Source organism: Podarcis liolepis (genome assembly GCF_965112155.1).
Source record: "Podarcis liolepis genome assembly, chromosome: 11".
NCBI lineage: Eukaryota > Metazoa > Chordata > Lepidosauria > Squamata > Lacertidae > Podarcis > Podarcis liolepis.
The window spans coordinates 19,634,705-19,706,793 of NC_139565.1; the positions used below are offsets into that span (position 1 = coordinate 19,634,705).

At 41.9% G+C, this 72,089-nt stretch overlaps 1 long non-coding RNA gene across 1 annotated transcript; it reads left to right on the forward strand.

Annotated features, from left to right (window-relative positions):
- Nucleotides 1–426: 426 nt before the first annotated feature.
- Nucleotides 427–6,703, forward strand: LOC310688357. Its single transcript, XR_014516889.1, has 2 exons — nucleotides 427–543; nucleotides 6,294–6,703. It is a non-coding gene; the product is annotated as an uncharacterized lncRNA (long non-coding RNA).
- The last annotated feature ends 65,386 nt before the right edge of the window (nucleotides 6,704–72,089 follow it).

Here is a 72,089-nt window from a genome sequence, read left to right on the forward strand (position 1 = left end):
CTCCCCGGCCTGGCTTTGCACTGCAAAGTTTGCAGCAGCACATGCAACAAAATGGCGTCCAGCATTCAAAAGCCTCCTCAGCTTGCATTAACTAGCCACACACAAGGCATGCAAGCTCCACCCCCCAGTCGTTCTTAGACTTCTTATTGGGTGAGCAACACAGCCAAGCAACACAGTTGGAGCCTCCCTCCTCCCTGGCCGGCAGGGAGGGAGGGAGGGAGAGGAGCTGCTTCCTTTGAAATTTAAGGGACATCATTTAAGGGACATTTAAGGGACATCCGTCAATAAGGGACAGCAGCGGGACTTGGCGCTGGAATAAGGGACTGTCCCTTCAAATAAGGGACACTTGACAGTTATGCACTTGGCAACTGAGTGGATACAAAGGCAGGCCAAGTGGAAAGCCTTTTTCTATTTCCAACAGGGCACACCTGGCAATGGATGTGACATTCAGCACTGCCCAGGTTTCTTCCACTTGGAGGAGGCAAAGTGGCGAATGGAAGGAGGCAATCCTCTGGCGGTGCGATGCCATGGAGCAATAATAAGGCGAGTTTGCTTGCTTGAAGGCTGCTGGTATTTGTGATTAGAAGCTGGTGGATGTCTCATGATGGAGCTAACTAGCTTCTGGCACAATGGGACACCATGACAGAAATCAGAGCACACGGAAACACCATTTCCCTTCCCGCTGCAGAGGTATCCATTTATTTGCACTGGCATGCTTTTGAACTGCTTGGTTGGCAGGAGCTGGGACAGAGCAACGGGCACTCACCCCTTCACTGGGATTCAAACCACCGACCTTCCAATCGGCAAGCCCAAGGGGCTCAGTGGTTTAGACAACAGCATCAGCTGCTCCCATTATTTACCTTTTACCTTTATTCTATTGTAAATTGTTCTAACTCATAAGTGAATAATCATAGAACTATGGAATTGTAGAGTTGAAAGAGGCCATGAGAATCATCTAGTTCAACTCCCAGCATAACATGGGCCTCAAACCCACGACTGAGATGAAAGGTCCTCATGCTCTTCCAGCTGAGCTATCCCATGCTCTGCAGTCATCACAGGCAGAGATGAGACAAGGAAAGAACTGCCACCAGGGCAGAGCATTGTGGTAGATATAGCAGAGTGTGATTCTGGTGAAAATCTGCCACATCTGCCTGATGGGAATACCAGCGTGAGGGGGTTCGCTGAGTCAAAGCGGAGATACAGTAGCAAATCCCAGATTTATTTTCAGTCCCCTTCCTAATTATCCCTAGCGCCAAATTTGCCATTTTCATAGCTGCTGCACATTGGTTCAATGTTTTCTTTGAGCGATCCACCACTATCCCAAGCTCTCTTTCCTGCCCAGTTCCAGCCCCATCAGTGCAGATGTAATGTTAAGATTCTCCATGTGTATTATTTTGAATTTACTTACATTGAACTGTAGTTGCTGTTTTAAAGCATCGTCACACCATTTGGAGAGATTCTTTTGGAGCTTCTCAAAACAGCTTTTTCAATTTTATCACCCTGAATATTTGGCTGTCATCAGCAAACCTGAACCCCTCACTGCTCACCCCTGATTGCTAGTTAGAGTAAGTGCACCCTCTAATCTCACATCCTCATAACTGTAATGAGGAAAACCATATTAATATTAGCTGTGTAATTCACCCTGTCTGAAGTGCAGGTTTCTGAAAGGATTTCTACTGCCGTGAGTTAGATTCCCCCTACCCCTTTTCCTTTGCTTATGCTACCCTGGGCAGCTAGGGAAGGGGAAAGGGAAAGGGACCCCTGACAATTAAGTCCAGTCGTGAATGATTCTGGGGTTGCGGCGCTCATCTAGCTTTACTCTCCAAGGGAGCTGGCGTTTGTCCACAGACAGCTTCCGGGTCATGTGGCCAACATGACTGAGCCGCTTCTGGTGAAACCAGAGCAGTGCACGGAAACACCGTTTACCTTCCCACTGGAGCGGTACCTATTTATCTACTAGCATTTTTGGTGTGCTTTAAAACTGCTAGGTTGGCAGGAAGCATACAATAAGCTTAACCTACAGACCAGTTCAAAATATTTGATGAATCCAATCCAAAGAAAGTCAGATTTCAGGTAGGCAACAGTATTTGAAATTCTCTAAGTAATCTTAAAGCTTCCTTTCCCCTCAGCTCATTTGGTTCAAATCTAGATGAAGCACATATTAAGTAATAGTTTTGATTTATTTTTTACTGCTTTTTTACAGTTTATTAGCTACTACTGTTAAGCGGTTGTCCTGCACTTGGTACTATAGTTTTCCATTACTTTTATTCCCAGAAATAAAATGAAACATGGATTTGTTGTGCAAGTGTGCTGCAGTGCCATTGCTATTTACTGCAATGCACTCACTTTATTTATAAGATATTATGAAGGTGCACTCTTATTGCATGAAGGACATCTACCCAGCTCTTTCTAAATGGGTGACGGATCTACACAGAAGTGTGACAGTATAGAAGTAACCTTGAAAACAGGACAATGAAAAGTAAAAGTTTATATATAATTATTACTATTATTTTATTATTTTATAAATCTGTATATCACCCTATACCTGCAGGTCTGAGGTCGGTTACAACATAAAGACATAAAATACATAACAAAAACATAAAATACATAATAAAACAGGAAAAACCATTCAATAACCACACCACCCCCAACACATTTTAAAAGCTCATTAGATGTCAAATCAGCCAAAAGTCTGGTTAAAGAGGAAAGTTTTTACCTGGCCCCTAAAAGCGTATAATGAAGGCATCAGCTGAAACTTCCTGGGGAGAACATTCCACGAATGGGGAGCCACTGCAAAAAAAAGGCCTGTTCTCATGTTATCACCCTCTGGACCTCGTGGAGAAGGTACATGAAGAAGGGCCTCAGAAAATGATCTCAAAGTCTGGGTAGGTTCATATGGAAAGACGCAGTCCTTGAGATATTGCAGTCCTAAACCATTTAAGGCTTTATAGGTGAAAACCAGCACTTCAATTTGGGCCCAGAAACTGATTGGTAGCCAGTGCAGTCGGACCCGGAATGCCGTAATATGCTCAAACCATTTTGCCCCAATGAACAACTTGGCCACTAAATTGTGCACTAGCTGAAGTTTCCAAACAAGCATCAATGCTGATTACTTTTATATAGCATAATCTACTGTAAACACTTTTAGCCCAGTGGCTTGGAAGTAAGCTCCATCAGAGTAATAAATATAAAATCTTGTCTATAATGTATAAATTGCTGCTTGAATGGCATTTGAAGGATGAGGAGGTAAAGTCAGTTATGATACATTGGGCCAAAGATTTTGGGTATAATATACAGTTAGATGATTGGGAAAAACTGTGGAAAGAAGGATTAAAATTTACTGCATGCAATGCCTTAAAAGAAAATGTGATGAAAATGATGTATAGATTGTATATTACCCCTGTGAAATTAGCTAAAATGTATAGTTAGTAATAAATGTTGGAAATGTAAAGAAAAAGAAGGAACACTTTATCACATGTGGTGGGAATGTAAAAAAGTGAAAAACTTCTGGGAAATGATATATAATGAGATGAAAAAAATGTTGAAATATACATTTGTTAAGAAACCAGAAGCATTTTTACTTGGCATTGCAGGTGATGATATAAACAGAAAGGATTAGAAGTTATTTCTGTATGCAGTGACAGCAGCAAGAATATTACTGGCACAAAATTGGAAGCAAGAAGAATTACCAACGAAAGAGGAATGGAGGATGAAAATGATGGACTATGCAGAATTAGATAAACTGACAGGAAGAATTTGAAACCTGTGGGACCAGAGATTCTTAGAAGACTGGAGTAAATTTACGGACTATTTGAAAAGTAATTGTGATGAACAGATTGCGCTAGTAGGTTTGCAATAAGTTTTGTAAGGTGAATTATTTGAAATATTGCAAAAAAGACAATGAGGAGAATTATTAGTTAAAGATAATTAAAGGTAATATGAAATTAAGAAGTGCATAATAAGTGATAAGAACGGAAAATCATCAGAGGTGTTGACGGAAGTCCAAAAATGTTGTATAAGATGAGATGTTTTGTTGTATGAATGATAATTAATATGCTAAAAACTAATAAAAATGTTTTTGAAAAAGGAAGTAAGCTCCATCAGAGGTAGATTTAGGTGAGTGCTACAGGTTTGGTCGCACTGGGTGCAAAATTCTGCGGTGCCACTAGGGACACTGCAACTATGATTTAGAATGAAGAGGGGAGTGCTGAATTTCGGCATCGCGCAGGGCACTACTGAAATTTGAGACTCCAAAGCCTGCCACTAGCACCATTGAATTCAATAGGACTTTTGAGTAGACCTGGTTCACATTGTGCTGTTAAGTCCCACAGTTTTCAAAACTTTCAGTTTTGAACACAAGAAGTCTGCTACTGTGTCCCCGTTGTACCAATGGAATTAAAAGCACACACCACCTTAAAGGATAAAGGTTTGCTATTAGGCAGCAGCTAACCATGCTTTTAATTTGACAACGCACAGTGTGCAGGCTTCCTTTCTTATTATTTAGATGTTTTTCTCTTGTCATTAGAAGCCAGCAATGGACATGAATGCTTTGTATATAATTATATAGCACTTAGAGGCACCAGGAAATAAAACTCTTAGATCCTGCCAAGCCGTTAAAATGAGACTTGCAACTTGATCAGAATATGTATCAGATTTAAAACCATGATTAACTTTTATTAACAAAGTATTCAACAACACGAAATGGGACGAGATGGTCCTGGTGATATGTTCGTGTATTTTCTTTTCTGAATCACTTATTCCCTTCTCTAAAAGTAAGATGTTTGCTATCAACTCAGTCAAACACCACATTTTTCAGGGTGATTACTTTTGAATAATGACTGGGAACATGGTTCTGAATTTATCAGTCAGGTTTATAGAGAAAAGAAGGGGGCAAGCACTGGGCCTGATGCTGGCATCAGAAATGAGTGAGGATTAATCTCATAGCCCATGTCATCCTCCCATTGTTTTTTGATTACGTCTACTGGAGTAAGGTTACCAGATTTTTTTCAATGCATCCGGGGACACTTTTCAACTTCCTACTAAACAGATAGATTTTGTCAGGGGACTGTTTTGTAAATCCGGGGACTGTCCCCAGGAAATGGGGATGTCTGGTAACCTTATACTGGAGGGGCCTGTCAGGAGTAAGCATAGATCAATGGTATTAAATACAGTGGCACCTTGGGTTAAGAACTTAATTCATTCTGGAGGTCCGTTCTTAACCTGAAACTGTTCTTAACCTGAGGTACCACTTTAGCTAGTGGGGCCTCCTGCTGCCGCCGCGCCGCCACTGCACAATTTCTGTTCTCATCCTGAAGCAAAGTTCTTAACCCAAGGTACTATTTCTGGGTTAGCGGCGTCTGTAACCTGAAGCGTCTGTAACCAGAGGCACCACTGTAGTATGGGAAACAGCCTTATTAGAAAAACTAACCAACAAACTGAAACTGACATGGGGACAAATAGAAGAAGAAACCTTCACCTCAATATGGTTACCCTTTATGACATACACAGCCCAGCAAGACAACAACAAGAACCCATATGTCAACCATATGTCAGGAGTGCTCTGATGGTGTTTCCTGCTTGGCAGGGGGTTGGACTCGATGGCCCTTGTGGTCTATTCCAACTCTATGATTCTATGATTGAACCCTCCAACAGCATTCGAATCAATCTGCTAACCTGATCCAAAAAAACACGCAGACCCACCCACCCGAAAACAAAGCTCACCACAGCCAATCAAAGACAACCACCACACCCTAGACCAACCCCAACCTCTCTCACCACCAAAGAAATACAACAAGTGAATAGTAAAGAGAACCCACACAAGTGATGGCGACACAAAACCCCACACATACACTAAGTAGAATACAAGTATTGCCTCCACTCACCACTTGCCACTCTCCTCTTTCTCCCTGATTCCCCCTTTTCTTCCTAACGTAACACTAATGTCTTGACAAATGAAACTGATCTGTAGAAAATGTAACTTGAAGAAAGAGACATTGCACGTACTTTTGTAAAACAAGAAATCTTTAATAAAAATATATATAAAAAAAGAAATGAGTGAGGAGAACAGAAACAAAGGATAATAGTACACTGGAAGGTCCTTGCTGGTCACAAAGGAAATATTGGGTTTGGAGAAAGTTAATGTAGGGTCTATTTCAGGAGCAAATGGGAAGGTGATGATGCAAATAGGTTTATATGATCTGAAGAGAAACCAGAGTAAGGATGAACAGTTAAGAAGTAGTGGGAACCAGAATGAGATTTAAGACCTACCTGACTGTTTATGTATGCTACAACAGCTGCAAGGATGCTGCTTGCCCAGAGTTGGAAAGACGACAAGGTCCCTACCAGAGTGGACTGGCAGACTAAACTAATGGACTGTGCAGAGATGGCAAGAATGACTGGGAAAATCAGAAACCAGGAGGATCAGAGCTTCAAGAAAGAATGGGAGAAATTTATATTTGACAGACCACTGTAAACACTTGAACTCTTGGCAGGTCTTAAATAACTCTTGTAATGTTACACAGACTTTGGATACAACGGAGGAATGAAAAACTCGGAGGACTTGCAGTTGAAAAGTTTAACTAAAGAACCCGAGGGGAAGAGGGAAGTCTAGAGATTTGGAAGAATCTTGTGTAATTTTTATTATTAGTGATTTTGAGTGTGAATGAATTTGTAAAACCAAATAAAAATCATTCTTGAGATTTAAGACATACCTTATTGTCAATTTCGGATTTAAATGGGTCCTTGTTTTTCTAGAAGGTCCTCCACACAATGCAATTCCTAGAGGAATGCCCATCTTTCTCAGTGTACATCATCATTCACCATGTGGTATTGTATTTTACTCTTACTTAGATATTTGAAACTTATGGTTTCGGCTTTCCCCCCTGTGCTCCACAAAGTACCGTAGCTGACACAATCAGATAATTGGAACTTCTAGTATATTTCTTTATACAAGCATCTTCTTATAAAAGTAGATTTTAGCAAGGCAAGAAAATATTTACAATGCAACAGTCCCTGCTTTTGTTAGCTAGATGTCTGGATTTACTATTACAAAGCTCCATACTTCAGATACTACTAACAGCACAAGGCTGTGCAAGTCTACTCAGAAGTAAGCCTCATGAGGTTCCATGGAGCTTACTCCCAGGTAAGTAGGTATAGGATTGTCACTTAAAATGAACTCTTGCAATTACCAAAATAATAATAAAAAGTATACAATTTCATTAGGTCATGTATGGTCTGCTTCCTAGAATTTCCAGAGAGGTGGCCTTGTTCAGTCTATATCAGCAAAAAACCCCAAACCCAAACCAAATCAAAATAAACAGAGAGCCTTGCAGCTCCTTGAAAGATGAAGATTTTAAAATAAAAATTATGGTATACATTTTTGTTCACTGTTTTTCACTACGTTCTAGAAACTCTGATATGTTTAAGACAGAAGCAAAATTATGGTTGTTTACATGCCTATAAGCTTTTCTTTGCTATGAAGCAATGATTATAGCACATTATTATTGCATTACATTACATCCCCAGGTGTCTCCAAAAGCCCTTACTTATTTATAAGGTTTTAAAGAGTGGTTTGGTCATCGTATACCTCCAACTCAGGCAGCATTTTCAAAGAGGACTAATCACAAGGTGAAATACAGGTGTACAGCAAAATCACTCAAATCCTGTTGATACCTAATCCATGGATTTTATATTTTCAATAAGCAGTGCCATTAAGCAGAGAACAAATTAGGCATCTCATTTTGCTAAAATTTGCTTTTTAGCACATATGCCATCTGCTCATCTTACTCCAAGAACAACAGACTGTAATTCAGCTCTTTAATTACATCACTAATTATTCCAGTTAGTTCGTAGGTCCGTGTTTGTTTTTTTTAATTTAAAGCTTTTCAGATCGGGAGCTACACTCAAGGTTGTGGAAAGGGAGGAAAGCGAGGGAAGAATTGTAATTGCAACCAGGCATCAAAAATGGATCTGTGCTGATTTTAGCAAAGTAGTACCAGCAAGTCCCAACACGGTAGCATTCAGAACAAGTGGTACCTCTGGTTAAGAACTTCATTCGTTCCGGAGGTCCGCTCTTAACCTGAGGTACCACTTTAGCTAATAGGGCCTCCTGCTGCTACTGCGTGATTTCTGTTCTCATCCTGAAGTAAAGTTCTTAACCTGAGTTACTATTTCTGGGTTAGCGGAGTCTGTAACCTGAAGAGTCTGTAACCTGAAGCATCTGTAACCTGAGGTACCACTGCACAGGGCTGCCTTTGGATGTCTTCTGAAGGTTGTATAATTATTTATCTCCTTGGCACAGGGGTTGGATAACTCCATACCCTTCAACATTTCTCCAATGAAAATAGGGACGTCCTAATTTGCCAGAAGTGGCTTAGTCATGCTGGCCACATGACCCGGAAGTTGTACGCTGGCTCCCTCGGCCAATAAAGCGAGATGAGTGCCGCAACCCCAGTCGGTCACAACTAGACCTAATGGTCAGGGGTCCCTTTACCTTTTTAAGGATAAGCAGGACATTCTGGGATCAAATCTGAAATCAGGACGGCTTCTCTAAATCAGGGGTGTCCCTGTAAAACAGGGACATTTGGAGGGTCTGTGATAGACGTGCATTGAACAGAACATTGGCAAGATGGTTGGTGCTCATACAGTTGTATGCATGGAGGTTCTCCATGCTAGCGGCTATCGTGATGGCACATGGCTCCCCTTGGAGTGCAGATCTTATCTGTGTGCAGCTGCATGTACATAACACACACACACTGTCCAATGTTGTATTTGGTGCATGACAGATGTGCCGACATCAGGGCTAGTAGGTGTGGTCTCACTGCCCTCTCCTCCCCTTGGTTACGCACATGGAGAACTCCTGAGATGAGCCCTGTACTTACAATGTAATTATACATCTGTGAAGCATTTCAAATATGTTTCTACAACTTCAAGCTACCCATGATTCTAGCATTTGGGGAATAGAGCAATGAGATGCATAGCAATGTCATGCATTCTATCCTATGCAGGCTGACTTGCAACCTAAGGACACCCTGAGTGCCTTTTCTCCAATAGGCAGGAAAGACTCTCATAGGGAAAAGGGTGTCACGGTCCAGGTTATGGGCAGTCGGAGTCCTGGCTTGGTACGTCAGGACCGGGGTAGAGGTCGGGAAGCAGGAATCAGCAGTCTAGGGGCCAGGAAGTCAAGAGTCCACAAGTCAGGAAGCCAAGGGTCCAAGAGTCAGGAAACCAGGAGTCAGGAAGCCAAGGGTCCAGGAATAAGGATACCAGCAGTCAGGAAGCTGAAGCACAGCTAGGTGGGTAGCATGTTGCTGTGGCAAAGAGCCAGAGGGAAATGCTGGTCTTATATACCCCTCCTGACCCTTGCCATCAGGTGCTCAGAGTCTTCTGTCAAGCCTCACCTGTGCGGCTGTGTCTTGCCTTTCCAGGCCAAACTCAGGAAGGCCCCAGTCCTGCGAGGCCCTACCAGTCACAGGGCCTGGCTCCTGCATGCACTCCTGACAATGGGTCAGTGGGGAAGAAACAAACCCTTCAGCCTCCCTCTCGCACAGCAGTAATTTGTCCTCACTAATACCAAAGCAAAGCACTTTTCTGCAGTATTAGTGTGGGAGTAAACTACTGCTGAACCTTAAAGATAATTGGAAATGCAGCCTATATTAAAGGTCCTTCAAGGACTCATACTTTTCTTATTGATTTTAGGTTGCTTGGTTTTTTACAACTGGGTCCAATGAGAACAGAAGCACATTTTTTATGTCAGTTATTACCTTTTTCCTCCTTTCTTTTTTGTCCAGTCCTTTCTCATTTATTTTGCTTTTCATGTTTTGCTTTGTTTTTCCTGGAAAAATCCTGCTTTGTCATCAATCATGCTACTTTTTTTTTGGCTCAACATGAAACAAAAGCCATAACGAGAACTGTAAGCAACAGTTATAATTAGGGCTCGGCCAAATATTCTACTGTTCAGATTTTGAGCACAGAAAAAGTGCTTTCTGGAAGGGTAAAATGTTGCCTCCAACAAATCTGGCTTCATAGAACAGTTGTTCTTCTTTGGCCTGTTTGCAGGTTCTGTCATCAGCTGAGACTGATCCTCCCCTGTCTTTTCCCTTCACTGCATGTTCCCAGCCAATCAGGGAGCAGGTAGTGATGTCACAATGCTACATAGTCACTAAGATATAGCCATGTGCTGACTTCACTGAGAACTAACCGAACTGATTCAGAGTGAAAGCAAAACTTCCTGGACTGGTTGAATCTGTGATCCTAGGTGACAAATGAAGTCTCTGCAGGACAATATTTCTTGAATAAGCAAATATTCACATTCCTTTCACAGCAATGTATGAAAGATTGCTGCAAGATGGCACCTCTCTGTGCTGATGAACTTGTTATCAAAAATCACTCATCCTTTCAACTGAGCCCCAGTCATGATTGATTATGCAATAACAGCAATCCATAACAATGATAAAAAATAGAGTGTGCTTGAAAAGAATAAACACTAGTCTTGGTGCTACCAAGCCTGCAAACAGAGCAATGAGGTAATGAGTCATTCAACATGATTTCTTAGGGTTTGCTTGTTTTTTAAAAGAACTTTCAGCCTTATATACCGTATTTTTTGCACCATAACACTCACTTTTTTCCTCCTAGAAAGTAAGGGGAAATGTCTGTGTGTGTTATGGAGCGAATCCCTGCGGGTGGCAGGGGGGATCTGCTGCAGTCATGAGCAGAGGATCCATGGTTCCCCTTCCTTCCCTCCTCCGTGGTTACAAAGCATGGATCCACATGGATCCTCAGGATTTTTGCATTGGGCTACTCCAAACTCACTGTCAGATCACATGTCTGTGGCCACAGCATGAACCACAAAAATCATATATCCACTATTTCGTTTAGAATATTTTTTTTCTTGTTTTCCTCCACTTAAAACTATGTGCGAGTTATGGTCTGGTGCGTGTTATAGAGCGAAAAATACGGTAGTTCTGGGGGCGCTGGACTCTTCTCTGCCTGCTGTTGCTATCCTTTGCTGAAATCCCCCCCCCCCCGGCCAGCCTCAGATCTCTTATGCTTCAGAAACAAGTAGTGCTTTCTTACAGAACTACATACTGATGCTCAATGGTGATGGTATCACAGCCACTAAAAGATGCTTGATCAGAGTCCTATGCAAATCATACTATTATTTTATTCTCCTGTGTGCTGTCTCCATTCATACACTCTGAGCACAGCCTAGATAATAATCTGTGATCAATAATTTATGTAACGGGGTGAGTCTCTCTTTCACACCAACATCCTCACATCCATGAATTATTCACATTTATTTTATAATAGCTTTTCATTTGTCTAACCCCATGGCATTAAAATACATACATGGTGAGCAAAGTTTCACAGTCTGTCTTAAAGTCATGGAACCTAGAAGTTAATCTGCAGTTGAGAAGTCTGGGTCCATCTTAAACTCAGGGTTAAGTGCAGTGCACTGTGATCCAAAACATTTTACTTAAAAGTAACTTCTGTTGTATTCAGCATCAGTCTAGATTCTGCTTTGATTGCATACACTCCAATAAGATCACAACTCATTACCAGCATGGTCATAGGATTACGGTCTGAATAAATACTTATGGAACATGGAAACAAAGGATCTACTTAAATACTGAAATTGGATCACACAGGGATCAGGCAAAGCACTCATTTTATCCAGTCCCCTGCCTCAAAGCAAAAATCCTATACATATAACCTTCTCAATCAATGATTGTCTAACTGATCCTTTGTTGGTGCCCTCCAACTGTTGTGGACTACAACTCCCACCAGTCTCTGCCACATGCTGCCTTGGGCTTATGGGAATTGTAGTTCAAAACAACTGTAGTTCAAAACATCAGGTTGGGGAAGTCTGGTCTAAACTTTTCTTCATAACCTCCCAGCAAAGAGATCTCACAACTCTTGTAAAAGCTATAACATCTGTCCCAGAGATGAACTCCTCAGCAATTATTCTTACTGTTTAGCCTAATTCTAGGTCTCCTTTTCTTTAAACCAATTTATTCTCATCTTGTCTTCAGTGAATAGGGTAAACTTTTCCTCCCTGTAAATATTTGATTATTCTGGATCTTCTTATCATCTTGGAAGCTCTCCTATGAATAGTTTCCAGTTCATAAGCACATCGTGCCTAGAATGGAATTGAACTAACTAAAACAGAATGGAATAGCTCTTGCTTGCCCCCTTCAATGGGTGCTTCAGTCTTGCAGGGCAAGCAGACAGCATATGGCCCAAGTGAGGACTGAGAAGACAGTGGGCAGAAACAGGACCATGGACAGCTCCAAGATGCCCAGTTGACTGCAGCATTCTCCTCCCGAGGCATCTACAGGTGTTTTTGCAGAGAGCTAGAACCAACTGAAAGCCTTATGTCGACTAGGAAGACCTGAAGTGTGGTAGACTCCAACTCACTGGTGGAGCTGGCTAGCTGGCTGAATAAATGACCACAACCTTATTCTGTTGTCTTGGACTTCTGTTAGGCTGCAAAGACCAAGGTATTCCAAGGGACGCATCTCCTGAGTCAGAAGATGGTGCTGAGGCTTTGTTTTCTGGTCCCTCACCCAGGAAGTAGCTTGATCACTATCCACATCAGAGTCCTCCGTTGTGCAGTGTACCAGAAGTTGCTTTAGGGTTTTGGCACACATGACATAATTGACTGAGGAAAGGTAACATCATGATTACTTTACAATTCCAAATGTGGATGTGATAGACTAAGTGATGGACATATTACTCTATCTTCAATCCATGTGACTTTACTTTAATCTACCCCCCCCATTCCACCCTTCTAGTGCCCATGCACCACTCAGGGCAGCTTAGAACAATTTAAAATCCCAGTACAACAAATATATTAAATTACAAAGATGTTAGCAATAGAAATTCGCATTAAAATCCCATTTAAAAGGAACAATGGCAGCGCTTACAGGCTAAAACAACCTTAGCAACCCTGCAGCTTGCTGGAATAAAAATGTATTTACTAACCATTTCGCCATGTGTTCATTAATAAATCTATTCTGTCTCATTTTTTTCATAAATCAGAGATACTTTCTTTTTTAAAAAAGCAGCATGAAAATTCATAATTTAAAAACATATTTATCTTAAAATACACATTTCCAAATGTTTTTTTCACTCTCATAATATGCCTTTGTTTTCAAAACTGGAAGCTTTACTAGAACATTTGGGAAGGGGTGGCTGCCTTACAATACGCACATTAGTCCAGGAGGTGTGGATCAGACCAGTTTCTATTGGAATTTATAAAGCTCAAATTCCCCAAGCATCCTTAGAATGTGATAGTTCCTATTGGATCATCTATGAAGATGTCTTTGAAAAACAAAGTCCTACTTCTAGTCTATATGTTCCCAATAGGTTTGAAGCTAACACGCCTTCCAATTCCTGTCTGCCGTAATTTAATTTCCTTCATTCATTGAATTGCTCCTGTTGTACTATTATATCAGTGAGATAAGAAGCAGGCCAATAATTCCTTTCTTCCTCCCTTCAATTGCATATTAACTCTTCATTAAAATGCACCCTCTTGATAAAAGTACATTTTCCTGAGGCTGGGATGTCATCAGCATTTACATATATATGGTTCTCTCTACTTCAGTTCCTTTCTAACAGGCACTTTCAGCACTGTAAGTCAACCCACAATTTCTCTTTACGCAACAGCAAAAGAATATTTCCCCCTGCATATTTTTCAATTATTTTTTTCCTGCATTGCCAGAAGAGGCCAAGTTGCTTCTCCCTAAAGAGCTCTATTAAAATGCTAATAACAGTCCACACTAGAAGTCCATTTGTTAAGTGATGGGCAGAGATTCTTAGTTCAGGGTTTAGTGAGGAATACAAAATTGAAAATCGTAAGTGCCCCAAACACCCAATTGTTAAATGCTCCAAAGAAAGAAGAGGAGGATGAAACACGGAGGGTGTGCATTTTGCGCAGTATGGAAATTACTGCTCTAATTACTACTGGGCTGTCAAAAAATCTGATAGGTAAAATAATGAGGACGTATCCTCCTGGTCTTGATCAAAATTTATTGTTTTGGCAGAGGCCAGGGTTTGGAAACCTGAGAGTCAAATGACGCCATACAGGTCTCCCTATCTGGACTTAGAACTCTCCAAAGGCCACACCCCTTCCCAGACACACCTCTTTATTCAGGCCACATCCCTGAGTGGCCTTGTTCTTCAGAGTCCTTGAGCATTTTTGCATAGCTGCAATGTGTCCTTGGTCAAGGGTGTGGGTGTGTTGCACAATAGAAATTGTTGTTTAGTCGTTTAGTCGTGTCCGACTCTTCATGACCCCATGGACCAGAGCATGCCAGGCACTTCTGTCTTCCACTGCCTCCCACAGTGGAAATTAGCCAACTGTAAAAAGATAAAAAAACCTCATTTCTTGCTTTGCTCACTTTTGCTTCTGGCACCACCCCATACCCTCCAACATCGCTCTGATAAAAATGGGGATGTGCATATCTTGGTGCTGTACTCTCGCAGGAGCCAGCTGACTCTTGCAAGAGCACAGCAACAATGCAAGTGTCAGCACTGGCTGCAAGCACCAGCCCAAGCTCAGTGGCGGCGGCACTGGAGGGGGAAAACAGGGCATTCTGGGATTAAATCAAGCTGGGATGGCTTCTGTAATTCCAGGATTTTCCAGAAAAATTGGGATACTTGAAGGGTTGCTTCTCCCATGTGGCCTCTGGAAGGTTGCCTCAAAGGGAACATGGCCCTCAGGATGAAAAACATATGCCACCCTGGTACTGGGATTACCTGAATGAGATATATCACTGCATGCATGCAGCGTTTTTCCCTAGGAGTACTCAAGGATACACCGCACGGGCACCATTTCTTCTAGAAGAAAAGTATTGGCTGCATGTAAATTTATTTAATGATGTTCAAAAAACCCAAACCCTTTATTTATTACTGTAATTAATATCCTGCTTTTTACAAATCAAATGTAAAAATACATCAGTAAAATCACACTGAAATATTAGCGAAACATAAGAAGTCATTGGAATGAAACATTGCATTCAAATGGCTATCTGGAAAAGAACCATCTTACAGTCTTTCCCAGTATCAGTTACTTCCTGGTAGTCATTGAAAGTCCTCATTCCTTGGTAATCCACTATTATCAGCTTCCAGGCCATCTTTCAGTTGTCTTTTGGGTGTTTTTGGAGTTATAAGAGAACACACAAAGCTCTTCAGGTTTGACTAGCTGCAGGCATTCCAGGAAGGAGGTAGAGACTTCGTGACAGATCTGCTCCTACCCAAGAACAAAGTAAGCAACATGCAAGTTCCTGGAGTGAATAAGCAGCAGGAAGCCCAATATGGTCATAGGCAACTTCTCCACAGTAGGAATATGGTGGTGAACTCCATGTTTCACACTATGTAGTCGAAGCATCTACATAAATCAGATGAGTTACTGCCAAATATAATGCTCTATTTTCAGGCGTCCTGTTGGTGTAACAGTCCAGTAATTTGTCATTTCTTCCTTTGGCAATTTGATGTGTGCTGTGGTAGACGGAGACCCACTCCAGGCTAAGCACCCCTCACTGGCTCCCTCACCACAGAGAACAATGGAAGAGATCTGAAAAATAAATCAGGATTCATAGAGAAGAGATATATTTTGAGTTTTAACCAACTTTACCCAAAAGGTATTCTACCATCCTTGTTCAAGAAGGGGGGGAGCTACTTTAGGATGATATGTATGAAATGTGCTTGTTTTCCTGAAATTCTCTTAACTTCTCTGGTAATCAGGGACCTAAAAAATTGTGTCGAACTTCACTTGAAGCAAGTCAGGAATCCACAAATTCCTCTGCGGAATTGCACCATTCTTCCTAGAATTTTTCGCTTGTTGGCAATTCCAACTCAAATGACTTTGGAAGCTTCCAACATTGGGGAAAATGGGGAAAACGTTGGGAAACGTTGGGAAAAATGCTTGCCCTTATCTCTGTAGTCAAGTGCCATATACTTGAAAATATATTTGAGCTCCACTGTTCTAGTCCCTGGTCACATAACTCAAACTTCCTTTTGCTAGCGATGCTCTGGGACTTAGGGGGCGATCCAAATGGACAGGTGGGACTTTACAGAGTGGCAACCTCACTACCATAAACACATTGCCCAGCTGTGCACAGCAACCCAGAGGGAACATGGGGGCAGGACAAATGCTATGTCAGCCTGTTGCTAGACCAACCATCAAGCCTAAATTAGGCCTGCTGCCATCATGCTATCTCAGTGCAAATGGTTAAGGCTCAGCCCCTCCAGAATTTCCTGTTTCTGGGTCTTCTGCTAGAAGGCCTTCCACCTACCCACATGGTGATATTACCTTGTGTCGATTGCATTGTATCACCACCTTGCTAATTGTTTTATTGTTTCACTCTATCAGCGGCAGACAGGCACACAGGCTGGGGGTGAGGGAAGCACAGGTATTTGATCTGGCTAGAGGGAACCCAATCTTCTTCTCTTTTTTTTTAAAAAAATATTTATACTTTTCAGGTTTATACATTTCACTGATTTTACCATCATTACACTCAAAGCTTGACTTCCTTCCCCCTCTTTCTGCGGTTCCTTAAATTTATTTTTAATATCTTCTGCATCTCCAAATGAACTTATTTGCTCATTTATTCATCTTCTTTAAATATATACTCTTATGAAACTGCAGGTTATTACAATAATCCTGCCAATGTTCTTATCTGTTTACAATTTATCTGTAAATATTCAATAAACCATTTCCATTCCTTTGTTTAAAAAATCTTGATTTCTTATTCTTCCAGCAAGTTTCACCATTTCTGCGTGTTCCATAAGTTCTTGTATCCACTCTTCCTTCGTTGGGGCTTCTGCTTCTTTCCAGAGGGGGAACCCAATCTTCCCCTTCTTCCCACCTGCAGCACGGCACGTGGAATGTTGAAGTGCTCCACCAGCCCAAACCGTAACATATAGTGGCATGATGTCACCAAGACTCTGAGGGGAAAAATAGTGGTGTTATCTAACATGTCACACACATACATCTGTGCAGCTGGCTGCCCCAAATTTCAGTGGCTCTGCTTTCACTGTCCCCAATCTAATTTGCTCAAGTTCCCTCAGCTGCACTAGTAGATACTCATCCGAGCTTTAACTGTAGTGGAATTCTGAATTGCTCATCCAGCATTACTCCTGCTATTCTATCAGTTCCCTAAGGTCAAAAGAGGAGCTTCAGAACAGGATTTCTTGGCAACTTTGGAAACCTGGCAGTCTTGGCAGCTTGCATTCTCTGTTGAGGCTGCAAGCGCCTTAAATTTCTATAGAATTTGTAATGATCCTGTTTAACACTATCTGACATTAGATAGGAAGGAGGCACACATGACCTTGATTAGACTGGAAGTTTTACATAACAAGAACTGTTAATGAATTTTCCATGTCCCCATGTATATTTCATCTATGTGCTCCATTTAATTAGTGGTATAAGCTTATCCATTGTCTATATTAGACCACTCAATAATGCATTTCTATTCAGTAACTTCCTGATTCAATGATGTTTTAACCAGATGTTATCAATGATACACTTCTACTCCCCCCTTAATTTATTGGGGGGGGGTTATAAACAAAATCATGAATATAGTGAATATAGCTGAAAGCAGCTGTGAACTTTATGAATCTGATGGTTTATTAAGTGTGATTTAACAAATGCACATTTCTCTGTTTTTGCAAATTTGTCCAGTCTTTTGTGGTATATTAGAGACATTGTGAAAACATCTTCTAGAAGAGCCTGTTGCAAACTTGCCAACCTGTGGCATGCTTGGGCCTTCAGTCTCAAAGCCCCATTAGGAATCCCCTCATGGAAAATGCCCAGCATGACCTCTTTCTATGGCATAGGCCTACAGGTCCGACACCCCAACATAATTTGGGATAGAAAGTAGGAATCAACAGGCCTTCTGTCCAGTCAGGATGTGGGTGACACTGTGGTCTAAACTACCGAACCTCTTGGGCATGCAGATCAGAAGGTGGGTGATTTGAATCCGTGCGACGGCATGAGCTTCCGTTGCTCTGTCCCAGCTCCTGCCAACCTAGCAGTTCAAAGCATGCCAGTTCAAGTAGATAAACAGCTACCACTGTGGCGGGAAGGTAAATGGCATTTCCATGCACTCTGGCTTCTGTCATGGTGTTCTGTTGTTCCAGAAGCGGTTTAGTCATGCTGACCAAATGACCCGGAAAGCTGTCTGTGGACAAACACCAGCTCCCTTGGCCTGAAAGCAAGATGAGCACCACACCCCATAGTTTCCTTTGACTGGACTTAACCGTCCAGGGGTCCTTTACCTTACCTATGGGATAGACCATACTCTCTTAGTCTCATGTGTACAGTGGAAATGTTAATGACCTATCTCTCCTGTTTGTTGTGAAGGTGGGAAATGTAAGCACTGTCCAGGACATCTCCAAGTATACAAATGTATGTGTAATGAGGGAGGATAGGATGAGAACTTGTACCTAGCCCTGGTACAACCATCCACGGTTTTCTGAGGGGTCATTTTTAGAAGAGATAAATTATGGGTAGGGAGCTTGATAAACATTCATGTGTATACATCAGTGCAAATGGGAATGGGAATACATACGGGTCAAGAAGTTGGATCCGTGGCTGAGATCACCATCCCTCTCCATTCATTTGTACCCTCAGTAATCACAAACACAGTTGTAAAGTCTTTGAATTTATACTAGCAGTTGCAGAAAAAAAGCTAGTTCTGTGTAATTCAGCAGCAAAGATGATTTACTGGAACACTGTGACACACAGTCAAAACTGGAGAAAAATGTATATAACTTTCACTTCCCTAACCTTGAAAACACACTTCTTCTGGGTTTCCACACATTTAGTTTCAAAATGAGATCCTATAATGTTGCCGTTCACCAGGGGTCCTTTACCTTTTTTATTTTATTTACCGTACTTTACTCATAAAGCCCAAGCATTATAAGAATAGTTATCAGTCTCATATTCACACACAAACACACACACACAGCTGCTTCTCCCCTCCCACGTCATTTCAATTTCCTGTAGTTGCGTGGATGCCTTGCTAAAGCATTTTTCAGCAATGGCGCATTAATAGGAACGCAGTGGCAGGGGAAAGAGTGGCAAATAGGAAGCTGCCTTATTCAGAGTCAGACACCATTGTCCAGTTCAGTAGTGTTTTACACCCAATGGAAGCGGCTCTCTAGAATTTCAAGCAGGGGATATTTCCAGCCCTGTCAGGAGATTCCAGGGATTGAACCTGTGGAAGGGCTGTAGTTCAGTGCTAGAGCAGGCAGAAGGTCCCAGTTTCAGTTACTGGCATCTCAGGCATGGAGAGACTATCGTATGAAAGCTTGGGGAGCCACGGCCTGTCAGTGCATAGCTGTCAAGCGTCCCTTATTTGGCGGGACAGTCCCTTATCCCAGTGCCATGTCCCGCTGCTGTCCCTTATTCATGATGTCCCTTAAATTTCCCGGGTTTCAAAGGAAGCAGCTCCTCTCCCTCCCTCCCTCCCTGCCGGCCAGGGAGGGGGGAGGCTCCAACTGTGTTTCTTGGCTGCGTTGCTCATTCAATTAGAAGTCTAAGAACAACTGGGGGGTGGAGCTTGCATGCCTTGTACTGATCAAATCGGCTGCGTTGCCTGGGGACTCGCCTTTGCTCAGCGCTTCCCAGCGGAGAGGTGACGGTGGTTTTCCTTGCTGCATCCCCTTTGCTGGGTTGCTGTGCTGTGGGAACCACTGCTTGAGGCTTCGTTTGGCTGCTGGCTGGGCTTTCTGCCTTTGGCTCGGAGGGGCTCAGAAGTTGAACATACCTGTGCCCGGAAAATCCCTTATTTTGGCTGCTGATCCCTTATTTTTGATGTTGCTGGTCCCTTATTTTCAAATCTGTAAGTTGACAGCTATGTGTCAGTGTAGACAAAATTGAAGTAGAAGGAGCAATGGTCTGACTCCCCATGGTCTATCAACATGAGCTGCATTCAGGCTGCCTCTGCTCTCCATTGCAACACAACCAAAGTCAGGCTGGAAAAGAAAAAGAATGCGAGAAAACAGGGACTGCCTATCTAAAAGAAGAAAAGGAAATAAAGAAAACTTGGACGTTTTGCAATTTTGTGTCTGAAGTAACAAAGGAGAAAAGACTTGAGTGAAATGAAATGGAAGTGTTCTGCCTGTTCCTTAGAGTTGTTTGTTTAATGCCTCTGTGGGCTCGACCTTTCTCAACCCCTATTAAAACAAAAGAAAATTTCCAATTGCTTTGTAGAGAAACTGCAACAAGCTGCAAGGGCATATTGTACTGTATAGCCGGGATAAAATTAATGCCTCACAGTTAGCTGGGTAAACAACTGAGAGACCATGCTGTGCAGAGCTGTTATCTTTCAACGGTGTAGAAATCTAATTGATTTTCCTTTACATTCTTTGCATTGGCTAGATCTTGATGCCTTTGAGGGTCTTCCAACTTATTTATTTGCCTTACACTATAGGGTCACAGGAGACATTAAAGCAATTTTAACTCCTTCTCACCCAATGAAGTTGGTAAGATCACAAGTGCAGCTAACTTATTGGGGGCCAATAGCTGTGCTCAGCAATTACCCTGCATTCCTCCTCACCAGCCAGCCTTCAAATTCGGTGCTAACTGCAACATTGTGCCATTTTAATTGATCCTGGGTGATCAAGGTGATCTTCATCTGGGTAGCTCCTGTTCATTTGTTCTGAAGGCTATACAGTGGTACCTCAGGTTAAGAACTGAATTCGTTCTGGAGGTCCGTTCTTAACCTGAAACTGTTCTTAACCTGAGGTACCACTTTAGCTAATGGGGCCTCCCACTGCCGCCACCGTGCGATTTCTGTTCTCATCCTGAAGCAAAGTTCTTAACCCGAGGTACTATTTCTGGGTTAGCGGAGTCTGTAACCTGAAGCATCTGTAACCCGAGGTTCCACTGTATTCAAGGAATCAGGGATGGATATTTCCCCCCTTCTCCCACTGGCTTTTGTGTTGGGAAGTCGAACCTGGCAAATAATGGTCCTACTGGGCATAGGAATGAATATGGATTCAGGCAGAAGGACACATGAATCATGGGTGGAACTTGTGGTGGGTGGAGAAAGAAGTGGTGAAAATACCAGAATGGCTTAGGGAAGAGGACTCAGGTCAAAAAGTCCAAAGATTATGCCTTCCTGTGTTATGCAATTGTTTCTCTTCTCTTTCACACACACTGCAGTCTGCCTGTAACTCTGTTGCAGACAGAGAAGCATAGGAGCCAATGCCAAGGGGCTGAGTTCACTTTGGCCCCTCCTAATGAAATATTTGAGGGGGCAAGTGGAAGGGAACAGCAATACCCACAAAAGAATGGATTAACAAACCAATGGACTATGCTAAAATGGCAAAACTAACTGCTAAATGATGAGTCTCTAATCATGAGGTGTCAGTGGAAGAATGGAAACCCTTTTCAGATTATTTTAGTAAATACTTTAATTCATTTTCAATATGAGATGGATTTATATCTTCAGCAACAGAAGAACAAAAATATGTTATTTTCGGGTTTATAGTTTATGCTTTGTGTAATGTTAGAAACAAATGGGCAGTTCAGAGAGTGGAGATCTAACGTCTTATTGAGTGATATGGGAAGTCACAGAAAAATAAGAATGGTAGCATATAGTTTTTAAAAAGATGTATTAGGTGAAAACCACACACACACACACACACACACACACACACACACACACACATATATATGGAGCTAGGCCCCACCAAAGTTAATGGGAATTGCCATTCACATAGATCTGTGTGCCACATTTTGTGATTGACTGCAGAGAAGGCAGTCATCTCTTTAATAAAGACAAGGCGGGCAGCTTCCTCACGCAAGTAGCTTTGCTGGAAAGAAACGCCATTAATTTTGTGGCTGATGTTTAGAGTGGCAGGCTATGCAGCTTTCTTCCTTGCTTGCCATGATAAAATGCAAGCTTGGAAGTATCCTGATAGAAAGCCTTCATTCCCCTACATGCTGCACATTCAACGTTAGCCACTCTCTCCTCCCAACCAGCTCCTCAACCTTGAATGTGACTAAGTTTAGAGAGAGGTTTAAAGATGTTCTCAAGGCAAATCTAAAAAAAAAAAAAGCAGTATAAGCAGTGGTAACTGGGAAGCACTGACCTGTGAGCTCTCCAGTTGGAGAACAGCCTTTTTCAAAGGTGTCATGGACTTTGAAGAAGCATGAACTAAGGGCGAAAAGGAGAAATGAGCTAAGAGGAAGGCACGTTTGGGAAACCCTCACCATGATCACCTATGTCCCTGCTGTGGAAGGACATGTGGATCCAGAATTGGCCTCCACAGTCACTTATGGACTCACTGTTAAGACGGTTTTCATGGAAGGCAATCTTACTCGGCTACGAGTGATCAGCAAAGACGAAGACTTAAGTTGAGCGCACTCAGTTTGTTTCAGAAGCCAAGTCTGATGTCAGATTGCTCCCAAGTCACACTTTGGCTTGCAAGAAGTTTTGTTTTCTTCTTGACTTGTTGTTCTGCAAACATCCATGCTGAACGTCATGTATGACCTACATTGAACCTTGAGAATTACTTCATGGCCTGCAAATATTATATTGCATTTTACAGTGTTAATAGATTAATCAAACCAATTAATAGATGAACATTTGGTGGCTTCATTAAACTGTATATAACTTAATAGTATAGAAATTTAGTCTAAGCTCTGCATAGGGCCAGCCATAACATTTTTATTATGTATTTTAAAGTTAATAGTTGCCCCTGTGATTTAGTCTCCTCTCTTACTCCCCGCTAATGTAATATCCTTCTCAGTAATGAAAGGGAGTAGGAGAAATTCTGAGCTGTAGGCAGATTGATTGGATAACATCAGTAATGGCTGTTAAAACTAGAATGGGGCAGAAAGATAAAAAGGAATAAATTATGGGATTATACTCATTATGTGATTTCAGTTGATCCTACTTCTCCATAAGTGTGTTTATGAAAACAATCTCAGATTCATAATTGAGTCAAGGCGCTACATCTGTTTAGCTCATCACTGATTGAAATTTGAAGCATGAGTATTCACAGAGAAGTAAAATGGCATTTAAAAATTAAAAAGCATGCCCAGTATTAACATGTTGCAGATTGCATATTTATAGCTTCTAGCACTTGCCTTGCTAACCTTATGTGTTGGGCACGACCCCTTTTATGCTTTTCTGACTTATTTATCTGCAGAAATTAAGACTAAAGCAAAAGGTCCTAGTAGAAATGAACATAAATTATATGAATTACATATCTTTTTATTGCTAATATGTAAATCTGCAGTGATTCTAATTTCTGACAAGGCTAATGAATATGAGGTTATGACCCTTTGCTGTCAGGAAATGCTTGAAGTGCTAATAGCAGACTCTTAATCATCTCCGTATCAAGAGAGGGAAGGAGCTCATCCATTAGCACCAGAGTCGAACTCTTTTTGGACTTTTTATTTTCTGTCTGCAAAGGGATCTTTCTACCATTAAAGGTAAAGGGACCCCTTACCATTAGGTCCAGTCGTGACTGACTCTGGGGTTGCGGCGCTCATCTTGCTTTATTGGCCGAGGGAGCCGGCGTACAGCTTCCGGGTCATGTGGCCAGCATGACTAAGCCGCTTCTGGCGAACCAGAGCAGCGCACGGAAACACCGTTTACCTTCCCACCAGAGTGGTACCTATTTATCTACTTGCACTTTGACGTGCTTTCGAACTGCTAGGTTGGCAGGAGCAGGGACTGAACAACGGGAGTTTACCCTGTTGCGGGGATTTGAACCACCAACCTTCTGATCAGCAAGTCCTAGGCTCTGTGGTTTAACCCACAGCGCCACCCGCGTCCCTTTTCTACCATTGGTGGGATTCAAATATACCAACAGCTCACCTACAGACTAAAGCACAACAGCCTCCAAAATGCTACACCCCAAGATTTGTCTGGATATGTAGATTGGCTCTCCCTCCCACACAGTGTGGGTACACTTGGAATACTGTTTACAGTTCTGGTCATATCACCCCAAAAACAATATCATAAAGATGGAAAAATTTGGAAAAGGGCAACCAAAATGATCAAGTGGGTAGATCAGCTCCCTAATAAAGAATGGTAACATTTGAGGCATTTCCATTTAGAGAAGAAGTGTCATCTACGGCCGAATGAACAGTTGTGATTTCGAGGACCCGATCCCCGCTTGGGGAATAAAGACACGTGGACACAGTATATTGGGTTAATGGGCAAGAAAAAGGCCACAACTTTATTGATTACAGCATGTGAGAAGGTATTGGCTTAGGCATTGGACCACGGAAAATTAGACTCCACCCACTCGGAGAGGGGTGAGTCTGAAGAGGGTTTAACCACCAGATGGGGGAGCCTGTTGATGCTCATACAACTATAAGCTCACCCCTGATGTCACCGAGGGTCGTGCCATGCCCCCCACCACCACACGGGCATTGGACAGGATCCACAACCGCCGGTTTCCTTTAACGGAATATCCAAAATTGAAGGGGTAGGTGATGGCCACACCTGCCCTTCCACACACCAACAACACATTCCAATGCCTAACCGCCACCTGAGCCCAAGAGGCTCGCCACCAATACCCTCACAGCTGCAACCAATCCCTAAGACTATTTGTTATGTTATTATCGAGAAAAAAGAATGTGGTGGGATAATGGTTGCATGTTATTTTGGTACATGCCCTGGACTGTGTACTGTAAGGAGACAGTTTCGCATGTCCTATTGGGACTTGCTTAGTTGTTTAACAAAGAATCAATGACAGTAGAGAAACCTGAAAGATTTCCCCGGTGACATGTAATTTAAAAGAAGAGTAAATTGTGTGTGTGTGTGTGTGTGTGTGTGTGTGTGTGGAATAGCAGAGCTTGTGGTATATAAAGGGAGGCAATTTTTAAAAGGGGGGTGTGGGAGGCTGAATAAAGGGGAGAAGGGAGTGATTTGTGCTGGAAGAAAAGTCTTGTAGGGGGAGGGAAAAAAATATATTGTGGCTGATATAGTTTTGCTCAGCCAAGGACAATGCACCAGTTTATTTCTCACTGCTCTTCCACCCCCTAAACTTGAAGCCTTTGAGATATGGAATGCAATAGAGGCTATAAACCAAATGTACCAAAAAAGGGAAACATTTACAATCTACTACAGAACTATGGCTTATGGTTTTTCTGAGGAAGACAGATCCGTTTGTGCCAGGCTTGAGAAAAGGTCTTTATAAAAACTTACTTGCTTCAAATTATCAAACAATATTTTCATGATATGGTGCCAGACTGTAGAACATCGATCAAAACACAAGAGTGGCAATTGTAATAAGCAAAAATCCATTTCAAAGGCTTGCTAAGGATTTTTAAGGAGATTACCTTCCTTTAAGCAGTCTTCTCCCAAACGATCTTTCTGAGCTGTCCCAAAGCAAAAGAGAAGAAACCTGGATTTGGTGAGAAGGAGCGTTCCTGATCTAGTGAGCCCTTTCTGCTCTTAGGATTACTCTGACCTGCAAGCTATTTGCACAGCAAGAGTCTTACAAGGTTCAAGAATTTTAAGTACCGCTGAAGAATGCTTAATTCACACTGAAATGGAGCATGCCTGTATGTATTGCTGAAAGGGTTTAACTGGAAGATTCCATGGAAGCTAAAGAAGAACAAGGATAGCTCTCTAAGCACCTAGATAGGTTGATAATGAACTGTTGTTATTTTCTGCTATCTAACATATGAGTGTTTAACCTTAGATCAGGTGATTAAGGTATTGAATTTCAAATCACCATTTTGAAGGGAGTTGGTCTTTGGTCTTTCCTTCCCAGACAGAATAGGAATAAGAGGTAATAATGAAGCTTTCCAGGAGCTCCATAGTCTTAGGCAGGATGTAGGCTAAATACAAGCTGTAATGGGGGAAAGACACACACAATTTCTGAGCCCATATGTGTCTAAATAGTTGCAGATGGGATATTCCTGATTGCACATTTTAGGTCTGTGGCCCTCATTGTTGGTAATATGGGTATTAATAGTCAGCAGAGTCTGTGACTGGATATAGCAGTCTCTCTCAACCTGTGGGTCCCCAGATGTTGTTGAACTACAACTCCCATCACCCCTAGCTAGCAAGGCCAGGGCTCAGGGATGATGGGAGTTGTAGTCCAACAACATCTGGGGACCCACAGGTTGAGAACCGCTGGGATATAGGTTCTAAGCTGATCTTCTGACATTACTTTCATAGCACAGGAGTCATGACAGCATGATGTCAATCGCCATTCCTGTGGCTTACTGGGAAAGAGAGGGACAAGGCAACAGGGAGGTTGGCTCAGTGCAGGTGCACTAGGAGTGTTGAATTCCCCTCACCAGTGCATTTGCATTGCACCAACCTCTCCACTGCCTTCCTCTTACTCATTTCCATCTTCATAAGCAATATTGACCACACCTTAGAAGCTAGTAGAGTAGCTTCACCCCACCTGGCAAATCTCTTCTGATACATCACACTGACTTCTATTCCACACGAGACCATGAGAAGGGCTGTTCCATTTCTTGAACATCTATCTCAGAGCATATATTCTCCTATCAGAGTTTTATACAGAGTAGTCAATTTTTCAGAAATGTACCAGACTGTGCAAGGTTGCATTTTGGCAGGCAGAACTGAGTGATTGCCTTTGCACACAATTTATTAACCCAAATGTAAACAAAGTGCAATTACACAAATGCAGTTTTAAAAGTCCCACTTTGTTAAAGGGATCTGCGTACCGTACCAGAACATGTGCTGATGTCAGAAACAACACTTCTATATTATGCTCGTGACATTCCTTAATTTATCAAAAAGTCATGTCAATGTAATTTATCTCACAGAGTTTTGACAAGTACCTTGATAAATCTCCAGTCTCCAGTAGTTAGGCAAAAGTGCACAAGGGAAATTAACACTTCCATTGTGATTCTTCTCTGGTTCATTAACAAGCTACATATAAAGAAAAATATCCATCAAATATCATTAAGCAAAAACATTATGCAAATTAAAAATTCTAATAAATCATTCTACAATATTTAATCATTCTCCACTCATGTAATCGTCCCTGTATAAATAAGCCATGTGATTAAATGCAGCTTAAAACTGCATTTGAATTCTTCCAAACACATTAATGCGAACTTATAGTGTGACATTGAGAATGTTAAAATCAAGTTTGGAAGAATGTGTGACATTCCTTAAACCAGAGAATCAAGCAGTTGGCCCACAGTGTCTCTTTTAATGGCCAGAGAAGTTACTTGAGGAATCAATGTCCATTGCTTGAGTCTATATAACTGTTGCTTCAGCCTTGGCCCCTCAGTTTGTGCAAATTGTCACTATTCACTGATCCAGAACCTAGTTCAGTTCCACATGATGGAGTTAGCTCCTGTTGCGCTGTCTCAGCAGTATGAATAGTATTGTATTAATATTAGACATCCCTTCTAATCCATAACAGTCTAGTGGATGTACTATGCAATGTGCTGACCTTTAAAGCCCGGAATGGCCTCAGCCCAGTGTACCGGAAGGAGCATCTCCACCCCCATCGTTCAGCCCGGACACTGAGGTCCAGCTCCAAGGGCCTTCTGGCGGTTCCCTCACTGCGAGAAGTGAGGTTACAGGGAACCAGGCAGAGGGCCTTCTCGGTAGTGGCGCCTGCCCTGTGGAACGCCCTCCCATCAGATGTCAAGGATTTTTAGAAGACATCTGAAGGCAGCCCTGTTTAGGGATGTTTTTAATGTTGATATTTTATCATGTTTTTAATATTCTGTTGGGAGCCGCCCAGAGTGGCTGGGGAAACCCAGCCAGATGGGCAGGGTATAAGTAATAAAGTGTTGTTGTTGTTGTTGCTGTTGTTGTTGTTAAATCCACAAAGCTCAATACATTTAGGGACTGCTTTCCAACAAATATGGACAAGCTAATATCACTGAAGTAATCCAACATTCTTTAACTACCATGCTTTCAATTTATATTCATCTTCCTTATGCCATACATTTATCTTGCGTTCCACAAAGTGTAATGTCAGCAGGCCCCAAGTGAAACTGCAATGTGCTAAATCACTTCATTTTAACAGGTCTCCTAGAAAGGTTTTCAGTGGGGCTGGCCAATGAAATGTTGTGTCTTGGTTGTTACCACTCCTCAGAAGTATGTGAGCATCCATAAAATGTGAAGATAGTTATTATTGCCCATGCCTGTGTCTCATAATGGCATGCTAAAATCCTATAGATAAGAACACTGAACATTCTGAGTGTTTCACCGAGAGCTCAACATATATTCACAGCAGTAGCACACTCAAAAGACGGGAAAATGTAATTGATATTTTTGACAGTTACAACTGCAATTGCATCATTCTTGTTTTATTTTCATCTAGCGGCTGTATGCTAGCTGCCACACAGGAACAGCATCTTTGATGGGCCAAGGATTTATGGTCTTGAAGACTTACAAGCAAAGGAGAACAATTTGCCTATGCGACATCATTATATGCTTTCTAGGCTGCTGACATGCCAGCCTGAACCCATCTTCATTTTGACAAAGTTGTTTTGTTTGATGCAACTGTCACAACAAGCTAAATTTGTACAGGCCACGGATGTCTCTTCCTGGAAACTCCTGTTTCTCTTAAGTGGACACATTTTTCACTGTTGCAACTGGTGCTACAACTGGAGGGACTGAACTAGCCTTCTGGACTGAATGGCTCAACTGAGATCTGGGACTCAGCTACATTAGTCAAAAAAGAGCTTTGAATGCGTTTTAAACATGCAACACCAGATGGCACTGGAGAGGAAAAGAAATTTATTTGTAATTTTCCATAGCGTTTTTTTTCCTTGTGTTATAAAAATTTAATTTATGACTTACCGTATTTTTTGCCCCATAGGGTGCACCACACCATAGGACGCACCTAGTTTTTTTTGGGGGGGGGAATAAAGGGGAAAAAAATATTTTCTCCCCGAGAGAGCAGCCTGCTATCCGCAAGCCTAGGGAGCCTGGCGGGAAGTCGCTCCGGTCTCCCCAGGCTTGGGGACAGCTACGTGAAGCCCAGGCACGCTCTTCAGTGCGCCCCAGGCTTCAGAATGCAGGCAGCTCTGCGCAACCCTCGGGAGACCAGCGCGACTTCGCGCCAGGCTCCCTAGGGCTGCGCAGAGCTGCGCGAAGCCCGGGACTGCAGGCAGCTCTGCGCAACCCTCGGTCGCGCCGGTCTCCCGAGGGTTGCGCATAGCTGCCTGCATTCCGAAGCCTGGGGCGCACTGGAGAGCGCGCCCAGGCTTTGCGCAGCTCTCCCCAAGCCTGGGGAGACCGGCATGACTTCCCGCCGGGCTCCCTAGGCTTGCGGCTAGCAGGCTGTTCTCGGGGCTGAGGTCGGGGGAAGTGCAGAGGGTTGCGCAGAGCTTCCTGAAGCGTGGAGAGCGAGAGGGGTCGGTGCGCACCGACCCCTCTCGCTCTCCACGCTTCAGCGAAAGCCTGCATTCGCCCCATAGGGCGCGCACACATTTCCCCTTCATTTTTGGAGGGGGAAAAGTGTGTCCTATAGGGCGAAAAATACGGTATTTATAGCGTTGTTTCCCCCGTGTGTAGATCCACCCCTGATTTTGTGGTTGAATCAGCCAACCCTCCTCCATCTCCTTTGTTAGAATGTAGGCTGTTATTATGGCATCGGAATAGGAACTGCTATGAAATGTTGCACTGTGAAGTGTTCCTCTTCAACGTTCTTGCCAACATGCCACACTCCTGCCATGATATTCCATTTCATTCCCCTCCAGCTCAGTTTTCCATTAAGGGAAAGTGATGTACCTCACATGTATGTATGTATGTATGTATGTATGTATGTATGTATGTATTTTCTATGCCATCTTTCTGTCATACATGTGCAAGAAAAACTTAAACATATAGCAGAGTTCAGCAGAGTTCGCAAACATAAACCAGAGGCAACATTTCATCCAGCAGAGCTTTTACTTGTGCTGAAGGCAAATAACCGTAATAGTCACAAATCCATCACAATCAGGATTGGCACAGTCCATAAGAAATGCAGTTGCAGCACTTACAAAACTTATACACTTATAACAAGACTAAAACTTAACACTAAGCATACTATATACAGAACACCACACCAGAGGGAAGAGAGATAGAAAGTGGAACCCAGGCTCCTTCTGGACTATATTTATAGTCAACATGACCTTAATTGGAAGAGATAAGAGAACCAGTTCAAACCAGCTTCCCAGAAGGTATAATCCAGGCTTCCTCAACCTTGGCCCTCCAGATGTTTTTGGCCTACAAATCTTTTATCTACAGATAGGTAGCCGTGTTGGTCTGCCATAGTCAAAATAAAAAAGTTCCTTCCAGTAGCACCTTAAAGACCAACTAAGTTAGTTCTTGGTATGAGCTTTCGTGTGCATGCACACTTCTTCAGATACACACATCTGAAGATGATAAAAATCTTTTATCATCTTACATAACCACCACATGTGATAAAAAGTACCCTCTTTTTCTTTGCATTTCTAGCATGTTTTAGACTTTGATTTATACATCTTAGCTAATTTTCTAGGAGTTAAATACCAACGATACATCATTTTCATATAATTCTCCTTCAAAGTGTAAAATGCTGTAAATTTTAATCCTGTTGTCCATAGCCACAATTCCTATCTATCCTGTCATATATTGTGTAACACGGCATTTTGATGAAGCTATAGTCTGATACATTGCTTTGAGCTGTTCCCCTTCTGTTGTGTTACACACGATTATAGCCTCACATAGCTATATCCCGCTGTCGCCTGCATGGTGACTGCAACCTGTCATTCTAGTAAGTAACTAAGCAATTTGAGAATCTTTCCAGATTATTTAAATGTACACAAATTATCCGAAAGGTTCCTTGGAAGCATATTTATAGTCACCAGCACAGCTTCTTGTCCATTATTAGACCATTAACCACAGCCTCTCCCGGCTTGATATCTACAATATAGGTTCTCCTCAGGTGAATTTTAATGAGGATTCATACTGCGACATTCACAATTAGTCTCACAGTGACAGGCATCAGTGACCATTATTTTTCAATTAAGCAAATATAGTTTCTTGTGACAAATTCAATTAATGCTAATTATTCTCTTGCATTAGATGTCTCCTTCGTTTATATTGTCCCTTTCTTTTTTATTTATATATTGTCAAACTCTGAAAAAATGCATATTTGTACACTCCAAACACCCTGTGAGTGAAAGAGAGATGGGGAAGGGGGGATCAGGGATAGGGAGCCCATGGTCCACCAGATGTTGCTGAACTGGAATCCAGGGTCCAAAAACATCTGGAGAATCACACTTTCTCCACCCCTGAAGTAAAACATAATCAGTAATGGAATACCACAAATTTAAGACTGATACCACAATTTGTGGTAATGGAATACAACAAATTTCAACTGATACCAATTAATCAGTTTATTGTTGTACAATGCTGCATTTAAGGCACAGCTGGGGAACTCATGGCTATCCAGAAATTGTTGGACTTCAACAACGATCAGCCCCAACCTCCAAGGCTGACAATCAGGGTGATTGGAGTTGTAGTTCCACAACATCTAGAGAGCCACAGTCTCCCAACCTGTGGTGTAAATGCTGCAAAACTGAACAAAGATTACCTTACATCATAGAGCAACATAATGCTACTGGCCCAAATCTGTGAACATTACATTTTTGTTCCTTTGAGCCCCTATCTAAAATGTACATTGCCTTCAATGACTTAGACTGCAGTCCTACAGCTTGTGAGCTAGCCAACCATCAATGAACTGTAGAGTTTGGCAGAAGGAGGTCTACTAGTCATTCAGCATTTATGCATTTAATGCATCAGGAGCCCCTCTTATGCTAGTAGAAAGCTCTGCCAGCATAGATGCACCATCAGTGGCGTATCTCCAATAATAGAAAGTAAAATGGCTGGACTGGGGAAGTCACTGGAGATGTCAGATCCACAAGTGCCCTTGTTCTCCTAATATGCTCCCAGAGAACCCCACAGCCAGTCTGGGAGGTGACATAGCTTCCCCATTCTCCCATTATGTCAGGGTGTTGTCAGTGGCTCCCGGCTGGTTGCCCAGAAAAGTATAAAGACAAGGAAAAGTTTCTTACAGTCCTTTTTTATTTCAAACTTTACAGAGAGAAGCTGTAGAACCCAGCCTCTTAGATAATGGTGTTGTCCCAAGTGAATCTCCACTCCTCTCCTCTCCCACTTCCTCATTTGTCATCATCATCACCTCCTCTACGGGTGCCGCTAAGTGCCCTCTGTCTTTGAGCTCTTTGCTCTCCTACTTTTAAGTCTCGCCAGGTTCTGGGAGATGGCAGGTCTGGAATGCTTTCTAGTGACAATGTGTTAGCCAGTTGCTGCTCCAGTTCTGCCTGCTCCTCCTCTCCCATTACTTCTAAACTTTCCCCCTCATCTGCCTCTGAGCTGTGACCTCCCTCAAACCCCTGTCGTAAATCTACACTGTCTTCCTCTTCCTCCTCCCTGGAAGGGTCAGAATGGGGAGGCAGTCTCCATACTCCTCCTCCGCTCAGTCCCTGACACATCAGCATCAATGGAAGTGAAGAAGGGAAATGGACTCCCCTCATGCGCAGTCTCTCGATGTCTCTCAAATCTGCTTCAGAAGATGGGGGAATCCTTTGGAATAATGTGTCTGTGTCAGGGGGGAATTGGTGTGTCTCCCATTCCATTGATGAAATCCTCCATTGGACCAAATAAGCTTCTCTTTATGTGAGTGACACCACTGTATACAATGCACGTGCTATAAAAAAGTTTCATAAAAAAGCAAGGTATCTGAAGGTGCCTGGTAAACATTCCAGAGTTGACACTCATGATCCAATGATGTCAGGCTTCAGGGAATCGACTTCCTCCCCCCGTGGTAATAGATAAGAAGATAAAAGAAATGACCGTCTTACCAATTAGAAACTTTAATAATCACAGTGAGAGAACAAAGAACACATCTCCTAGAAATGGTGGTGCTCCCAATTAAGGATCACACCCACTTCCATCCCTATTAATCTACATCATTCCTACATTTTGTAATCTGAGTTGTACCCTCTGCGCTTTCTGTTCTGACACTTTATGAGTTCTTCTTGACCTTAGGCTGAGTGAAGGAATGCTGTCCAGAGACTGTGAATCTGTTAACCCTTTCTCTTCCAGTGTTTCTTCTCCTAGCTGTTCCCCATCCAGTATTTCCCAGCTTCTGCCTTCTGAACTATGCCCCCTTGCAAACCACTGTTCCCAATCTATACTGTCCACCTGCTCCTGGGAAGATGCAGGAGCCAGGGGAGGGGATGGCTCCCACCATTTATCCTCAGCACTGTCCCTGACAAATGAAGAGTGAAGCATATCTCAGCCCATGGGATATTTGAGTTTAAATGTGTTGTATTGTGGCTATTGTCTTCTGTAACACTTCTCAAATGCTTAAACTATACACTCTTACTTGGAGCAGAATCTTTCCACATAATATAGTGATATCACTGGTGTCATGAAGGGATTGGAGCACACATCACTCATGAAGCTAGATAATAACTTTGTCATCTCTTTCCAACAAGAACATCACAGCAACTGGAAGCTCCTGTCCCCACCCAGATACAATTAAGTCCAGTGCTATCCAGTGAGTAAATTATATAATGATGCTATCTATATAACTGGATCACTGTATAAACTTCTTACTGGATTTTTCTAGATGTTTTCCTTTTAAGAAAATACTTGAACACTCATGGTGGCTTAGCAAACCAATTCCACCTCCCAACTATCCTTTACACTAGTTTTCTGGCAGTTCAGGTAATGACTTAGTAGATGTATTTGTCTGTCCCACAAAGATTTATGTGGACTGTTCTGCACCATGTAAGCGAAAGAAAAAAACAAAATAAAGGAACAAGTGAGGGCAAGATACAGTAAACATTTTTTTCTCTCTAAGCCCTGACAGTAATGTTCCTACTTTGTTACCCAGATGAATGTATCTGGATAGCTCATTAGAGAGATAATTTCTTTGTGAATGATAGTTGTGTGATCTCCATGCACTGGCTTTCTGTGGAAGGTTGAATCAATTCTAGAAACATCAGCCATATTGATGAGTAAATGAAAAACCACTTTATTGCACTACAATAAATAGAGGTGGATGCTGCAACAATGCTTATTGAGAATGTTAGGCATGAAATGAACTTTTCAATGCACTCCATAATACAAGACAACCTTCTGCAATTTGTAAACAAGGGAGAATGGCACCGCTGACAAACAGAGATCATCTTATCATAGAACTATCCGATAAGTAAATGTTCAAAAGATAAATATTAGAAACATAACATCTTGTCTTGGAAAACAACACGTACAAGGCCAACGCCGGAAACAAGAGAATAATGGGCATTGTAAGGGATAAGAATATAATTCACAGAAGAAATGCCTATGTTTGTATGTGTGGGAGAAAAGACGTTGGACATTTTATATATGCCAATGTGTTCATTTCTTTTGGCTTTAATATGAGACTAAAGGCCAAGTGGTACAGAGATGTGGTAGCTAAATGAAGGTCCAAAGGTTATGGAATTGTGTTTTCCATACCATCTCTGTGTTCACACCCACCCACCCCATGCTGCTGCCGACTGAATTTGGGCTGTCAAGAAAAATAAGGGAATTGTGCTGGCTCTGTTATGTATGCCCAAGGCTGTGTGGTTTGTTGTAGACATTAGGTCACATTGCAAAAGATAAAATAAAATGTGGATGGTCTAGTGCAGCCATAAATAATGGGATGCATTTGGACACTGCCGTCTGAAGGGGACATCACTACACTCCCGGTCCTGAAAAATATTCATGCTTGCTAACAACTGTGATGTTTGAAGGATAGATCTTACTCTTTTACAGAGCTATTAAAAAAAAAATCTGTAAAGCTATATAAGTGTTACGGGAATGAAAAGCCTATTGGGAGCCATGTCACATTAACAACAGAAAGATTTGTACCTGATGGATGGATTCTCAAAATATGAATGTCTCTTCTGACACATAAAGATATTTTAGTGCAGATGAAGGCATCACAAAGCCCCAGGAAACGCTCTCTTGCTATAAGTGATAACCGTTCTGATAAGCTATGCATTGATCAATGCCATTCAAGGATGGCGTAGAATGAGACATTAGGACAAACAGTGTCAACAAGTTCTGATGGATTAAGTCTGGGAGAAAAGGTTGATCCATTAATTGAATATACCTCTAGTCACCAGGAACAGCAATAAATTTGGGTACCAACAACATCTATTTCTGGTTAGAGGATTAGAGCTGAAATCCTATACACACTTATGTAGAAATAAGGCCCAGTGAGCCCCGTGGGACCGACCCCTGAGTAAACACATATAGGGACTGAACTGTAAACAAGTTAGAATCATCTGCACTGGAGCCGTGACATTTTAAAAAAGCAACTTATGTGAATTTCTGTTTCAAACAGCACTCCTAACCGTATTCCAATGCTTTTGAAATGTATAAAATGTCATGCTAAATTTTATCTGTACAAACCGAGAACAACTTGAAGCCCATAGTTTTTGTTTGGAAAGTTTAGGGTTGGCTAATAAATTCTTGAATTTGCAATCCTAAGTATATAAATAAAACATGTTATTCTGTCAAAATAACAGGTCTGCCCAAAATACGTATTGTTTATGTATTTTTAAAATATAGATATATTTCATATTACCAGCTTAAAAGAGAGTGTATGGCATAAAACACATTTAAAAACCATAAAATGATGAGAAGTGCAGATAAAGATTTCAAACAATACTTGCTCAGTATGACCAATAAAATACATAAAAATTCCAGGGGAAATAAAAATAGTTCTGTCTGGTACCAGGCAAACCTCTTTGGGTATGGCAATCCACGACCAGAAAGGAATCTTCCTGTAGATTTTATTTGCATGTGAGATGGATTTGGGGAATTGTCCTGCTGATAGAGTCCTCATTAGTAGGAGAGAGGGAATCTCATGAGTCCGCTGCTCATTTTCCACTCTTCAGTTCAGATGTTCACATTACCATATCAGTTTGTAGCAGTTGTTGTTGTTGTTGTTGTTGTTGTTGTTGTTGTTGTTGTTGTTGTTGTTGAAATCCTCAATTTATTAGAATCAGCATGACTTCACAGCTATGCATCGTTTTTTAAGAGCAAGTTCCTTTGAAATTAGTGGTGCTTTAATGAACGACCTTTAGATGGGTAAAACACAACGTTTAACTTTTTAATTAAAAATGAAATGGTAAGGATGGGGGAGAAATTAAATTCAGTTTTCATTTAAAGGTGAACCTCCCTAATTTGCACTTTCTAAGACAATGCGAGGGCCTTCTCAGTAGTGGAGCCTTCTCTGTAGAACACCCTCCCTTCAGATGTCAAGGAAATAAGCAACCATCTGACTTTTAGAAGACATCTGAAGGCAGCCCTGCTTAGGGAAGTATTTAATGTTTGATGTTTTACTGTGTTTTTACTATTCTGCTGGGAACCACCCATTATTATTATTATTATTATTATTATTATTATTATTATTACCAAACCATCCTTTGAAGGTTGTGCTTCTCCAAATTTTTCATTGCAGTTCTCCAACCACGTAATGTGCACAAAAATAAATTGTTTACCATGCTATGCACTGCTGCTTTTGGGTGTGTACATCTCCAGACCTTCCAAGTGTCCCAGGGAAAGCACCAGAGTTACAGAAGCCACTGCAGTTTCTGATTTGATCCCGGAATGTCCCGCTTTTCCTTAGGACATTCCTATTTCCATTGGAGAAATCTTGGAGGGTGTAAAGTTATGTGATCCCTGAGTCAAGGAGATACAACCTTTAGAAGAAGTGGCTGGGACAACCCAGTCAGATGGACGGGGTATTATTATTATTATTATTATTATTATTATTATTATTATTAAATAGGGCATCCCACTTTTCATCAGGAAATGTTGGAGGGTATGCATCTATTAGCGGGTGGAGTGGCAGAGGTGCTCTTCTGGTGGTGGTGGCACTGCTATTCCCAGGGATGAGTTTGGCAGCCTCAAAGGTGATGTTGTCAGTAATAATAATAATAATAATAATAATAATAATAATAATAATAATTTTTATTTATATCCCGCCCTCCCCAGCCGAAGCCGGGCTCAGGGCAGCTAACAACAATAAAACAGTACAACAGTACAACACAACACTCTAAAATCATTCATTATAAAATTAATTCAAATCAAACCAATGGCAACCATTGGGCGAGAGCTCCGCGAAGATTGCCGAGGGAGGGAGTCAGGCTGTGCCCTGGCCAAAGGCCTGGCGAAACAACTCTGTCTTGCAGGCCCTGCGGAAAGATGTCAATTCCCGCAGGGCCCTGGTCTCTTGTGACAGAGTGTTCCACCAGATCGGAGCCACAGCCAAAAAAGCCCTGGCTCTAGTTGAGGACAGCCCAACCTCTCTGTGGCCTGGGACCTTCAAGATGTTTTTATTTGAAGACCGTAAGTTTCTCTGTGGGACATACCAGGAGAGGCGGTCCCGTAGGTACGAGGGTCCTAGGCCGTATAAGGCTTTAAAGGTTAAAATCAGCACCTTAAACCTGATCCTGTACTCCACTGGGAGCCAGTGCAGCTGGTGTAGCACCGGGTGAATGTGATCTCGCAGCGAAGACCTCGTAAGGAGTCTCGCTGCAGCATTCTGCACCCGCTGGAGTTTCTGGGTCAGTCTCAAGGGCAGCCCCACGTAGAGCGAGTTACAATAATCCAGTCTGGAGGTGACCGTCGCATGGATCACAGTGGCTAGGTCAGGGCGAGAGAGGTAAGGAGCCAACTGCTTAGCTTGGCAGAGATGGAAAAATGCTGCCTTTGTTATAGCTGCAATCTGCGCCTCCTTGGAAAGGGAGGTGTCGAAGATTACACCCAAACTCTTAACGGACAGTGCTGGCACTAATTGCACCCCCGCAAGAGATGGGAGTTGCCCCCCCCAATCCCATATCATCCCATCCCAGCCACAGGACCTCTGTCTTTGAAGGATTTAGCTTCAACCGGCTCCCACGTAACCATCCAGTACAGGATTCTGGACCGCAATGGACATTTGGCCTGAACCGATAGGGCTCTTACATTCTATTTGCTGTGAAGGCATCTGAATTTGTAAAGGGTGAATGAAGGTTAATGGGGCCAGAAGCACTGCTTAACATTTTTCGATGGTCAGCAGTCAAGTATGCCAGCCGTATTCTGTGTCGAATAAATAGCTTGGCTCACGGCCCAGAATGGCAAGTGGATGTTTTTTCGCAATAGCCAAGAAATAGCTGAGAGCTACTTGAAGGTTTTCAGTGGGGTCAGTGTCATTCTTCCCATCTAAGAATGATGTAATGGAGGTCCCTCTGTGAGGGAGAAACCATAGAAGCGGGTTTTGAGAACTATAGTGAGAGGTAAGCTGTCATTTGATACAAATTGAGCAGCCGAAAGAGAGAGCAGTGAAAGGCTAAAAGCATCTCTGTATGGGTGCCTCTCCCTGGAGAGAGCGAATGAGGTAGCTGTTCTGCTTGTAACAGTGCTATGCTGCCCATCTCCACCTATTCTCAATTTGTATACTTGAAAATAATCCCAAATAGTATGAAAAGCACTATCAACCAGTGGCGTAGCGTGGGTTGTCAGCACCCGGGGCAAGGCAAGTAATTTGTGCCCCCTAACCCGTGGATTTGCGCCCCCAACCCTAACCCCCAGATGTTGCGCCCGGTGCGGCTGGCCCCCCCTGCACCCCCCCGCTACGCCACTGCTATCAACCTCCAGGAATCTCTCCTACCCAATCAAGGCCGCTGGAATGTCTGATTGCTTAAGGAAGTGAGCATAACAGAGTACAGTGGTGCCCCGCAAGACGAAATTAATTCGTTCCGCAATTTTTGTTGTTTAGCGAATTTTTCGTCTTGCGAAGCACGAAATCCCATAGGAATGCATTGAAAATCAATTAATGCGTTCCTATGGTCAAAAAAAGTCCAAACAAAGCCAAATTTGGTACAACAACAGTTTATTAACTGCTCTTTAAAGTCACACATACTGTAAAGAGCAGTTCAAAAATTTAAGGGAAAATAAATTAACTTTATAAACAAAACATGTCTTTGTTTTTAGTCAAAGAAAAAAAAGTCGCGAGACGTTTTCGTCTTGCGAAGCAAGCCCATAGGGGAAATTCGTCTTGCGAGGCAAATCGCGAACGGAAAAACCTTTCGTCTAGCGAGTTTTTTGTCTTGCGAGGCATTCTTCTTGCGGGGCACCACTGTATTATGTAAAGCTGGATTTGTACTTAAATTGGTGTAGTTTACTATAAAGGGTTGAACTTTCTTAGGTCCAGGTAATAGATCTCAACTGCAGTCTAGTAATAACTTGAAAGCATAGGCAGCCATCTGTCATGTGATCAGCTGCATGCATGATGTGGTTTTGCTGCTAACTGTTGAGCCCGATTTCTAGGATCAGTCTGTTAGGAAAGCAAGCAGCCAAACTAAACTTAGTGTTATGTACTGAAGTTCTCACCCTGGGCCAGCAGGGGGATACTGTAGATAGTTTTCACTCAGATCCACATATGCAAATAAGTGATTGGATAGTTACAGAAAGTGGTTACTGTTGCGTTGTAGTGGAGCTCTATATAAGCAGGCTGGCTGAACCCTTCAGTTCAGTTCTGTTCTGGCCTGTGAATAAACAAGAGCTGTTTGAAGAATCGCTGTGTCGTCTGATATGTTCACCCACAACTTAACACTTAGTGTTTTCGTTCAGGTAATTCCTTCAATGGAATTACCAAGTGATCCATTTTTCTGCTACCTTGTGAAAATACAAAACAGCCTAACATTCACAATTCTCTCGGTTTTGTGGGCTATTTTAGCCACGGCAGAAGATTTAATTATCAAGCCAAAAAGTGTTGGGACTATTGATCCTTTTCATTTTGCAACTGACAGGAAAGATAAAGTAATTTGCACAAGGTCATGGCAAATGTAGTGGCGAAGCTAGGATCAGAATTCAGGATCCATGGATCACAGTGTTCCTCTGCAATCATTTGCTCAGTCCACCTCCCTTTGCATTGATTTCCATGATTCTTTATGCCTCTGCTATAGACTAGATAGGAGGATAAGATATTGACTGTGGCTAGAAAACAAAGCAAAAGCAATTGAGTATTCCTTCTTTTGAAATCCTCTGACCTGGTGGACGTGTCTCATCTCACATATCTACATGACTCCTAATCTCCCTGAACACCAGTTCAGACAATGAACATCTGACTTTAATTTAATTAATCCTTTGAACTGCATCTGACTCTCATCTAATCAATGCCCCCCCCTTATTTATGTTCCGCTCTCTTCCTATTACAACTGAAGACATATCCTTTAAACAATTATTGAGTTCACCATGTTTTAAAACCAGGTCTCCATGTTCCTTCAAATTCATTTGGTGGAGTTAGTTCTGATACTGACCTCTCATAAGGCCACCATGAATTGGTATACACAAAATAATTGCAGTTAGAAGTTTCAATAAGAGGGATATTGTGAGCGGTTGACCTGGGATGGGGGGCTTTTCTGGCACACCCTGAATTTATTCCCTTTGCCTGCTTTTTTAAAATTTAATGGTTTGTTTTTGTCTTTGCTTATAGGTTTTCTGGTCACTATCAAGAGCAATACTGGTGATACCCCAGCAAATCGCTTTCTTAATGGGCATCTACACATATAAATTAGCATGCGTGGTCATGACACCAAATGCCATACATTTTTATGCACCCTCCAAATGGCCTCATAGAGCTCTCACATACAGAGATGAAAGCTGAATACTCTGGAATATTCCACCAAATAATCTTCCAGAAATAGTGCTCTAGACAAAGATAATTTTTTACAGCCACTGGAGTGATCTCAGTCCCAAAACTCAGTTTGAAATCATATTGGAATACATATTTAAAAGTTTGCTTCTGAGCTGCCATGAAATCATATGCTCCATCAACCCCCGATTTGTTATCTAGTACATGCTGGAAGATTTTTGTTGCAGCTGAAAAATTACCTTTATAATTTTCTTCACAAGTGCGACTAAATTATCTTGTAGAGAGTGTTGTTTATTTAATCAGCTAGGAGTGCAGGGGATGGAGAAGTCATGATTTACACATTTCCCCAACATCCTGGTAATATCTGAGAGGAAAATTGTTTTAAAATAATCCAGGTAGGGAGTAAGACATGGAATTAAGTCATGTTTTTCTTGTAGTTTTGAACAATCCACCTTCTAGCCTTGCATCTTAGATGGTTCTCTGGTTAATTTTTTTTAAACCCTCCCCAAACATTAATCATCAACTCCCAAGAAGGCATTCCTTTTACATTTCTAGGTTTCTGTGTGTGTCCCAGTAATCAACCTTTTAGTAGCATGTGGATTGGTGCTATAGGAAGGACTTTGAGGCATAATCTGAAGGAAGAATCAGAATGAACAGGAGAGTTCCTCAGTGGTGTAGCGGTGGTTGCTGTTGTCCAGGGTGGAGGGGTGCCAGGTGGGGGAGGGGTGCACATGCATGCTGGGCAGGGGGTACCATACAGGGTGGAGTATGTCCATCTGACATGGCTATTGGTGGGGGAGGAGGAGCACTGAGCTAGGTCGCACTGGGGACACCTGCCTGGTTACCTGGTTCACACCCCTCAAAAATTGTGATCCCTGGACCATGCCCACCCCGACACCTCCTATGCTATGCAACTGGAATCCTAACTTTTACTCAAAGCGGACACATTGGAATGTGTGGACAAGTCATGTTCATTCATTTCAGTGGCTCTGTTTCAATGGTTCTTCTAAACAGGCTGTAAATTAGGTGATCTAATCTGGGACGTTAGTAGTCCAGTCAGAAGGTACAGTTTAACCAGTAATAAAACCAACAGATTCAAGGCTGTAAATGAACGAACCAATTACAGTCCTACTTTGGTTGTTGAATGGAATCTGTTCCGGAAGTCCATTCAATTACCGAAAACATTCAAAAACCAAGGTGTGGCTTCCAATTGGCTACCAGAGCTTCCTGCACTCAATCAGAAGCCGTGGAAGCTGCTTCGGATGTTTGGCTTCCAAAGAACGTTCACAAACTGGAACATTCACTTCTGGGTTGGCGCTGTTTGGGAACCAAAACAAATGAGTACCAAGGCGTTCAACAACCAAGGTACGACTGTAGTTTGATACACAGTGCTTCATTTGGAAAATACTACCTACATGAAGAAAATAATCGTATGACTTTCCAAAAAATAAATGGCAAGATAAAGTAAAGTACAATATGCCAATATAGTGCTTAGATGTGGGTGAAGAAAGGAATAAGAATGTCATTTTAATTGCACTGACAATGCAATCAGTCAGATTAATTTAAGAATCCTAGACTCTCTGTTCCCTAACTGAAGATTTAGACTCTTACTCTCCCCTCCAACCTGTCTAGTTTTCAAAATGTTTTTCAAATCCCAGCAACATATTTTGCATGCAGGAAATATGCTTAGTTAAGCTAAGGTCAGCATGTACTATCTTCTCAAGTTTCTTTTCAGGATTCACCTGGTTTGAGAAGTGAAGAGGGGCATTTCAGGGCATAAAAGGGGAGAGGGAGGCTTAGAATTGCAGCAGAGAACATACACTACTTTCCCATTTTTTCCTCCTCCTTCTCCTCTTCTCCCTTCTATAGTTGTCAAGGCTTCTCGCACTCTTAGCAGGAATCATGGGAACAAATAGAACTGTTACTGCGCTGCCCGAATTGCTTTCCAAAACCTTTTTTCTTTGTGAAAAAGGGGAAGAGTAAAAGGTACAAAGCCTTAAGATCATTTCAATGATTGATTGGCAGCCTTGAAAACAGAACCAAAACAACCTCCTTTTGCCCCAAATTTGCCACTTGAAAATCGCTGCCAAAACATTTCAAGAATACGGTGAAACTTTGCAGCTTGTTTCTGCTCCATTTATGCTGAGGGGAGAATTAATAATTTATAGAACATGTATTAATCTATACATTAATCAATCATTTTCTGTAACCAAGGAAGATAAATAGCCGAAGAATCGCATTAGGCTTTCATATGCATCATTGCATGCTGTGGGAGTCAAAGAACAACATCGGGAACGGGTGCTGGGCCTCGTCAGCGTGACTCGTCTTCCAAAAGGTTTGGCCAGCTGCAAATTAATATTGTATTGAACCTACTATTTCCAAACGAATTCATTAAGCGTGCTTCTCAACTTAATGGCGCGTACAGTGTCCTTGTGTGTTTATTGCGGTTTCTCCTTTGCCCTAAAACTCCTGGAACCTGCCAGAGCCAATATCTACCCACCCCAACAAGCTACTAATTTGTCCTCCAGCAGTGCTGGAGGACACGATGTACTGCTAGGTTGTATTGGAAATGATAAAACAGTTCAACTCTCCACTCTTGTGAGTGGTAGGAAGTTTCATGCACAGTGCTTCTTGGGTTTAGCCTCCTTTGGAGGAGAGACCACTAGACACTAATGATTTGATGGGAGGGGGGAATATTTGCTTCTTTAAGAAATATACAGATAGGACAGAAGTGGGTGTAAGCATTATATATACCCTTACTGGGCAGGTACTTCCAGCCAAAGTACCTTTGTCTCTCTGTCTTGGCCCCAGAATTCTTCTTTCCTCTCACATCTGCATGGAAACAGACACCTTACAGCTAGCGATGGACAACTGGCCAGTTTTCGCTTTCTCACCCCCCCAATTAAAGTTCAGTGTCCCCCCCCACTTCTATATCAGTTTACATTTAAAAGAAAATGAAAAAGCCCACATGAAAATAAACATCCAGTTATATACACAACTTTGTGCAAAATTTCTCCTTTATAACAGTGTCCTCCCCCCCCCTAATATAAAGCATTTTTTATGCCATTTTCATTAATAGACACATTTTTGATAGGCTTTCCCCTAATAATCACATTTTTGAACACCCCACCATCCCACTATATATAAGGGTCTGGTGACTTCTGTTTCAGTGTATCTGAAGAAGTGTGCATGCACATGAAAGCTTATACCAAGAACAAACTTAGTTGGTCTCTAAGGTGCTACTGGACTATCTATCTATCTATCAATCATCTATCATCTATCTATCTATCTATCTATCTATCTATCTATCTATCTATCTATCATCTATCTATCAATCATCTATCATCTATCTATCCATCATCTATCTATCTATCTATCTATCTATCTATCTATCTATCTATCTATCATCTATCTATCTATCTATCTATCTATCATCTATCTATCTATCTATATCTATCTATCTAATCTATCTATCTATATTTCATTCAGGGCAGGTAGCTAACAGTGGACAATATGTATTAGTACTAATACCTCATCGGTACCAATGGTTCTTAGATCATCAATGAACAACTGGGAGAAACATACCTACAGCTATTTCAGTAAAGGTCAAAAGAATCGCCAGTGATAAAGGCATTCAGATTTCCGAATTGTATTGAAAAAGTGATGTAATATTTGAAAACTTTGAAGGAACAGAGTTGAATTAGACTACTTCAATCTGCTTTCAAGCTTTCCATGCCCAACAACTTTATGGGCAAAGGTGCTGTAAAATCTGTTTGAGAACTTTTCCCCCTTTAAAGAAAAAATATATATTACCAAGGCATCAACTGAAATGTCAGCTTGAAGTCTGGTGATATGTAATCGATCAACCTTTTGGCACACGTGCTTATTGTATCCGTGTTGTGCCTATTGATCTGATGGCCTGTACTGGAGGTGGTGACCTGCACTAGGGAAAGGAAGGACCTCTCTCTCTGCCCCTTGGCAGACTTTTGCTTGGCCTGTCTTGGCATGAAGCCTGAAGAATGAAAAGGTGTTCTGCATCTCGGTGTCTCTCTGTAGATAGAACACCCTCTAGAGATGCATTATCTGTCTCTTCTCTTAATTTCCTATCAGCAATCAACTGCCATTTTAGGGTAAGAATGGTGGAAATGCATGTCTCCCGAATATGCTCACCCAATGGCAGTATCAGTACTAGTGCTGACAAGGAACCTGGAAGAGGGGGGAAGTATCTGTCTTGCCATACTTTCTGCAGGACACCACAAAGACCAATTATCTCCACCATCCCTTATTCGTGCTTGCAGTATCTCGTAGGCACCTTCCCTCAGAGAACAGAAGGCCAGCAGGTCCAGGAGACAGAAGCCAGAAGCTTTATCTTGGCTATGATGACAGAAACAGTGCTAATTATGACTGTTGCTTGTTAACATTTATGTAAGGTCAACAACAGACAAGCTGTTGTTTACAACAGCATGAAAGCATGTTAATGATGCTATGGAGGAAACTTAAGATGCTTGGTTTTCTTAAGGCTGGTGAAAGCTGGTGGCATGTAAAAAAAAAGCAAACAGAATGTTGTTGTTCTAAACAAAGTAATAATGATAAATAAATAAGAATAAAAATGACCATTCCATTGTAACTATCCAGCCTCCCAAAATTTCAACACCTCCTGCGATAGTTTTACCCCTTTCCATTTTAAACAGTACAAATTTTGTAGAATTTGTAGAATTTGTACTGTTGTTGTTGTTGTTGTTGTTGTTGTTGTTGTTGTTGTTGTTGTTGTTGTTGTGTCACTCATCTGACTGGGTTGCCCCAGCCACTCTGGGCCACTCCTGACCACCATGGCATGGTAGAGATGTTCTAGGCCTGAGGTTTTCAACTTTTTTGAGTCCATCCAGCTACATTCTTCCTGCAGCTCCCCTGTGGGCATAGAAGCCAACTTCTCAGGGCTGTGTAGGCTTCGACCCCCACAATAAAATATTTGAGGGGGCTGGGACCCCCTCCCCAAAGTTGAAGAGCATTCTCATTCAAATGGTGTGTGTCCACTGCATCATGTGATAATTATGTGGGGTGGGGCTTACCTGGGCCCTCACAATATATTATTCAAGCTGGCACCCCTGCCTGTGGGATATACCTTACTTCTGGTAAATGAGCCACATAGCTGCTAGAAGGCCGTGAAAATTTGTGTCCCAGGCTTTTCCGACTCATCTAGCCATATACGATCTGAAACCAAAGGGGTGTATTGGTTGCCAGATCTGAAATATATTGGCATTATTCTCAGCTCTCCTACCCCACTATTGTGTTAATTCGTCATTTAGGGGTTTTATGTTTATTTGCACAGATCTCCCTGGCATGTGTGTTGTGTTTTTGTGTGCTGTGCATAGAGAAAGGGAGTCCCATTCCCTGAAATCCCAACCATGCCTACTTGTAAGCCCCACCGAATTCTCACCCCAAGCAAAGTGTGGGGATTTTGTTGTTGTTGTTGCAAGCTGCACATACCTTGAAACTTTGGTCCGTCTGCAGGCAGTACAGCCCCCTCTGAGGCAAAGGCAAGGCTCAGGGGCTACATTTCCCATCAGGCAAAGGGAGGAGTCTGAAGAGGAGTGAGCTAAGACTTGTGGCAATTGAGCAGTGAGAGAATTGAGTGCTTAAAAAGAAAAATTGGTGAGGATTTGACCAAGGATGGAAGGTAAAGTTGAAGGATGGTGGTTTCATCAGTACTCCTAATTATGAGCCAAGATACAGTTTAAAAGCACACCAGTGCAAGTAGATAAATAGGTACCACTGTGGCAGGAAGGTAACTGGAGTTTCCGTGTGCTCTGGTTTCCGTCAGTGTCCTGTTGCACCAGAAGTGGTTTAGTCATGCTGGCCACATGACGCAGAAAGCTGTCAGTGGACAAACTCCGGCTCCCTCAGCCTGAAGCGAGATGAGCGCCACAACCCCATAGTCACCTTTGAGTGGACCTAACCATTCAGGGGTCCTTTATCTTTACCTTTTACCTTCCACATGGTATATATGCACCAAAGCACGAGGTCATTCTTTTAATAAGCAGTCATTTTATTCTGACAATATTCAAAGCTCTCCTCTCTTTTTTTGGTAGCATTTAACACATCTTTGCCTCTGTTTCTTAGGTGTGACTCCTTGTGCCTTCCTGCATTAAGATGAGTATTTGTTTCCACAGACTTGAGACTATGTCGGCATGACAATCTGCAAAGGCCATTGTTGTTTTCCCATTCAACAATGGGCGCATTCGGTTTTCTTCTCATTATTCAGTGTGAAAAATACATGCTGTCTGAACAATGGAAGGATTTCTCACCTTTGGCATATTCCAGCCTGCAGGGAGCTATTTTCAGTCAGTTACGCTTTCTTACATTCAGGTGCTTAGCTAGCAGGTGGCTATTGAAAAATGATGCTGTATTTTCAACATTAATTAATAATAGACAATCTAAGCAGACTTAAAACAGACACACACACATTTGAGGAAATTTAATGCTGTTAGTGAAACAAGTAGCGTATTTAAACCAAGAATTACTTTTGCATGAAGCCCGATATTTCTTTATCAGCTTGGTTTTTGCATCTGGGAAGTGGAATTTACCATCCTGTTTGGGAATAGGCTTAGCTTGTCTGTTCCAGTTGGGCTCTGCTGGCAACCCCCTGACTTCCCTTAGTGATATCACTGCTGGGCACCATTAATCACACTAGTTTAAGAATTGTCCATCAACAAAGGTCATCTAGCGAACTGCCCCATTGTCTGCATTGCTACTAAATGAAAGTAAATAAAACATCCAATTTATGCTGATGATATGATACTGACTTCAGTTTTATCACCTCCAAATGCCTAGGTCTCACAGCATTATTGGATTTCGGCATTGTGTTTAAGAGGAGTAAAAAAACAACAACCCCAATGTTTCTCAGTTCTTGCAGGAACGGCTGAAGGTCTTGGATACTAATCCTGCAGTGGCATTATTGTAGCTTTATTGGAGTTCACCGATTGGGTCTGTGTTGCTCCGGGACAGGAGGAAAGAAGTCAAATGACACCGAGGTTGATTCCAAGAAAGAGTTTATTCTGCTCTCCGGATAGCAGAAGGCACTTGCGTGATCAAGTCCACAGCAAGTCCAAAGAAATGACAAGTTTCATGCAGTATATATCCTCCAGGCACCCTCTCCCTCCTTCCAACCACGTCAGCCTATGTACGCAGGTTGACATCACATATGTTCTTGCTCTGGTATTCTTAACCATAAAAGGGTGTTCCTTCCTGTACTTCTGACCATAAAAGGATCTTCCTCTTCCTACTCTTATCTGGGAGGAAGAGGTAATCATCTCCGGGAACACGCTCTGGCGTTTCTTCCCGGACTTAAGGTTGTGTGTCAGAATGTGTCCAGGACGTAAGATAAAGCACAGATGTGTCTTCTCTCTGTTCTGTTCTACTACTGGTACAGTGAAGGCCATAGTTGCCGTCACAACTGATAAAGGAGAGGGCTCTGAGCACTTGTCTATACAGCCGGGCTTTTGTTTATGCATTGAGCTCAGAGCTCAAGTTAATGGATTTTAGCTAAGGAAAAATAGGGATTTTGGTGCAGTTTCAAACTGCCTGCACAGTCAGTTTTGGGTTTTGGAAACCCATTCCTTCATTATAATTCTCATTATATTTATTTGAAAGTATTATCCATTAATTTTAGTAGGACTTGCTTCCAATAAATATTGCTTATAGTCACAGTTTCTGGCACTCAGTTGATTTTCTAATCATATGGGTAAACTGTGTAGATGGAAAACAATCCAAATAACAATACAGCCAAATTTATATCGACTAATTCTGGATTAGTCCCTGATTAGATTTCTCCTGGAAATGGCACTTTTCCCTGTGCAGGATTTATGACAGGGCTGTGGAGGGAGTAAGCATTATGTTTAAAGTGGATCGGGGGCGGGGGAATTTAACAAACCTGACTCTGAATTAAGGCTGAGCTGAAAATTCTTTATGGAGATACTTTGAATTGCAATGTTGAGGTGGGGAAAGTGTGTGCAAGAGAGTTTAACTTGTTTTATTGTTACTTGAACACAGCAGCTGCTGTTCTTCCTCTGCCAAAATAATACCTATCAGAATGAAGCTACATGTTGAATGAAGCTACAAGGGATATTCTAGGGGTTATACTGTATGGTGATAGGCAGCTGTAGGAGATGGACAATGGTAGAGGCTCTGCTTTTGCCCATTTTCATTCCTGAGCAGCCCCAAATCTGTGAAATCCCTCCCAACCAATTTCACTGTCTGGAAATAGGTGTGCTCCAGCCAGGGCTTTCGTTAAAAAGGTGGGAACTCACAGGAACTCAGTTCTGGAACTTCTCAGGTGGGTTCTGACACCTCTCAGGTGGGCACCATTGCCATTCTAAAGGATTGTTCATGTTGAGTTCTGGCACCTCTTTTTCTAGAAAAAATAGCACTTGGTGCGTGACAATGAGTTTTGGGGTTTGAGGTCAGCTTTATACTTGAAATCAAGTATAAAATCAATTCATGAGATTTTGCTGCAGGCAGGACGTTTTCCATGGGGAAATGATTTTATTTGCTTAAAAGAGGACAAGTGAAACTTGTTGACATTCTTTGCTAAAACGAGAAGAATGGAGATCTTATTTTTTGTGGTAAGAATTTTATAAGGATTGTATAAATTGTGGAAAATCATGGTTAGACTTTTATAGGGATTGAACAGCTTTTTTTATGACAATCTGTATCCCGTATGTACAATATTTGCAGCCCTTCTTGTCAAATTTGTGGGAATCACAGGATTAAATCATGGCCTGAACTGTATCGAGTCTAGCATCAGCACAGAAATTCATTATGTCAGCAACAGCAGGAAGGAGTCAGCGGTTCACCAGCACCAATGCTATATCTAATAATAATAATAATAATAATAATAATAATAATAATAATAATAATAATAAATTTTATTTAGAATTTAGGGTTTAGGGTTTAGACAGCATTGTAACCAAAGGAGACAACCTGTAAGTGCAAGGTCTTTCTCTAGGGCAAATTTCCTCATTCCTGCCATGTCTGCTCTGGAGGGTCAGGGAAAACACCAGCATAGATTTTGGGGTGTTACAGGGCACACAGGAATAGGAGAAGGCAAGGAAATCCCACTGCACATGTAAAAGGAAAAAAGTAAAGGACCTCTGGACAGTTACGTCCAGTCAAAGGCAACTATGGGGTTGCGGCGCTCATCTCACTTTCAGGCCGAGGGAGCTGGCATTTCTCCACAGACAGCTTTCCGGGTCATGTGGCCAGCATGACTAAACTGCTTCTGGTGCAACGGGACACCGTGACAGAAGCCAGAGTGCACGGAAACACCATTTACCTTCCCACCCCAGTGGTACCTATTTATCTACTTGCAATTTGACGTGCTTTTGAACTGCTAGGTCAGCAGGAGCTGGGACAGAGCAATGGGAGCTCACCCTGTAGAGCTGATTCGAACTGCCGACCTTCCAATTGGCAAGCCCAAGAGGTTCAGTGGTTTAGACCACAGGGCCACCTGCGTCCCTGTATACTGCGGTAGTGGTGCATCATTTAACAGAGACCATTTTGATTCATTGAAAGTCTGGTATGAACACCAAGCCTTGAAAAACAACTTTTTTCAAACACATCCCTCCCCACACCTTTTAGGAGCATGATAAGAGTTCTGAGTACCTCTAAGGTTTGCACCTTGTGCTTCAGATGACACCATCTTATTTGCTGTGCATAGAGATGCCCATTTGAAAAACAGACAGTCCAATGAAAATCCAAGGTATAATCTCATCTTCATTCCTTTATAGTTCTCTAGACGGAATCCATTTGGAAGCCTCTGTATAAATACATGTAGTGTTTTGAAATATTGTTCTACCCTGTTTCGTAAAGCATTTATTGTGGATCGAGGGCCCCGACCCCGCTAAGTGAAATAAATACACAAGGACACGTGATATAAGGTTAATGGGCAAGAAAAGGCCACAACTTTATTGATTACAGCAGTGAAAAGGTATTGGCTTAGGCATTGGATGACTATAGGTGGTGGGTTTATTCAACAGTAGGTGGAGCCTGTTGATGCTCATCCAACTATAGGCTCACCCCCTGATGTCACCGAGGGTCGTGCCATGGCCTCCCGCCAAGCAGGCATCGGACGGAATACACGACCGCCAGATTCCTTTAACGGAATAACCCACGGTAGATAGCATAGGCGATGGCCACACCTAGCCCTTGACACATCACAACACATGAATCCAATGCCTAACCGCCACTCGCTGCGGGACGACGAGGACTGAGGGGGAGGAGAAGGTAAGGAGGGGCAGGGGCTAAGGCCCCTGCCAGGGCGGAGTCCGGGCTCCCGCCCACAACCACTCCCCTCTCTTGCAGGGAGGAGAGTCTTTATCAGTGATTAAAGATCCAATAGCTGTTGACACCATAAGTAGCTTGCCTTACAAATATATTAAGTTGTAGATCAAGGAACTGCTGAGTGGTCTTTTTTGCTTGCTGGTTTATTGATTTCCTGTTTGTTGTGCTTTCTCAATTAAATTGTGTTTATAAAAAATGTCTCCACACACACACACACCACAACCCATCTGCAAAATTTCAGTCTTTCTTGTCTTTTTAAACAAAACTGAGACTGGGCTAAGCAGCCTTTCATTGTGTGATATACTCCATGTCTCATTGGTGATATAATCAGTGTCTACTTGTCACAGGTGCAAAGAAGATGGCCATTATAAACCATGCCAGCAATTGCTTCAATGTCTGCAGGCATAACTCAAAGGCTGGCAGGCTTGTCTCACTGCAGGACAGCAACATCATTCAATAAAAAAAGATATATCTATGCTTTCAAGCCCAAACCTGATGTAGTTATCCAAGGAAGCTTTAGAGCTCGTATCACTTTGAACACCAAGGATGGCATGTGGGTCAGAAATCAGATAAATGTATAGAAATCTTTCTATACTCAGTGAAACTGGGACATCACTGGATGTTTCTGTTGTAGAGTGGTACCTTGGTTCTCAAACTTAATCCATCCCGGGAGTGCGTTCCAAAACCAAAGCGTTCCAAATCCAAGGCACGTTTTCCCAAAATAGTAATGCAAAACTGATTAATCTGTTCCAGACTTTTAAAAACAACCCCTAAAACAGCAATTTAACATGAATTTTGCTATCTAACAAGATCATTGATCCATAAAATGAAAGCAATAATCAATGTACTGTACTATAAAATAAATAAGATATATTGTAGATGATAAAATTATTATTATGTTATTTATTAACTGTGCTGATTATAGTCGTTGTTTGGATGGGGGGGGGGCTTTTATCCATTTCCACAGTCACACAATCAATCAATCAATCAATCAGTAGATTAACTGGGTTCCACATAGTCACAAAAACAAATTAACTGAAAAAGCCTCAAAAACAAAGACACAAAATAAATAGCAAAGCCAAAAGTGCCAAATTTAACCTGTTGCAGAAGTCCAATTGACTTCTGAAATGTTCAAAAACCAAGGTGCAGCTTCTGATTGGTGCAGGTGCCCCGGAAACAATAGCCGACAGCTGCATCGGACTTTCAGCTTCTGAAAACCGTTTGAAGAAGAAGAGGAGGAGTTTGGATTTGATATCCCGCTTTATCACTACCTGAGGGAGTCTCAAAGCGGCTAACATTCTCCTTTCCCTTCCTCCCCCACAACAAACACTCTGTGAGGTGAGTGGGGCTGAGAGACTTTCAGAGAAGTGTGACTAGCCCAAGGTCACCCAGCAGCTGAATGTGGAGGAGCGGAGACGTGAACCCGGCTCACCAGATTACGAGTCTACCGCTCTTAACCACTACACCACACTTAATTCCAAGTTTTCGGTGTTTGGGAACCAAGGTACCACTGTATAGGGAATCATGAGCCCTAACCATCATTTAGGGTGGGAAGGAATCATTAGTTGAAAGTCAACTACTACCTGATAGGTTGAACCTGACAGGTGTTCCAATTTTATTTTCCTGTGAACCTTTAATGATTGTAGGAAAATGTTGTTTTTGCTATATAGATTTCTCAGGTTCAGACAGGGATGTTCTTAGGGATTGGGCTTTCCTCAGAAACATAGAGATCTCTAGGGGAGGATAAGTGATTCCTCTTTTTCACCCATCCAAATACTAAAAAGGATGACTTGGTAGGGAGACCAACTACAGCTACCCTTCGAAATTTGGCAGATTTCGTCTGATCAGAAGGGTCAGTTACATCTACCAGTTTCATGAAATTTTACAACAAAAAATTGCCGGCGTTTTTTCTTTAAACATGCACACATACATAAAAATTAAATATGCCCAGCAAGGAGGGGGGCCCTCAGCTTATTTCCCTGTACAGTGGTACCTCAGGTTAAGTACTTAATTTGTTCCGGAGGTCCGTACTTAACCTGAAACTGTTCTTAACCTGAAGCACCACTTTAGCTAATGGGGCCTCCTGCTGCTGCCACGCCGCCAGAGCATGATTTCTGTTCTCATCCTGAAGCAAAGTTCTTAACCTGAAGCACTATTTCTGGGTTAGCGGAGTCTGTAACCTGAAGCGTATGTAACCTGAAGCGTATGTAACCTGAGGTACCACTGTAGTTTGGCAGGCTTTATTCACTCAGAAGAGGCTACTATTCCTGCAAATTTTACTGACTTCTGTTAAAAGGAAGGGGAGTTTAGCCATTTTGTTATTTCCAAGTGTGGGAAATAAAACATTTCCCCCCATTTTTAATGAAACCAGATCCTGAGCCAAATCAGGCAACCTCCAAAACATTTCAGATGTTTTCTGGAGTGCCCAGTTAGGATCCAAACTGAACCTTTTGTTCAGTGCTCACCCGTATGATACAGTAAACACTCTGATACAGAAAACAAACTATAGATGTCTTCTTAAGTCACTTTGATAATTCTGTTTATAGAATGCAACTCACAAATGTTTAATAATGATAATAAATTAATTAGATTGACAGTTTTTGCAAGCTGTTTCAAGCTTTGTGTATGTACACACACACACACACACACACACACACGATAACATTGGGTTGCACGATACTTGAGTATGTGTTTAACATAGAAATAAATTTATTTAAGAGCAATAAGCCAGACTACACCATAGCAGTCTTAGCAAATATCTTGATACTGAAAATTATTTCACCAGAGCCACCCTCCTATAATTCAGAGTGAGGCTGCTGCCTTCAGGCATCAGAGTTTGGGAGTTATTAAAGGGCAGCAAAAGTCAGTTGCATAATTTATTTGTATCCTCTTACTAGCAGGGAGGCACCATTTAGATCTTCTGCTGCAATAGCCAAATGTCATTGAGTAACTCTGCATTTCAGAATAAAATAATCACTGTCCACCACAAATAAGAGCTAACAGGAACTACTGATAAACTCCCAATTAAGCTAGTAGCGTTGAGTATCTGAAGGAGTTCCATAAGGAGTGATTGTGAGATTGCTGATCACTTGTCATTGTTGCCTTCATCCTCATCCAATATATTCATACCCTGCCTTTCAGGGAAAGCTATCACAAAGCATCTTTCCAGGCCAAATATACAAGGTGTGACTGGAAAGTTCGTGAATGGTCACAGAAATGGGATGGTGAGAAATATTCAAACATACAATCCGCATCGGAGACTCATGAAATGCTCACAATTGTGTATGGAGATGAAGCTACAACTCAAAAGACAGTGTATGAGTGGTTTAAGTGTTTCCATGAAGGGTGGCAAACCATCGAAGATCGAAGTCTGGCAGACCATTGACGAGCAGATTGGCAGCGAATGTTGACAGAGTTCATTAGTTATTGATATGGGATCGGCATTTGTCTGTCAGAATGATGGCAGAAGAAATGCATATTCCATTTGAAATCATTACTGAGGTAACTGAGTTGTCCCACCCTCCATATTCTCCCGATCTGGCCCCACCAAATTTCTTTCTTTTTCCAAAACTGAAATCTGCACTTAAAAGACACAGATTTTCCAACATTTCACACATCCAAGCTGCTGTGACAAGGGAACTGAAAGCAGTACGAAAAGAGGACTTCTCCAGAAGTTCTCAACAGTTCTACAAGTGTTGTCAATGGTGCATTGTATCAGAGGGGGCCTACTTTGAAGGCCTGTAAGGTTGCATGTTCGAATATTTCTCGCTGTCTGATTTCTGTGACAATTCACCAAACTTTCTGGTCACACATTGTATAATACAAAATATGGTTAAGCTGCAGTTTAGGTCATTCTTTGCCAGCCTCTGGTATCCTCCAGATGTTTGGGACTACACTGTCGGGATCTCTGCTTGGCCAAGCTGATAAAGGTCATTTTCTTCCCCCGAGTCTTCGGAATCACCTCCCGATGAATAACGACCTGAGCCTTTGATGAGGCTCCAAGGCACATTCTTCAGCAGAGTTTCCAGCACAGGAAAGAGACGAGGGGTTTGAGCTACAGTGTAAAGAGTTTATTTCTAAGCTACACAGTCAGAAAAGACATCCTCTCTCTATGGAAGCAGAGAGCAACTGAACAAAGGAAACAGGAAACCACTAACGTCACATCCCGTCTCCTCTCCCCGTGAGACTTCCAATAGTATGGAATCCCAGGAATGTAAACAGAGTCCTGTGACTCCAAGCAGCTGCTCAGTGGCAAAACAGAAACTAACATACACCTCCCATCAGTCCTATCTACAGCAGCTGAGATAACGCAAGAACATAAGAAGAATGTGTTGGAGCAGGCCAATGGCCCATCTAGACCAGCATCCTGTTCTCACAGTGGTCCACCAGATGACTGTTAGAAACCAGCAAGCCGGATCTGAGCAGAAGAGTGTTCTTCTCCCTGTGGCTTTCAGCAGCTGTTATTCAGAAGCATTATTGCCTCTGAACATGGAATCAGAGCAGTAGCTAAACCAACAAAATTTAATGAAAAGGCTCAATGAAACAAAAGCTTTAAAGTTCACTTTAAACTTTTCAAATGTAGTTCTTGGGAGAGCAAGTGCAAAAGAGGTAGGACCCCTTACATATCTATGCAATACCACAATACCTCAAGGACCGCCTCTTTCCATATGAACCTACCCAAACCCTGAGATCATCTTCTGAGGCCCTTCTTCATGTGCCTCTTCCTCAAGAGGTTCGGAGGGTGGCAACACGAGAACAGGGCCTTCTCTGCAGTGGCTCCCCATATGTGGAATGCTCTCCCCAGGAAAGTTCGCTTGGTGCCTTCATTATACAGCTTTCAGCACCAGGCGAAAACATGGTTGATTTGATTGACATCCTATGCCCTTTTAAACTGTGGCTCTTTTGGGGGAGGGGCTTTATTGGGTTGTTGGTTTTATTATTATTATTATGTATTTTGTGGTTTTATATCTTGATTTAGTTCTATGAACCACCCTGAGACCTCCAGGTATAGGACGGTATATAAATTCAATAAATAAAGCAAATAAATAATATCTATGAAAAGGAGATGTGGAATGTGTATCAGGTATGTTAGGTTGACAGCTTTACATTTTGGAGGAAATCTATCATTAAAAATCCCAATAAGGATGCATTCCTAACTCCCACCAAATTCAGCAGGACTTATTTATTTAATTTAGGAAAGACTTCCCATGAAATATCCCAAAGCAATTTAACAATAAAAAAAAATATCTAAGAACAATTTCAGAACCAATACAGAGGCAGACTACAACATAAATCTCCACTTGGAAAGGGTTGCTAAAAAAGGAAGATCTTCATATAAAGACAATAGGGTTGAAGTCTTTCTGAAATCTGACTGGAGGAAGTTCCAACAATTGGTGCCACCACACTGAAGGCCCACTTCACACCTTATACACAAAACACCTTCTGATAAGATGGCATCTGCAGGTGACCTCATAAACCTGAGGTCTACTCACCCCTGCAGTATAACAGCTTTTGCAAATATAGAGTTTCAGCAAGCAAGCATTCTCCCATATGTTTTGAATAGTAACAAACTTTTTAAATCCAAACGTCTCACCTTCTGATAGCATCATTCCAAAATTGCATGAGGCAGCATAAGTTTTCTTGCTTTTTGTTCCCGAAGCTTCAACATCTGGCACATCCTTGTATACCGGGTGTTTGAGCACACATGCCTGACCAATAAACAGCTTCCCAATCTCTTCTTCAGCGCACCACAATTCTATTAATAAAACACTATTTTCTTATTTTCCTGTCAACCCTGTTGAAAGGTCTCACTTTGATGAGATTTATTTTAATCCGTCATATGCCAGAATTTTAGTAATTAGCAACCAATATTCTTTGCTGTCAGTGAGACCTATTAATTAGAGGCCTGTCTAAAAGTGCACTCCGTTAATGGCTGTAACAATTTATATTGCATATCTTCAAGACATTACACTGATTATAATTTTTGACCTTTCCCCAGGAGCAGACTAATCTCTTGAGATCTACGAATGGAAATTGTGTAACAAGGTATTTCTGATCATTTATATTGCGTATTGTAGAGATTATTGCTGCACCCTCACAAAGTTTGGATTAATCAACCCATAATTTCCGAAACCTTCTAAGAAGTTGTCATTGGAACCATTAGAAAATAACACACAACAAACAGCATTGAGACAAGGGCAACCTTATGTCCATTCAGAAGTAAATCCCACTGAACTAAGTGGAGCTTCCTCCCAGGTAAATGGCATTAGAATTTCATCCTTAGTTCTGTGTTTTCCATCATTTCATTATTACTCAATAGTGTCTCTGATCTTCCCATCAGAGGGACAAAGAGATTTGAATGTCTTTCATTTTGATTTTCCTCAAGTGTTTTCTCAGAAGCCTGGCAATTTTTGCTGTTTTTTTAGCATTCAAAATTCATGACTAGTTTTTCAGCTATGGGAAAATTCAGCCCTGAGAAAGTACATAGCAATTTTTTTTCTATGAAGGGGAATTAAAGTGGTTCCACGGATGACAGAGAGATGCTGCTGCTGCAGTTTCTAAAGTGATGATTTATACAGTTATTTTGTTTTCCTTTAATCATACATAGCCTTGGGATCCTGAAGGACAGAGGGCAGTTCTTTTTTAAAAATAATAACAATAATCAAGGTACAAATGAAGAATATAGATATGCATTTTATCATTTATATACCCACAATTTTGCAAAACAGAATAAACAGATAAAAGGAAAGGAGTATTGGAATAAGGTTTTCTTCACAGGACCATGCAGTATCTACTGGGGCAGGTCATCTGCTATGGTAAGCAAGGCAGTTTAAGTTCAAAAACTGGTTGCAAATAACCAGTAACTTTTTAAAAATTCTTTTTTCATTTATCTTTGGTTGGCTTCGAGAACAACTCCCTAAGGAGCAAAAGTCAAGAACGCCAAAGCCTTATTCAGTTGCTACTGGGCTGGACGTATAGGTATAATGGAGCTGTGATGCCACAGGTAATACCCTCGCCTACCCCAAGGTTGCAAGGGGATGCGAGTGACGCTGTGGTCTAAATCACTGAGCCTAGGGCTTGCCAATCAGAAGGTCAGCGGTTCGAATCCCCGTGACGGGGTGAGTTCCTGTTGCTTGGTCCCAACTCCTGGCAGCCTAGCAGTTCGAAAGCACGTCAAAGTGCAAGTAGATAAATAGGTACCTGGGAAATTCCCAAACTACATACCTACTCCTTTAGCGGTATGGCCAACCCCATCCAAAACATTCAAACTTCTAGTCATGTCTCCATAAAAACAAGAATCTCCCCACTTGAGATGTTCACAATCATAAACAAAGATATGGGGTGGTGGTCATGCAACCTTAGGGGACGGTCTAAATGTACAGCTCAACTGAGCTGTGCTCTAAGACGGCCATAAAAGTCAAGCAATATATGGAGTAATGCTCTATAATGTATACACTCTGTCTGAAGGCAAACTAGTTTACATGTAGCAGACAACTGGAAAAAAGGAAAAGGGTTCACTTTCCATTCCCCCCCCCAACTTGCCAGACTCTAAATCAGATGAAGGGACCAAATATTTGTGGGATTACGAAGGACAACGTCATTGTGCCACAAAACTATCATTACTCCTCAAGGCTGCAGTGACTGAATGGCTTTTCTTTTCATTCCAACAAGGCACTTATTTGGTAGCTGGAACAGCCTTTGATTTCAGATGACTGCACTTCACATTTTCTTTGTGACTTGAGTGGACCGCTATTATCGAAATAATGATTCATCCTGCTTGCTTTGTTGGAGTGCTGAAGAGTACTTGCCTGAGCTTAACATGGATACAGATCAGAAGATGAGTAGAGCACACATTTCCTCCACCACCACCACCCCATAAGAATATGGGGCACAATATAGTGCAACTTATTCTGTATTTTGTGATGAATAAAGAAAATAAACTCTCAGAGCTCGCTCAGCACTGCCTAAGAGGAGCGTTGGGAACACCACTCATCCTGCCACAATAGGTTATACATAACAGAGTGAAGAAGGCAGAAGTGCCTGGCGTGCTCTGGTCCATGGGGTCACGAAGAGTTGGACACGACTAAACGACTAAACAACAACAACAACAACAACAGAGTGAAAGATGGGGTGAAATATTTTCCCCTCTTTTATAGTTTTGGTTCACATTTTTTGGCAGTTCTGTTCATTTGGTGGCCATTATTCTCTCTCTCTCTCTCTCTCTCTCTCTCACACACACACACACACGCAATTTCTGAAGTGGCTGCCATTTCTATCTCAAATGTTCAGAACAAGGCATTATGGGAAAGTATAAAATGGTGCCCAACAGACACCTGAGACTTTTGGTGTGCCCCCTCCTTCTCTAGACAAACACACACCAAACAAGCAGATAGATGCTTTGCACATCATATTTAAACGAGGGCAGAATAGCACATCAACTCAAAGTTGCTCCAAACTCTTGGTCAAAGTTACAGTCGGGTTAATTCCAAAACGATATATTAACGAGAACAAACAATGCTTCATAAAGCTGTCATTTTAGGAGTAAATGAGAACACTAGTGAGGGTCTAGAAGGGTATAAGACTTCCTCTTTCTATTTTTCTAAGCAATGCCTGAATGCAGCACATTAATTTATGACCCTCTGACAACCATTCATTGTGTAGCAAAGGAAATTAAAGTAAGCTGAAAGATCACTTAGAACCCTAATTAAAGTTTCAAGCACTATTAAATCATTTTGTTCATTTGGTCCAGTGCAGACCTGTTTTGAACAGCTTTCAGCATCGGGACAAACCATGATCAAAATGCAGGGTGTTGGGTGAGAGTGGAACACTTAATATATATCCTTTAAAAAAAAGGGAATTGGTGGCTGCTCATAAGTACAGAACCATAATCTATCATGTTATGGCTTTCTCCTGAATCAAGCTTCAGCAGAATATTTCTCCAGGTAATCATCAAAGTTGTTAAGATGGAGTAACTGGACATTAGCACTCCTAAGAGGAGTAATAACAACAATAGCAATAACAATAATAACAATAACAGTAATAATTTTATTATTTGTACCTCGTCCATCTGACTGGGCTGCCCAAGCCACTCTGAGCAGCTTCTAGCATATACAAAAATAGTAACAGAACTCAGCACTGCTAAGAGTAACAGAAGTTTAGCACTCTCTATATTCCATCAAGGAAAGTAAGAGATATTATGAGAGTCCAGGGACACATTTCTGTCAGGCAAAACACTCAAGGAAGTAGGGCTGGTGAGTAGCCATTGTTGTAGGGGGGTGGGAAGGAACTGCTGAAACATGCTCTTGCATATTCCGTAGCTCCATTTCTGGTTGTCCTCATTAGGATTCTAAAATATTTTACAATTTCTGAAGCAACAACAACATGCACACTTTAACCATTGACCAGAGCAAAGTCCATCTGTCCATCTGTCAGAATTCTAGCTCTTGCTGATTTCTCTAGCAATATGGTAAAGAGGTGAAGCCAGGTGATTGAAAGCTGAAAACTGGCGATTCGAGTTTGGCCGATGATAGTTTTGTTGAAGGATGGGTCTCTGCCCGAGGGCTCTTCCAGGAATGCACCTGCTACTTCTCTGTGGTTTCCAAACCACAGAAGTATCTGTAATGGGTGTTGGGAGTGGGGGAATCGGGAGCTGCCGATTCCTCTCTTGGATGTGAAAGAAACAGAGAGAAGCCAACGTGAAGCAGAGCGCATTGATCCATTATATGTTTGCATCATCATCATTCGTGAAAGCAATCGAGCCCATTGTGCTGTAGTTCAACAGCTACTTTTCCTTGCCAGTGTACAGAATTCTCATTACGCCCTTATGAATAATTTATCCCCGGCATTACTTGCGCTAAGCATGAGATTATTCATGCACGCAACTCCAAAAGTAATGATGATACTTGGAGAGATGAAGCAATAACAGTATAAAGACAACTGCGCCAAAGTCATTGAAATATTGGATCTATAGATAACATGAACTGGAATCACTAATCCAGCTGTCTTGGCAGGCGGTCTGTTTCTTTGCAGGTGAAGCTCTTTGAGTTGAGGGTTGTTGGTTTTTCCAACTAAGGGGTGCTAAAGAGCGTTTCCTGCTTCTAAAAACTGAAATGAGAATTTGAGTCTTGAGGTTCTGAAACTGACAAGACTGTATCTCAAAGCCACTTATACAATGAAACTCTCTTGACACCTATCAATAAATGAGAAGGATGAATGGTAGATTGCATCCAGATGCTGAATCCTAAGCACACTGAAGGATGCTTCTTAAGGGTTGAAATACACATTTGGTGACAGGGTTTAATAGGCATCCATGCATGCCTATCAGGCCTGTGCCCCCCATTAATTTAAAATATATGCATTTTATTTGCTTTCATGCAATTCTTCTCTAAGATGTGCTGTGTTTGATTTATCTCTGTGTTTTTGCACATGTTGTTTGATCCTAATTTTGTCTGCAGCTTTTGGTTTGAGAACGGCAACAGAAAACCTGGAGAAGTCCAAATTTCAAATGATGGGTGTATTTTGGTATATCTGTTGCTTCTGGGAGAATTAGATAGGTTCACATCGGAGTACAACCAAAACAAATTTCTACCCCATCTATTACACACCCACCCAAAAAAGAGAATCCAAACCTTGAGTAAAATACAAAGGGAGTTTGACTGTTCTCTGCATCTCCATTATCAGGGACAACAGTAACTGGAGAAGTTCACAGTACAATCCTACAGATGTCTGCCCAGCAATTCATGTGACCTACTCCCACAATGTGGTTATAGGTTTTCAGGTTTTTTTTAGCTGTTGTTCCCTTTTCTAATAATAACAGCTTATATATTTCCTGGAGAAAAAGATACACAGTGATAATGAACGAGATAAAATATGGAGAACATATTAAATCATAAATTTTATATATATATATAAGTTCTGAAACGTCTGAAAACTGAAAACTCAATAGCCGACAGCTAGACCTCGGGATTTTGCACACAGCAGAAGCCACTTGGCATGTTTGATGTCCGAGGTGTGTTTGAAAACCGAAGCATTTACTTCTGGGTTTACAGCATTTGAAAACCGAAATGTTCGTCAACAGAGACATTTGAAAACTGAGGTACCACTGTACACACATATACACGAATGAAGACCTGTCATTTAATGTTCACAAAGAAGCATAAAATGGATGTATTAACAGCAATGCAATGGGCAAATAGTCATGTTTTTCTGAGCATGCTACTTTTATAAAGTGCAAATGCTTTTTTCTTTCTTCTTCTTAGACCATCCAAACTGTCATTAAGTGTGTGTTAATGCAAAACCAGGTGTGTTTGAAATGTGGTAATTTTTACTATATTCTCATCCACATCTTAAAAAGAAGCACTTAATCCATTTATTTGAGTACATGAAAGGCTGTAGAACTATGAAAATCAAATATCACATGATAGTGTTTAGAAATGCAGTAGCATGTAAAATTGGACAAGGCAACTTCAGACAAATTTCCAGACTGCAGAGTTAGGAAAACATATATTTTGATGGTAAGAAATTTTGTGACTATATATAAGACAGAGGGCACATAGCAGCACCCATAGAGGAGATGATGATGACGATAAATGAGGAAGTGGGAGAGATGGAGTGGGTAGAGATTCAATCAGGAAAACACCATTATCCAAGAGACTGGGTTCTATAGCCTCTCTCTCTAAAGTTTGAAATAAAAAAGGACTGTAAGAAACTTTCCCTTGTCTTTATACTTTCCTGGGCAACCAGCCGGAAGCTGCTGACAGCACCTTGACAGGCAGGGAAACTTGTTGGGACAGCTTCATCCCTTCCATCCAGTTATGAACATCTTGCCCGGCTCCTTATTTTCTGAATGGTGACTCTTGAGCACTGTGTTTGCTGCTAAGCCTATACAGTTACTTGCTGGAATAAATATCCCATTTCTTACTTCCAAGTAAGAGCCTCTGTGTGTGTGTGTGCGTGTGTGTGTGTGAGAGAGAGAGAGAGAGAGAGAGAGAGAGAGAGAGAGAGCGCCAGGACACTGATCCCAAGGTGAAAAAAGGGAGGCGGAAGTCTTAAACATATCAAGGACGCTGATTTTTGGACTGTCAATACTGGTGGTTTGTTAAGTGCCACAGAATGAGGGTGATGTCAGTATTATATCCAGCTCAAGCCTAAGATATTGAGCTCTAGTCTTGATTATATTAGACCAGGTATAAGGGTTGCTATGGCAGCACTACCTGGTTTGTGATGAAATTATCTAAGTCATAACTTGTCAGGGACTGAAGAAGTGGAGTAATGTTGGCGGTCACCCCCCCCCCTTCTTATCCTGTAGCTTCCAGAGAGGAGGAAGGCAGTCTCAAATTATAGCAGGGCTTTGAGGAAGATAACAGCTCAGAGAAAGGTGATCAGCAGTTATGAGGTGTTAGGAGAAAGAAGATGGGAGGCAGAGCAGCTAGCTGACACATCACTGGACAGCATAACTGACCCGCCTTCTCCCAAAACATGATGTTCGTTAAGGGTGCAAGAACAACGGGCACAGAGACAGACGCTGTAGAGGCAGGTGTTGTTGCTAGAAGGGAAGGGGGAGGAGCTCAGTGCGAGCAACGCCATCATTGAGGAATGACTGGATTTCCTGTCTTTCACTGTGATGGCTGAATAAAATCATAAGTAATAACTTTCTTGTTTCCTCCCTGCTTCTTGGTGCCATTGGGGGCGGGAGAGGATTCCTCAAGCCTGACATAACTCTCAACTGTATTGCAAATCAAGCTTCCATTTCACCAAAAAAAAGTTTCTCCCTGGCTCAAAACATAAAATGAGATTTTGAGAGATTCTGGGCATGCATAGAAAACATTCAGCAGACCAGGTGCCCAAAGTCTGCTGCTGCTTAAGTGCCTGCAAGCAAGACCTTGAATGTTAAACCCTTGACTTCGATAGAAAGCTTGCTTTGATTGCTATGAAACTGTGGGAACTACAAAGCCACCAGCTTAATAGACATGAAAAGTTCCTCAATGTTCACTAGTGCTGCTTGCTGTGAATTACCTGGCTACATCATTTGTTTAAGCAGCCCTTTGTTTAATGGGTATCTTCTCTGTTTGAACCAATTCTCAAGATGGTTTCTTGCATCGTTTTAGCTGGATTTTCCTCACACCCACAGACCCTAACCACATGTGGTTGTTCTACCTTGGGCAGGTAGGATAGTTTTAGAATAGCTCATCTTTTGGAGACTGTAAAAAGAAGTCACACTCGCTTCAGAAAGAAGAAAGCGTTGGAGAGACGCCCAGCCGTTGTCTGTGAGGATCAAGGTAACAATCAATAAGCTTTGCATTTGTATGTTTCTCCAGGCACATCTGGCCCTTAATTGTTTGTCAGGCATTTTGGATTTAATTTGCTATAAAAGTGCAGATCATTATTATAAATCTGCTTTATTTTATCTTCCTCCAAAGTCTTTTGAAAAGGATCAAAGTAACCCTCAACACAATAAAAAACAGGGAAGTGGGGAAACAACTCTCGCACATTAAATCATTGTAAGAGCTCCAAAGTACATACGATTCTTTTGAATTTGACCGTCTAAACTCCTTGCAGAGAACTGAAATTGTTTATCCAATGTAGATATTTGGAACATTTTTATGTGAGGTCAAGCGAAGGACAGCTAGCAGCACATATTGTATTGAACAGTTCTGGTGGTGTATTTGTCTGGTGGTTTTCTGAAAAAGAAAATGCTGAAAAGGAAGTCCAACGAGTGCCAGGATGGTTGAAGTCTGTCTTCTTTGTTCCTTACAAACTGAGAAACCTAGAGGTTCACAAGCAGACGAGGATTCAATCTGACCTATAGGTGCACCTCATTTACTTATTTTAAAGCAAAACAATAAATGATTTTAATGCATGAAATTATGAGACAATTTTGGATAGCTTTGGACAATTTTACCATCTTAAAAAACTACAGCCCTGAAACAATGCAAATACATTTCTGTTTCACTTTTCTTTCTGGGTCACAGATCAGCTATACGTTTATAACCTCACTACTGTGTGTTAATTGCAAGCACTGTCAATCACAAACACTGGAAGCTCGGCATATCTCTTATCATTAGCTCTGCAATGCAAGAATAGACGACAAGTTAGGGAAATATGGATTTGACTAATAGCCTCTAGGAGAAACAAGGGAGAAATACGAGGTCAACAGCAAAGGGAAGTACAATTTCTTTCAAAAGACCTGCCCAGCTTGCAGTGCAACTTTCCAACCTGACCAAACCCCTAACTTGCAACCCAAACTTGCAACTCTCCTCAGACTTCCAGAAACCTCTCAGGAATATCTCTGAAAGAACAAAGAGGGGAGTCTACAGATTACCTCCTGTGTTGATGTCCGGCAGAGTCCTTTGAGCCCAGAATCTTTCTTAAGTCAGACCCAGATCATTTGAGTACTTTGGGCTGTGGAGGTCAACAGAGAATCTCATGGAATGCTCCCCCCTTTATATTTCTAATTCCAGTTGTTGGTCCTGCCAAATTTTTTTTGTGCCCTGCACTATGGATCCTCCAAAAAAGAATATCATTTCTAACCTTCTTCATTTGTCCCTTCTTCTGTACTCCCTGTTCTATGTGTGAAAACGTGTGTGGAAATACATAAAGAAGGATTCTCTCAGGCTTGGACATAGCCCTTCAAGGTATTCCTACTAGACCAATATTGAGATTGCTAGTTAGCCCTCATAACAACAGATGGAGTAGGACCTTCCTGACAGGGGCCAGAAAAAAAGACAAAGACAAAAGACCCCTGACAGTTAAGTCCAGTCGCGGACGACTCTGAAATTGTGTTGCTCATCTCGCTTAACTAGCCAAGGGAGCCACCGTTTGTCCGCAGACAGTTTTCCCAGGTCATGTGGCCAGCATGACTAAGCCGCTTCTGGCAAAACCAGAGCAGCACACTGGAACGCCGTTTACCTTCCCACCGGAGCGGTACCTATTTATCCACTTGCACTTTGACATGCTTTCGAACGGCTAGGTTGGCAGGAGCAGGGACCGAGCAATGGGAGCTCACCCCGTTGTGGGGCTTCGAACCGCCGACCTTTTGATAAGCAAGCGCAAGAAGCTCAGTGGTTTAGACCACAGCGCCAACCACATCCCTAGAAAACAGGCAGTCCTCCTATAATTCAAATATCAGTCATATGTGTGGGGGGGGGGTTCTGTCTAGAGACACATGGAAGGAAAAGCTACATGTTTGGTTTAGGATTGGCCAACTGCTGTAGAGATCTGGTTGGCACAAATGCATGAGACAGGGAAGATTGGGTGGCTTTGAGATTGGTCAGAGTGCTAAAAAATTGCTTAGCATTCTGGTTCAAGTAGCTGTAGTGGTCAAACCTCCACTGTTTCTATCTGTTGGAAGTCAGTCATTTTCGGCTATGAACCAGTAAGTTATCTAAGAAACAAATGGTCTTCCAGCAGTGTGAAACCAGATTCCTGAAAGGCAGAAGTTTACTCAACACTTCCTGGGAAGTTTGGACAAAACCCGACGTCAACAAAAACCTTGTGAGCCTGTATCTGTTTTCTAACAGGGTAAGATGATGAAGCTGGATATCCACAGGTTCAAAGAAAAGAAAAGAAAAGAAAAGAAAAGAAAAGAAAAGAAAAGAAAAGAAAAGAAAAGAAAAGAAAAGAAAAGATCTTCAACCTTACATCCCAATCTGCCTTCACACCAGCAAGATTAATTGATTTTAAAAGTTTCCTGGAATAATCTATTAAAAGGTAGGGCAATCCTCTGCAACACACAACCTCACGTAAGTAATTTTGGGTCCAGGAAACTGCTCATGAGCAACTCAGGACAAGTTAAATAGAATTGTTAAGTATAATGCAGTGCAATCATTTATCACTAACCCATGCATAAAGCAAATATAGCATTACCAATACTATGGCAATCCATTACATTTGACACTTTTTTGGGGGGAAAACACTTGCAACCTGAAAGAAGAGAAAATAAAATACAGAGTACCCAGCAACCATCATTAAAATGAAATCCTGAGGGCAGGAGACAAAGCATGAATGTGAAAGAAAAAAAATGGTGAAAAGCTACTTGGCATCCTTGTTTGTTATACTTCTGTAATTTTTTGAGTGTGCATTTTTGAGAGTGTGTTCAATGGGCTGTGCATATTGATGGGACAAGGAGACTTATTTTCCACTTAGGGGTATTTTACAAAGCTACAGTATTTTAATAACACTTATAATGTAGCGAATATTATGGATAATATGGAAAGATACAAAATATGGACTATGAAATAATATGCAGTTGAGAGGGTGTACAATAGGACCCACGGAGGGGAAGGCGAGAAGTCCAGAGATTTCTCTAAATCTCTAAATACGGATCTGTAATTTGGATAGTTATAAATATATATATCATATTCATATATTTCCCCTCACATGAGTCTAGTCACTTGGCGTGATTGGAGACATCAGCATCCATCATCTTCCCGATGGCCAATTCTTGTGAAATATACTCAGAGTTGAGTGTTGATTTCATGCTCTTATTTCAGCTCATGGTCATCAGTGAGCGAGTGAGTTTTCCTCAAAACCTCTGGCTATATATACATTATTTACACAATGGGTCCCGCGTGATTGGCTGATTCACTTCCTCCTGGAGCCTGTTTGGGCTGCTCCTGCAGGCCAATCAGGTTGCTGATTCACTTCCTCCTGAAGCCGGATTGGGCGGCTCCTGCAGACCAATCAAGTTGCTGCCTCCTAGGACCCTACCTGCCCATTTTTCTAGGAGCCAAGCTCAGTACATAACACCTTGCAAACCGCCAAATGCTTGGGCTGAGCATCTACACCAGGGAGCCTCCTCTACTTGACTCTTCCTGTAGGTTCTAAATTGCTAAGTGGACAGTAAGACTCACTGAAACCTCAGGGAGATGTCATTGGATATGGAGCCGTGGGGACAGAGCCCACGAACATGCCCAAACTTCTTGTTCATGCAATGGAAAACATGTGAAGGGGGAATACCCATATAGGGCAAAGAATCTAGGACAAATTGTGGTGTATATGTGTCTGTTTAAAAGAAAAAAATATGCATTTTAAAATCTCAAAATATTAATTTTGAAGAGCATTTTCTCTCAAAATAAAACAAAAAACCTCTATCTTTAAACTTACACCTTTTTGAGCCAAGAATACCGTTGGAACATGCGAGAAGTGTGAAAGATTATTAATTCCACTCCACACATTACTCTGGGTGGTGTGGATCAGGCTGATTCTTATTTAGATTCACAAAGATCACATTCCTAAAGCATTCAGCGTGAAAATTAAAACAATGGTGCCATATTAAAAATAAATAAAAAAGCTTCAGAAGGAATAACAATTTCCATGCAACCAAATAATGGGTTTTTAAAATAATCAAGTTCTGTGCACCAAACAGAAGCTGTTGCCTGATGAATACCTGCTGTACAAGAACAAAAGCAGGACATAACAAAATTAATTACCTGACATTTCAATTGTGAATGGCTTTTTTTGGGGGGGAGGGTTGTTGAGATTTTTCATTTCATTACACATATGAAGAAACACTTCCATCACAAGCACATTTAGATGATTCTTGTTGACATCCCTAATTGGTGTCTTATTGATTAACCCAACTGGGGATGGGGTGGGGGAAACCATTCCTGGAAAGATCTGGGTTAGGCTGATTCAAGGATCTTCTTGGCCGTATGAATCTTGCACAGGTTCTTTCTCTCCCCCAGTTCCTGTGCAATATAGTTTGCCATCTAAGAGCCATTATGCCACTTGAGAAGTGGCAAGTTAGACTGAAGAAGGTGCAAGGTGCTTTTCTTTTGAGCAACAATGGGGGAACCTGTGTCTTTCCAAATATTTCAGCCAAAATCCATCATCTCTGATCACTGGGCATTTTGGTTCATATTCATAGGAGTTGGAGTCCAGCAAAACTATTTGAAATTTTCAGCTCGTAGTACGTTGAAAGAAAATCACCGTATTTTTCGCTCCATAAAAAGGAAGGGGAAATGTCTGTGCGTCTTATGGATCGAATGTGTGGTCGATCGCTGGCTCCCTTTTTTGGCCCCGCCCCCTTGCCCAGGCCTCCATTGTTGAATGTTCTGCAGACGGAGGCTGTTTGTTTCCCCAGCGGCATGTGACTGGCTGATTAGATTATCTGTCTGGAAACTGTAGAAACGACTCCCTTTCCTTTCCAAAGAAGCTGTAGAACTGTGAGTTGAACCCCATAAAAACAGGATTTTTTCCCTTTGCAAAAGAAGCTGCAAAACTGTGAGTTGATCACCCCAGAAATGGGGCTTTCCCCCTTTCTTCCTCTAAAAACTAGGTGGGTCTTATGGTCAGGAGCGAAAAATACGGTATGTGAAATGAGCGCTCACACTTTACATTGTGGGTGCCCTTTGCGGGATCGCACGTGGTGCTACAGTTCCCAGGGAGCTTACTGGCAAACGGGCTGGCCTGCCTCTCAGTGTTATTTTTTGGACGTTAACGCCCAGCCTCAGTAATCAAGTTTCATGCTGGGAGGTGGGGCCAGCCCCTTTTATAAATAGGGGGTGGAGCTGACAACAGCCAGGCAGTTGGCTCTGGAGATTCACCCTCCCTACCCTCCCTTTGTTTAATGTTTGCAGGTTAATTTTTTTCTCCCTGTTTAGCTGCTATGGTCTTTGACTGGTTGCTGTTGAAGGACCGGGATGAAATTTTCCTGCACTGGCAGGTTTTGCATTCCCTGTAGCCATTCGTCACAACTTTGCGGTTATGGCCTTGGGTGGAATCCTGGAGTCTTTTCTTCCCCATATGGGTAGTTGAAGTGGTAACTCACCGCCTTGCGATGACGATTCCAGGGTCCCCTCTTAAAGGGGTTATATATATATGGGTGTCACTGGCCATACACTGAAAGGTCGTCAGTGAACTACCCTGCGTGCAGAGATATGGGCTTGGCTGCCTGCTACACTTACGTCTCGCAGAGCACCCCCATATCCCTGATGAGCCCCAGTTCCCCCCTGGGGGGCTGGGAGGGATACACGGCCAAGGCCTAAGCCAAGGTCTTCCTACATTCAGAAGTTTAATAAAGTTATGGCCTAATTTTAATTCCATATAATGTTGTCAGAGTCTTTATTCCTTATGATCCCTGGGGGCTGGGACTGTCGCCACCTGGTCACACAAATGATGTATTGGTGGCATCTGACTCCTAGTAAGTTAGCAAAAATTTATAAGACAGGTACAAATATTTGTTGGAACTGTAAAGAAAAAGAAGGTACCGTTTGTCATATACTGTATGGTGGTCATGTAAGGTAATAAATGCATTCTGGGAAATGATATATAAGGAATTGGACAAAAAGATGTTTAAAATAACTTATTTTAAAAAAAAAAAATACCAGAAGCTTTTTTTATTAGGAATTGTAGGTACCAATATTCCAAAGGAGCAGAAAAGACGACAGAGGCACAGATGCTACTAGCTCAGAGATGGAAAGAAGACAAAGTCCCTACCAGAGAAGAATGACAAACTAAGCTGTTGGACTAAGCCTAAATGGCAAATCTGACCGGAAAGCTCAGGAACCCAGAAGACCAAAACTTTAATAAAGAATGGGGAAAATTTATAATTGATCTGGCAGACCACGGCAAGCAGATGAAAACATTAGCAGGATTGCAATAAGAAGAAGAAGAAGAAGAAGAAGAAGAAGAAGAAGAAGAAGAGGAGGAGGAGGAGGAGTTTGGATTTGATATCCCACCTTTCACTCCCTTTAAGGAGTCTCAAAGCGGCTAACATTCTCCTTTCCCTTCCTCCCCCACAACAAACACTCTGTGAGGTGAGTGGGGCTGAGAGACTTCAAAGAAGTGTGGCTGGCCCAAGGTCACCCCGCAGCTGCATGTGGAGGAGCGGAGACACGAACCCGGTTCCCTCAGATTACGAGACTACCGCTCTTAACCACTACACCACACTGGCTCTCACAATAACACTTGTAATGTAGCAGATACTATGGACAAAATGGAGTGATACAAAATATGGATTATGGAACAATATGTAGTCAAAAAGGTTGACAGTTGGACTCATGGAGGGGAAGGTGGGAAGTCCAAAGATTCAGAGAAATCTCTTAATATGGATACGTATTTTGCATTGTTATAATTTTACGCTTGTAAAATCAACTAAAATTATTTCAGGAAAAAAGAAAAAAGGATTTGGGAATCCAGCAATTGGGGGAACATATTCTCCTCCCTCTACTTTATGGTTTCCTCATTTGGTGAAGGATAAGGGTCACCAGGTCTCAGGGCCTTCTCTGTGGTACCACCTTCTCTTTGGAATCGCCTCCCCCAGAGGTGCATTTGGAGAAGACTGGCTAAACGTGGTGTAATGGTTAAGAGCGGTGGACTCGTAATCTGGTGAACCAGGTTCGCGTCCCCGCTCCTCCACATGCAGCTGCTGGGTGACCTTGGGCCAGTCACACTTCTTTGAAGTCTCTCAGCCCCACTCACCTCACAGAGTGTTTGTTGTGGGAGAGGAAGGGAAAGGAGATTGTTAGCTGCTTTGAGACTCCTTAAGGGGAGTGAAAGGTGGGATATCAAGTCCAAACTCTTCTTCTTCTTCTTTTGGGGAAGACCTTGAACAGCTGGAGTTACTAGAATGATGTTTCATATTGTTTTAATTAGTCTCCCTTTCATCAGTTTTTCAATATGTAGGTTTTTAATTGCTTTCAGGTTGTTTTGAATTCCATGGGCTGCTACAAGAACCTCAGCGCTAAGAATGTGGGATGTGTAAATAAAAATATGCATAGAAACATAAACTTCTCCCTTCAGTCTATCATATGAACTAACTGATGCGTAAGAACTGTAGAAGGCAACACAAATCTCAGCTACCCATAAACAGAATTAAAGGAGGGAATTAAGAGCTTCCTCAGTAGTTAGTCAGTCCCAGCCAACAGTTGCCATTTTCTCAGCCAGATGATTGCACCTTTGCTGCAGTTGCACAAATCATTGTCTTTGACTCTGTAGTTCATCACCAAAACAAATGACGAAAAAGGACACAGATTCGCCACTTGCAGAAGCTAAATTATATGTATAGAGGCAAATTTAGAAATCATTACTATAATTTTAAATAGAACTCCCCCTCCTCCTGAATCTTCCAGAGAAGAGGAAGACAGTATAGATTTTCAACA